Source organism: Oratosquilla oratoria, chromosome 26, assembly GCF_046742065.1.
Source record: "Oratosquilla oratoria isolate Oo_2021 chromosome 26, ASM4674206v1, whole genome shotgun sequence".
NCBI lineage: Eukaryota > Metazoa > Arthropoda > Malacostraca > Stomatopoda > Squillidae > Oratosquilla > Oratosquilla oratoria.
In genome coordinates, this window is record NC_134802.1 from 32284355 (window position 1) to 32356443 (window position 72089).

The 72089-nt window shown below is 40.3% G+C and overlaps 2 protein-coding genes across 5 annotated transcripts; one reads left to right on the forward strand and one right to left on the reverse strand.

The window, feature by feature from the left end:
• Window positions 1–13271: 13271 nt before the first annotated feature.
• LOC143039453 (glutamine-dependent NAD(+) synthetase-like) lies at window positions 13272–43376 on the forward strand. 4 transcript variants are annotated; one of them, XM_076209527.1, is made up of 15 exons: window positions 13272–13292; window positions 14987–15170; window positions 15506–15676; window positions 16567–16651; window positions 16800–16945; window positions 21665–21825; window positions 23165–23361; window positions 23733–23984; window positions 24843–25003; window positions 25247–25421; window positions 26694–26869; window positions 27934–28156; window positions 28968–29144; window positions 37730–37868; window positions 40849–43376. In XM_076209527.1, the coding sequence occupies exons 2-15, from the start codon at window positions 15025–15027 to the stop codon at window positions 41133–41135; spliced, it is 2496 nt and encodes an 831-aa protein (XP_076065642.1). In that variant the 5' UTR covers window positions 13272–13292; window positions 14987–15024; the 3' UTR covers window positions 41136–43376. The 4 variants fall into 4 exon arrangements, with proteins under 4 accessions (XP_076065642.1, XP_076065640.1, XP_076065641.1 ...); XM_076209525.1 differs by having other exon boundaries at window positions 13275–13484; XM_076209526.1 differs by lacking the exon at window positions 13272–13292 and adding an exon at window positions 13315–13333.
• Window positions 43377–59959: 16583 nt separating this feature from the next.
• LOC143039450 (uncharacterized) lies at window positions 59960–69044 on the reverse strand. The gene is made up of 3 exons (XM_076209516.1): window positions 68884–69044; window positions 68344–68466; window positions 59960–66747 (listed from the first exon to the last, which is right to left on the reverse strand). Exon 3 carries the CDS (start codon window positions 66482–66484, stop codon window positions 59960–59962), a length of 6525 nt encoding a protein of 2174 aa, XP_076065631.1. The 5' UTR covers window positions 66485–66747; window positions 68344–68466; window positions 68884–69044.
• Between the last annotated feature and the right edge of the window lie 3045 nt (window positions 69045–72089).

A 72089-nucleotide genomic window follows, 5' to 3' on the forward strand; every position in this document is an offset into this window, starting at 1 on the left:
ACACACACACACTTCAACGAATGGACGGCTTAGAAGACGTTCTGAAGAAAAGTGAAGTCTGTGGATCCCAACGCAAAGAGAAGTGCCTAGTGTTTTTGCAGGGTGGGGGGGAAATTGCTCGTGGAGTAGTGGGAACGTAGGGAAAGAGGAAAAGGGGAGGGATTACTGAGGGAAATGGAAGGAAATGAGGAGGGAGTAGACTTTGCCCAGCCAGACAAGCGGAAGGTAAACAAAAGACTTAGCGAGGATCAAATGTCTAATAAAAATGTAAAGATTAGAAGTATAGAGAGGAGCAATACAGAAGAAAGTGACGAGAATATGTTCCAGGGATTTAAAGAGGGTGGGGGGGACACAACCCCCCCCCCCGACTGATAAGACTAGAGGAGAGAGTTGATAAGGTGATCGAGGACTTGGAGCGTAAGTTAGGTAACGTAGACTCCATTTTCCAAAGAATTGAAAGGTTGGAACAACTAGAGAAGGCTAACAGAAACTTAACTGAAGAAATAGAGGACCTAAAAAGACAGTTAGGAAATGTAAAGGAGGAGAATGAGAAATTGAAGAAGAATAGTAATGAAAACAGAGAGAAACTAGCTACAGAAGCTAAAAATTGGAGAATAACTCAAGAAGGGAATAAGGTTTCATTCACTGACATAGTCAAACAGCAATTGAAAGAACATAATGAAGACTCAGTTATTAAAGTGATGAGACAGAAGGAGAATATAGTAAGAGAATTAGCTGACAAAAAGAAATGTATAATTATATTAGGAATGGAAGAGAAACATAACCCAGATAGAACCGCAAGAATCAAGGAGGAAAATGAAAGAGTAAGCAGTTTATTAAAATTAGTCCAGGAAGATGAACCAGAAATTATAAAGGAAATCGAGGAAAAATTCAGACTCGGAAAATATAGTACAGATAAGACCAGACCAATTAAGATTAAATTCAGGTCACAAACAACAGCAGAGAAAATTCTATCCAAGACAGGGAAACTAGCAACAAATGATCAATATAAAAAGGTATGGATAAAAAGAGAAATGAATAAGGAGGAAAGAGAGGCAGAAAAGCAGAAAAGAATTGAAGCTAAGACAAAAAACGAGGAAAGAACGGAGTCAGAGAAAGAGAGATTCTATTGGAGAGTAGTGAACATGAAAATAAAGCAGTTCGACATACTAAAGAAAAACATAAGGGAAACAGAGAATACAATGGAAGTGGCAGAAAACTAAGAGTGTCTTACACAAATATAGATGGATTGATAACAGGATTGAATGAACTGAATGATTATTTGAAAGAAAAAGAACCGGACATAATGGGAATTGTAGAAACAAAATTAAAAGGCCCACTACCACCCAACAGTGTAGGACATGATACATACAATTATTGGATTAGAAACAGAGAGAAAAAACAAGGGGGTGGAGTTATGTTCCTGACTAAGAAGGATATAAACGTGAAAGGTGTCATATATGGAAAGAATACAGTAGAGATGATTATGATAGAAGTGGAAGACCGAGATAAGAAGAGCAGAAAATTTGTGATCAATTATGTGCCTCCGAAAACAGCCTCATGGGAGGAGAGTGAACATAAAAGTATGTTAGAGGAAACAAAGATAGCATTAACTAAAATAATGGAAGACGGAGGAAGAATAGTTATGATGGGCGACTTTAATTGCAAAGAAATCTGCTGGGAAGAAATGACAGTAAAGAGTGGTGATGACTCATGGGGAAATGCTCTACTTGAGATGATTACTGACCATTCAATGACACAATGGATACAAGAGAACACTAGGTATAGAAATGAAGAAGAACCATCGAGGCTAGACTTAATAATTACATCTGAACCTAGAATAGTAGATAAGATTGAATATAAAACACCAATAGGTAAAAGTGACCACATATTGATTGAACTGGAACTTAATGAAGAAAAATATATGAAAAGAAATGAACAATATAGAAAAGGAAGAATGATGTATGAAAAAACAAACTTTGATAAAATAAGAGAATTCTTCCAACAAGAAAACTGGGAAGAAATATACAAAGAAGAAACAACAGTGGAAGAGAAATGGAATATTTTGACAAAAATTTACAAAAAAGGAGTGGAAAAGTATGTCCCAAGACAAAAACAAGAAAAAGAATATGTAAAATGCTGGTACAACAAAAGTTGTAGGGAGTTAAAGGACAAAAGAGACAAAGCCTGGAACAGATGGAAAAAAGACAGAAGACCTGAAAAATGGAAAATATATACTGGTTATAGAAATGAATATGTACAAAAGTGCAGAGAGGAAAAAAGAAAATATGAAAAAGATGTTATAGAAAAGTGTAAAGATCAACCAAAACTATTCTACAGATTTGTAAACAATAAACTGAAAAACAAACAAGACTTAGAGAAATTAAGACAAGGAGGAGTTGAATACACTGAGGAAATGGAAATGGCAGAAATTATGAACAAACATTTTAAATCAGTGTTTACAAGGGAAAATATACAACCTGAAGAGATTGAGTGGAAGGAAAAAGTCCCCCCTATGGAAGAAATAGAAGTAACAAAGAATGAAATATTGACACACTTGGGTAATTTTGATGTCAGAAAATCGCATGGGCCAGATGAAATAGCAAACTGGATTCTGAAAGAATGCAGGAATGAACTGGCAGACAAAATACATAGCATAATAAGCAGTTCCTTAAAAGAAGGAAAAGTTCCAGAAGATTGGAAAAAAGCAAATATAGTACCTATATATAAAGGAGGAAATAAAGAAGAACCTACCAACTATAGACCAGTCTCTCTAACAAGTACAATAGCAAAAATATGTGAAAGAATTATCAAAAGTAGATGGGTAAAATACTTGGAAAAAAACAACGTACTAAATCCAAGGCAATTTGGATTCAGACAAGGACGATCATGCGTCACCAATTTAATATGTTTCTATTCAAGGCTAATAGATATAATACAAGAAAGAGATGGATGGGCTGATTGTGCATTTCTAGACCTAAAAAAAGCTTTTGACAAAGTACCACATAAGAAGTTGCTTAAGAAATTAGAATATGAAGGAGGAATACAAGGTAAATTGCTAAATTGGATGGAAGACTTTTTGCAAGAAAGAAAAATGAGAGTAGTGATAAGAGATCAGCACTCAAAATGGAATGAAGTAATAAGCGGTGTCCCGCAGGGAACAGTTCTGGCCCCAATAATGTTTGCTATATATATTAATGATATGGATGAAGGAATTGAAAGCTATATGAGCTTCTTTGCAGATGATGCAAAATTACTGAAAAGAGTGAAAACTGAAGAAGATTGTGAATCACTACAGAGAGATCTAAATAAAGTACAAGAATGGAGTAGGAAGTGGGAGATGGAGTTCAATACAAAAAAGTGTAGTATAATGGAATTTGGAAAAAGCAAAAACAGAATAACAGGATCATATAATTTGGGAGAAGAAGGAATAAAAAAAGTAGAAAATGAGAAGGACCTGGGAGTCATTGTTATGAATAATATGTCACCTGAGAAACATATAAATAAGATTTTTGGAGAAACTTATAATTTAATAAGAACAATCAAAGTGGCATTTACATACCTGGATGAAGAAATGGTGAGGAAAATCCTAATCACCCTGATAAGACCAAGATTGGAATATGCAGCAACGATATGGTCACCAAGTACAAAAAAAATGTATAAAAAAACTGGAAAGAATACAAAGAGCAATTACAAAACTGGCACCAACACTCTCAAAACTATCATATGAAGAGAGACTACAAAAACTTAAACTACAGACACTAGAGCAAAGAAGAGAGAGAGGAGATTTGATAGCTATTTACAGAATCATGAAAGGCATAGAAATTACTGATAGAGAGAATCTGATAAAATGGGATGACAGAAATACAAGAGGACACGGAAAGAAAATAAAAAAAGACAGCTATAGAAGAGATTTTAAAAAGAACAGCTTTCCTCACAGAGCAATAGACAGTTGGAACAAGTTAGATGAGAAAGTGGTGTGTGCAAAAACAATACATGAATTTAAAAATAGTTTAGATAAAATGAGATATGAAGACGGGACCCCACGAGCATAGCTCCCCTTCCCGTAAAATACAACTAGGTAAATACAACTAGGTAAATACACACTTTCAACGAATGGACGGCTTGAAGAACGTTCTGAAGAAAAGTGCAGATTGTGGATCCCAACGCAAAGAGAAGTGCCTTTTTGTATTTGCAGGGTGGGGGGAAATTGCTCGTGGGGTAGTGGGAAAGTAAGGAAAGAGGAGAGGGGGAGGGATTACTGGGGAAATGGAAGGTAATGAGGAGGTGGAGGAATTGGCCCTGACGGGCCGCCGAAAGGTGGACAAACGACCGCAAGACGAGCTGGATGATGACGACATGTCTAATAGGAATGTGAAGATTAGAGGTATAGATAGGAGCAATATAGTAGAAAGTGATGAGAATATTTTCAAGGGATTTAAAGAGGGTGGGGGGGACACAACCCCCCCCCCGACTGACAAGACTAGAAGAGAAGGTCGATAAGATGAACGAGGACTTGGAGCGTAGGTTCGGTAATGTTGACAGTATAATACGAAGAATTGAAAAATTGGAAGAACTAGAGAGGGCGAACAAAAACTTAACTAAGGAAATTGAAGAATTAAAACAACAGTTAAAAGAAGTAAAAGATGAGAATAAAGTCTTAAAGGAGAATAATATGGAGAACAAGGAGGGTTGGAAAAAAATTCAAGAAAATAGCAAGGTTGCATTCACTGACATAATCAGACAGCAAATGAATGAACAAACTGAAAACTCAGTTATTAAAGTGATGAGACAGAAGGAGAATATAGTAAGAGACTTAGCAGACAAAAAGAAATGTATAATTATATTAGGAATGGAAGAGAAAAATAACCCAGATAGAACCACAAGAATCAAAGAGGAAAATGAAAAAGTAAGCCAATTACTAGAATCAGTTCAGGAAGATGAACCAGAAATTATGAAACAAATCGAAGAGAAATTTAGACTCGGAAAGTATAGCACAGACAAGACCAGACCAATTAAGATTAAATTCAAGTCACAAACAACGGCAGAGAATATCTTATCCAAAACAGGGAAACTAGCAACAAGTGAACAATACAAAAAGATATGGATAAAAAGAGAAATGAATAAGGAGGAAAGAGAGGAAGAAAAGCAGAAAAGACTGGAAGCTAAGGCAAAAAACGAGAACAGAACGGAGTCAGAGAAAGAGAGATTCTATTGGAGAGTAGTGAACATGAAACTAAGGAAGTTCGACATACAAAAGAAAAACATAAGGGAAACAGAGAACACAATGGAAGTGGCAGAAAACTAAGAGTGTCTTACACAAATATAGATGGATTAATAACAGGATTGAATGAGCTGAATGATTATTTGAAAGAAAAAGAACCAGACATAATGGGAATTGTAGAAACAAAATTAAAAGGCCCACTACCACCCAACAGTGTAGGACATGATGCATACAATTATTGGATTAGAAACAGAGAGAAAAAGCAAGGGGGTGGAGTTATGTTCCTGACTAAGAAGGATATAAACGTGAAAGGTGTCATATATGGAAAGAATACAGTAGAGATGATTATGATAGAAGTGGAAGACAGAGATAAGAAGAGCAGAAAATTTGTGATAAATTATGTGCCTCCAAAAACAGCCTCATGGGAGGAGAGTGAACATAAAAGTATGTTAGAGGACACAAAGATAACATTAAATAAAATAATGGAAGATGGAGGAAGAATAGTTATGATGGGCGACTTTAATTGCAAAGAAATCTGCTGGGAAGAAATGACAGTAAAGGGTGGAGATGACTCATGAGGAAACGCTCTACTTGAGATGATTATTGACCACACAATGACACAATGGATACAGGAGAACACTAGGTATAGAAATGAAGAAGAACCATCGAGACTAGACTTATTAATTACATCTGAACCTAGAATAGTGGACAAGATTGAATATAAAACACCAATAGGTAAAAGTGACCACATATTGATTGAACTGGAACTTAATGAAGAAAAATATATCAAAAGAAATGAACAATATAGAAAAGGAAGAATGATGTATGAAAAAACAAACTTTGATAAAATAAGAGAATTCTTTCAACAAGAAAACTGGGAAGAAATATACAAAGAAGAAACATCAGTGGAAAAGAAATGGAATATTTTGACAAAAATTTACAAAAAAGGAGTGGAAAAGTATGTCACAAGACAAAAACAAGAAAAAGAATATGTAAAATGCTGGTACAACAAAAGTTGTAGGGAGTTAAAAGACAAAAGAGACAAAGCCTGGACCAGATGGAAAAAAGACAGAAGAACTGAAAAATGGAAAATATATACCAGTTATAGAAATGAATATGTACAAACATGCAGAGAGGAAAAGAGAAAATATGAAAAAGACGTCATAGAAAAATGTAAAGATCAACCAAAACTATTCTACAGATTTGTAAACAATAAACTGAAAAACAAACAGGACTTGGAGAAATTAAGACAAGGGGAGTTGAATACACTGAGGAAATGGAAATGGCGGAAATTATGAACAAACATTTTAAATCAGTGTTTACAAGGGAGAACATACAACCTGAAGAGATTGAATGGAAAGAGAAAGTCCCCCCTATAGAAAAAATAGAAGTATCAAAGAATGAAATATTGATACAATTGAGTAATCTTGATGTCAGAAAATCACATGGACCAGATGAAATAGCAAACTGGATTCTGAAAGAATGCAGGAATGAACTGGCAGACAAAATACATAGCATAATAAGCAGTTCCTTGAAAGAAGGAAAAGTTCCAGAAGATTGGAAAAAAGCAAATATAGTACCTATATATAAAGGAGGAAATAAAGAACCTACCAACTATAGACCAGTCTCTCTAACAAGTACAATAGCAAAAATTTGTGAAAGAATTATCAAAAATAGATGGGTAAAATACTTGGAAAAAAACAACGTACTAAATCCAAGGCAATTTGGATTCAGACAAGGACGATCATGCGTCACCAATTTAATATGCTTCTATTCAAGGCTAATAGATATAATACAAGAAAGAGATGGATGGGCTGATTGTGCATTTCTAGACCTAAAGAAAGCTTTTGACAAAGTACCACATAAGAAGTTGCTTAAGAAACTAGAATCTGAAGGAGGAATACAAGGTAAATTACTAAATTGGATGGAAGACTTTTTGCAAGAAAGAAAAATGAGAGTAGTGATAAGAAACCAGCACTCAAAATGGAATGAAGTAATAAGCGGTGTCCCGCAGGGAACAGTCCTGGCCCCAATAATGTTTGCTATATATATTAATGATATGGATGAAGGAATTGAAAGCTATATGAGCTTCTTTGCAGACGATGCAAAACTACTGAAAAGAGTGAAAACTGAAGAAGATTGTGAATCACTACAGAGAGATCTAAATAAAGTACAGGAATGGAGTAAGAAGTGGGAGATGGAGTTCAATACAAAAAAGTGCAGTATAATGGAATTTGGAAAAAGCAAAAACAGAATAACAGGATCATATAATTTGGGAGAAGAAGGAATAAAAAAAGTAGAAAATGAAAAGGACCTGGGAGTCATTGTTATGAATAATATGTCACCTGAAAAACATATAAATAAGATTTTTGGAGAAACTTATAATATGACAAGAACAATCAAAGTGGCATTTACATACCTGGATGAAGAAATGGTGAGGAAAATCCTAATCACCCTGATAAGACCAAGATTAGAATATGCAGCAACAATATGGTCACCAAGTACAAAAAAATGTATAAAAAAACTTGAAAGAATACAAAGAGCAATTACAAAACTGGCACCAACACTCTCAAAACTATCATATGAAGAGAGACTACAAAAACTTGAACTACAGACACTAGAGCAAAGAAGAGAGAGAGGAGATTTGATAGCTATTTACAGAATCATGAAATGCATAGAAATTACTGATAGAGAGAATCTGATAAAATGGGATGACAGAAATACAAGAGGACACGGAAAGAAAATAAAAAAAGACAGCTATAGAAGAGATTTGAAAAAGAACAGCTTTCCACAGAGAGTAATAGACAGTTGGAACAAGTTAGATGAGAAAGTGGTGTGTGCAAAAACAATACATGAATTTAAAAATTGTTTAGATAAAATGAGAAATGAAGACGGGACCCCACGAGCATAGCTCCCCTTCCCGTAAAATACAACTAGGTAAATACAACTAGGTAAATACACACACACACATATATATATATATATATGTGTGTGTGTGTGTGTGTGTGTGTGTGTGTGTGTGTGTGTGCGTGTGTGTGTGTGTGTGTGCGTGTGTGTGTGTGTACACACACACACGATCGGCAGAGAGATGGCGACGTTTGGAACTCCTGAAAATAAAACACGAAATTTTCGTAGATATCAACGGCGAGGGAGTACCTGTGTTGTATTAATAGGGAAGGGGAAAGCTCGTGGTGTAGTGGGCAGGTAAACAAAAAGGAGAAGGGGAGGGGTTATTGAAGGAAATAGAAGAAAATGACGAAGGGGACGAACGGGCTCCCCCGGACGTCAGAAGGAATGTAAACAAAAGGTCTGCAGACAACGCAGGTGAAGTCGAAAATATAAGTAAAGGCATTAATATTAGAAATATAAATAAGAACAACGCAATAGAAAGTGGAGATAATCATTTCCATGGATTTAATGAGGGTGTGTGTGGCAACCTCCTCCGATTAGCAAGTCTAGAGGAAAAACTAGATAAAATTATCGAACACTGGGAGGTTAGGTTCAGCCAACTTACACGGACTACGCAAAGAGCTGATAAATTGGAAGGACTAAAGAAAGAGAAGCAAAACCTAAATAAAGAAATAGAATTAAAAAGACAGTTAAATGAAGTAAATGATGAGAATGAGGAAGTAAAGAATAATTATAAAGAAAATAAAGAGTCTATAGCAAAAGAAGTACAGGGTTGAAGAAAAGTCCAAGAGAACAATAAAATTTAATTTAGAGATATAGTAAATCAACAGATGAAAGAAACTAAGAACACAGTTATTAAAGCGATGAGGGAGAAGAAGAATATAGTAAGAGACTTAGCGGATAAAAAGAAATATATAATTATATTACGGATGGAAGAGAAGCATAATCCAAATAGGACTACAAAAGTAAAAGAGAAGGAAAAAGTAAACAAGATATTAGAATTAGTTCAAGAGGATGAACAAGAAACGGAAAGAAATTGAAGAAATAGACTAGGGAAATACAATACAGATAAGACCAGACCAATTAAGGTTAAATTCAGGTCACAAACGACAGCAGAGTATATCTTAGCAAAAACAGGGAAACTAGCAAACAGTAATCTATATAAACAGGTATGGCTAAAAAGAGAGATGAATAAAGAGGAAAGAGAAGACAAAAAAATAGAAACTAAGAAAAACAAAAACAAGAACAGAACAGAGTCAAAGAGAAATTCTATTGGAGAGTAGTGTGTATGAAATCGAGGAAATGGTTCATAGCAGAGAAAAACGGAAAGGGAAACAGAAAACACGATGAAAGTAGCAGAACATTAAAAATGTCTTACACAAATATAGATGGCTTAATAACAGGCTTGGACGAACTGAACGATTACCTGGAGGAAATAAAAACCGGACATAATGGGAATTGTAGAGACAAAATTGAAAGGTCCACTACCACCCAACAGTGTAGGACATAATGCATATAATTATTGGATTAGAAACAGACAGGTAAAACAAGGGGGTGGAGTTATGTTCCTGACTAAGAAGGATATAAATGTGAGGAATGTCACATATGGAAAGAATAGAGTAGAGATGATTGTGATGGAAAGTGGACAAGGAAGGGGAGAGCAGGAAGTTTGTAGTAAATTATGTGCCTCCTAAAACGGCTTCACGGGAAGAGAAAGAGCACAACAATATGTTAGAAGACACAAGGATAACACTAAATAAGATAATGGAAGATGGAGGAAGAATAGTTATAATGGAAGACTTTAATTGTAAAGAAGTCTGCTGGGAAGAGATGACAGTGAAGGGTGGAGACGACCTATGGGGAAATGTACTACTTGATATGATTATAGAAAATACAATGACGCAATGGATACAAGAGAATACTAGGTATAGAAATGAGGAAGAACCATTGAGACTGGACCTAATAATCACATCAGAACCCGAAATAGTGGACAAGATTGAATATAAGACGCCAATAAGTAAAAGTGACCACATATTGGTTGAACTGGAACTAAATGTGGAAAAATACACAGGAAAAAAAAAAACGAACAATATAGAAAGGGATTTTTTTTCTTTTTTATAAAATAAGAGAATTCTTTCAAAAAGCAGACTGGGAAAGGATACACAAGGAGGAGCAAACAGTGGAAGAGAAATGGAATATTTTGACAAAAATTTATAAAGAAGGAGTGGAAAAGTACGAGTATGTACCAAGAGAAAAAAAAAGGATATGTAAAGTGTTAGTACAACAAAAGATGCAGGGAGTTAAAAGACAAAAGGGACAAAGCTTGGATAAAATAGAAAAAAGACAAAAGACCTGAAAATGGAAAATATATACTAGTTATAGAAATGAATATGTACAAGTGTGCAGAGCAGAAAAGAGAAAGTAAGAACTAGATGTCATAGAAAAATGTAAAGATCAACGGAAACTATTTTACAGATTTGTAAACAACAAACTGAGAAACAAATAAGAATTAGAGAAACTACGACAAGGAGAAATTGAATACACAGAGGAAATAGAAATGACAGAAATTATGAATAAACGTTTTAAATCGGTGTTTAGGAGGGAGAACATACAACCTAGAGATATCGAGGGGGAGGAGAAAGTCCCTCCTATGAAAGAGATAGAAGTGACAAGGAATGAAATAATGAATCACTTGAGTAAACTCGATATCAGAAAATCCCATGGACCGGATGAAATGGCAAACTAGATTTTGAGAGAATGCGGGAATGAACTAACAGACAAAATACATAGTCTAATAAGCAGTTTATTGAAAGAAGGAAAAGTTCCAGAAGATTGGAAAAGAGCAAATATAGTACCAATATATAAAGGGGGACAAGGAAGACCCTATTAACTACAGACCGGTCTCTCTTACAAGTATGATAGCTAAAATCTGTGAAAGAATCATCAAACCTAGATGGGTAAGGCATCTGGAAAAAAGGCACTAAATCCTAGGCAATTTGGATTTAGAGAAGGACGATCATGCGTCACAAACTTAATGTGTTTCTATTCAAGGCTAATAGATGTAATACAAGAAAGAGATGGATGAGCTGATTGAACATTTCTAGACCTGAAAAAAGCTTTTGATAAGGTGCCACATAAAAAAAAAAATACTAAAGAAATTAGAAACTGCAGGAGGAATACAGGACAAATTGCTGAAGTGGATGGAAGACTTCTTGCATGAAAGAAAAATGAGTGGTGATAAGAGACAAACACTCTAATTGGGATGAAATGATAAATGGAGTTCCACAAGGAACGGTTCTGGCCCCAATAATGTTATATATATATATATATATATATATATATATATATATATATATATATATATATATATATATATATATATATGAGACGCAGCGAACTGGGGACTGCGCAGATCAAATAGACAATCAGCATCTTAGCATACGTGACGTAGACAGACTTGGGACGTAAGGTTATTTATTCACGGGAATGTTCGATACCACTTTATAGCAGATCCGATCCATCACGCAGGATGGACCCAAAGGAATTTCGATAGTTACGGTGAAATGATGAAAACTGGAAATGGGACTGTAGTTACTAAAGGCTAAAAGCTACACATAATATAAAAGTATTTCCAAGGATCCACTAGTACACTCTAAAACTAAAATATAAAGGGTTTTACGACTTACTGAGTTGGTCACAAAGAGGGGTGTGTACACCTCTCGAGTTTCGAACCAGACTGGCGCCTAGATGCGTGACGTGACATCACAAACGGCACCCAGTCCTACACACCTTCTTAATTCTAATTCTTAAAGTGAACATTGTACAAATAATGCGATGTTATCTTGCGACATAGCTTGCAGACAACTTACAAAGGTGGGATTTCGAACAGATGAGGTCTCTGTTCGAAATACACTTAAAATTAAAGCATTACAAAAAACAAAATTGAAACCCCCTTCCGAGGGGAAACGAGCCTTACGACAAAAAAAAAATGTAAACATGGAGGTACACGGAATTATAAAAAAAAAAGCCCCGTTACTGCTCGTAACGGCACAATATATATATATATATATATATATATATATTATATATATATATATATATATATATATATATATATATGTTAATGATATGGATGAAGGAATTAAAAGTTATATGAGCTTCTTTGCGGACGATGCAAAATTGTTGAAAAAACTGAACACTAGGAGATAGTGAGTCGATACAGAGTGATCTCAATAAATTATGGGAATGAAGTAGGAAGTGGGAGATGGAATTCAATATTAAATGTAGTATAATGAAATTTGGAAAAAGCAAAAAAAGAATAGTGAGATCATATAAATTGGGAGAAGAAGAAATTAAAAAAGTAGAAAATGAGAAGGACCTGGGAGTCATTATTATGAATAATATGTCCCCTGAGAAACATATAAAAAAAAATTGAGAAACTTATAATTTAATAAGAACAATCAAAGTGGTATTTACATACCTGGACAAAGAAATGTTGAAGAAAATACTGGTCAGTTTGATAAGACCAAGATTAGAGTATTCAGCGACGATGTGGTCACCAAAAAAAAGAAAAAAAAAAAAAAAAAAAAAAAAAAGTATAATAAAACTAGAAAGATTACAAAGAGCAATTACGAAATTGGCACCAACACTCTCAAAACTACCATATGAAGAGAGACTAGCAAAACTTGAGCTACAGACATTAGAGCAAAGAAGAGAGAGAGGAGACATGATAACTATTTATAGAATCATGAAAGGCATAGAAACTATAGATATAGAGAGGATCTAATAAAATGGGATAGTAGAGATACAAGAGGAAATGGAAATAAAATCAAGAAAGACAGTTATAGAAGAGACCTAAAAAAAGAACAGTTTTTCCCACATAATAGATGTTTGGAACAAGTTAGATAAGAAAGTGGTGTGTGCAAAAACAATACACGAATTTCAAAACAGTCTTGATAAAACGAGATATGAAAACGGGACCCTACGAGCATAGCTCCCCTTCCCGTAAAATACAACTAGGTAAATAAATACACACACACATTATATATGTACAAACATGTGCTAGGAATGGTAATGTAATCCACGGCAGAAAATACCACAACAAACGTAGATGGTACCATAGCAACGGGTAGCAGTTTTGCGGCTTATCGTCAAAGAGGTCATATCAGCTGATTGGGAATAATCTGTATAGAGCTCATGGTAGTGCAGGCAACAGCCGGTCTGCAACAGTGTCCAAAAGCAAATATCACACTTCTGCAAACAGAACATTTGATCATCACTACTGTATTCCACGATCGAGTTATTTTGTGCAAAACACCCGATTTCTTATCTAGAGTCTAGACAAACGCACGTAGGTCATCTAAGGATATCATTGTCTTTAGAACCCTAACAAATCGCTTTTGTAACCGTGGAATTATATTCGAGTATAGAAAATACATGAAAATTAGGAAACACCCGGGAAATTGTCTGTATGTGTATATTTGAATATCCAGGATCTAGTACAGGATTGCAGCTGGGACAAATATTCTTGAGCTGTATAATTTTTTCGGTGTTGTGTAAATATAAATCATACTCGGTAACTCTTACCATATCAGATATTAATAAGACGACTGGTGACAGCTAGAATAGAGGCATATGTGCCCTGTAGTGTCAAAAGGATGAAGGTGTTAGGCCAATTGTGTATAGCTATTTGTAAATATTTTATTGTAATATTCAGGAGGAGCCAAGTCAAGATGATAAGAGGGAGGGAGGGGCTGAATGGGAATGGAGTGTGTGGGGATGGAATGGGTGGGAGTGGATTTTATGCCTTTGTTTTTTGGCTACCTCCCTTGACCTTGTAAGGGGGGAAAAGCCTTTGGTATATATAATATACAGGATTGATACTATCATACTATGCTCGAGGTCCTATTTCATAATCTTCATTTATCAGTAAATGTCAACTGCTGGACTGTACTTTTTTTTATTTTTGGGCTATATCATTTGGATAAATTAAGGGGGTGGGGTCTTTGTGTAATATTTTCAGATACTAGTTTCCATGAAATTATGAAATTTCTTTGAAAAGTGCTTCAGAAAATTTTCAAGTCCTGCATGGTACTATCACTGTTAAAGTAGTAACAGTGTGCGCATTTATATATGATCTGCATGTGAAGCAAACTGGGCATGTGTGTACATGTTTATGATGCAATAATAGGCTTGGCTTTTGAAAATGTTACATTTTTGTCTAAATCTTGGTATTTTTTAATATTAATAGTTTCTTTACACAAAATTACCTTCTATACTCAATATAAAATTGCTGAAGTCACTAACTATATTAATTAATTTCTAAGTAGATGTCAGTTACTCTTCTCAATTATGCTCATCTCTTATTTACTATGTCCTCTACCCCAATATTAATGGAACAAAGAGAAAGAGGTGATTTGATTGCAGTGTTCAGGTCGCTGAATGGGGGTAGTATGATTTGACCGAGATCTCTTGATTTGGGACAGAAGGTCATTGTGAGGTCATGGGTATAACTTTAAGAAGACCACATTTTTCAAATATGTGAAGAAATGTACTTCCATACAGATATGAGTATGTAAACTGAAATTGCAAAGATTATTGAACCCAAATTAGAACTTGGTATGATAATTGGAGAATAAGACAGTACCCCCATGAACATAGCTCCTTTCCCATATACTACAAGTAGATAAATGCAGTTAAGTATGTTAGATGGCAAAGGTACCCAGTTTTCTTGTGAATAAGGTGGTGCAGTTCAAGAATTTGACACTAATTATAGCTGAACAATTTGGTTCTTTTCATAAATATTTTAATCAATTTAAGTATATTTATATATAGTATTGTTTTGTGATACAGAGACCTTCTAGGCAAGGTGCAGTGCACAAGTGGGAGCCATGGGTCGCAAGGTTGTGGTTGCGACTTGTTCCCTTAACCAGTGGGCTTTAGACTTTGAGGGTAATTATGAGCGCATTGTGGACTCCATCCTACAAGCAAAGGCTTCAGGAGCCTCATACAGAAGTGGACCAGAATTAGAAATTCCGTATGTATTCTTTTTTTTTATCTATTCATAGAATAAGAATGTTATAGACTAACGCAATACATTATTTATACTTTTATTGATTTTTACATGTTTTGTATAATGTAGGTTTATTTTTTTTTTTCATATTTCATTTCTTTCATAATGTGTATATTCAATTAATTTTGCATTGTCATCATAAGAACAAAATTCATTACTGTAAATGTTATAATAATATTTTGAAGAGTCCTTTCTATTCATATCCCACCGTACAATGAAGACAGCATATATCACTTTATTATTGCCCAACCATTTTATAATATCTATGCATTTATACGTATGAATTTCCTTTTAAACAGAGGTTATAGCTGCAATGATCATTTTCATGAATGTGACACGATGCTACATTCATGGGAAGTGGTTGCCAAGCTGTTACAACATCCATCATGTGTTGACATTATAATAGATGTCGGAATGCCAGTCATGCATAAAAATGTTACGTACAACTGCCGCTTAGTTTTTCTTAATAGGTAAGTCTTTGTTTAGATACTATGAAATTTTGTACCCATTGTTTTTTTTCCTTCATATTTAGTACATGTAGATTTTTTTCATCTTGTATGCTTCCATCATAATTTTCATCTCATGTTTATCACTTTTTTTTTTAAACCCATCAATCCCCTCGCCTCCATCAGGAGGTGCAGCCTTGAGGGGTTGGCACTCTGTCCCCAGACTGGGCCCCAAAATCTCTCTCAACTTCATTTGTTTGTCTTACATTTTTTCACACATGGAGAGCTGCCAATTGCCAACTGCTTTCCTCTCCATACCACTTTCAGCCAGTAATGTAAAAACAGTTCCGCATCAATATAACACAGATAACAGTCCTGAGAGATCTGTGGGAGGATCTGTTAATCAACACCAGTCACTATTGGGCTGTGAATTTTTCACTTGGTAAAATTTGAGGCAACTTGTAAGGGGTGGCTGAATTATAAAAGATTTTTTTTTTTTTTTTTTTCTTTTAAGTAATTTTATCCAAAGCACTGATCAGACATGTGTACTCCGAAGGTGAGAGCAATACTAACCCACGCCAACTCTTGCTTTTGGCGGGAAAGACAGGCACGAATTGCCTTGCGATTACAAAATGCTCACAAAATATACAATAATAAATATATATATTAATAGATAAACACAACAGGAAATATATACATAAAAACACAAGAAAGATCACCATTACAAACTGTTAATTAAGTTTTCTCCTTGGTCTCACTCGTATTTGTTTTTTATTATACTTTTTTCACATATTTAGCACTTGCTTGTCTGTTAACACCCATCAATTTAAGACCCTGAAAGGATCTATTTTGACATTGCATTTTGATATACCAGTTTGATTGTTTGAAATTATTTTGTGTAATTTTGATTGCAGGAAGATTCTACTTATTCGCCCAAAAATGATTTTGTGTGATGATGGTAACTATAGAGAAACACGATGGTTTTCAGCTTGGAAAAAGGTGAGGACTTTCATGAATAGTCAAGGAAGGGAGTTGATTAAACTAACAAAGTAGATTTCTTGGTTTGGGATGGGACTTATATCTGTATTAAGCAATATTTGTATTAAGCAAACATATATGTACAATTCTTTTTTATTTTGTTGACTAGATTCGTCAGACAGAGGAACATTTCCTACCTCGAATGATCTCCAAAATCACGGGTCAGCCAACTGTCCCTTTTGGTGATGCTGTGATTTCTACACTTGAGACATGCATTGGTTATGAGATTTGTGAAGAATTATGGAACCCTTTAAGGTGATTCAATTATCCATAGGAATCATTACTGTTTGCACTAGTAAATTTTCATTTTAACAACTATTAGGATTTTTATGTTACTGGAAAGATATAGAATGTAGCAAACTGCAAAGTGAACGGGATGTTAGATGGGGACAGAATGTAGCTGAATATTTAAAAAGAATAAAAATCAATTTTTGAAGTAATTGAAAGATTTGGGATGGCCAGAAAAGAAGATGGAATGTAAGAAATAATACTTATACCAAAGGCTTTTCTCCCCCTTATAAAGGAGGTAGCCAAAAAACAAAGGCATAAAACCACTCCCACCCATTCCATCCCCATCACACTCCACTCCCTTCCCCACACTTCCCTCTCTCTTATCTTGGCACCTCCTGGATGCCGGGTCATCCCTGTGTCTCGCCCACTACCTTGGGTCGAAAGCAGTGTCACAAGACACAGCACATCCACAGCAAGGCTGCTTCATTAAATTGGCAACCCCCCCTCTCCAACCCCTCATGCAGAAGAGGAGAAGACGGGGAGAAATCCCTTTGGGCTGCATCAAATTATTTCTCATACACACTCCCTCACCCCTCACCCCCAACCCATTCCACCCCATGCATCACATCATCCATATACAACCATTCTCCATTCACCCCTGTCTTCTGTTCTTTGTCGTCCTTCCTCAACAGACATTCCCCTCTTACCCAAATCCCCTTTTACCCCATCCATCCATCTTATCCTAGGTTGACCCCTCATGTTCACTCCTTCCACATCTGCCTTCCACACCTCTTTTACTAATCTTTCTTCACTCATTCTTTCCATGTGTCCAAACCATCCCAATACTCTTCCATCCATCCTATCTCCTAACTCCCTTTCCACCCCCGTTCTCTGCCTCACCTCCTCATTTCTCACTCTATCCAGCCTAGTAACTCCTATCATACTTCTCAGATACCTCATCTCAAACACATTCAAACTCCTTCTCTCTTCCACTCTTATGTTCCATGTTTCTGCCCCATACAGTGTTGTCGGCACAATTGCCCCTTCATACGATCTCCTCTTAGCATCCATTCCCAAATGTCTATTTCTCATTACACTTTTTAATCCACCAAGGTATTTACTTGCTTCTCTCAATCTGTATTCTACCTCCACCTCCACTCCTCCCTTTCCTGCCACATTCGCACCCAAGTATCTAAAAATAACCACTTCAGTCTCTCTCCCTTAATACTCACTTCCAGTCTACTGCCACTTTCACCCCTTGTACATCTCATCACCTTACTTTTACCTACATTTATCCTCAACTTCCTTCATTCACACACCTTCCCAAACTCTGTCACTAACTTCCTCAATCCCTCCTCTGATCCTGCTACAAGTGCAGTGTCATCCGCAAGCAACAATTGGCTTATCTCCGGTTTTTCTCCATTTTCTTTAACAATCTCCAATCCCTTTCCCACTACCTTTGCATTTACCTCTTGCACCACCCCATCCATGTATAAATTGAACAGCCAGGGTGACATAACACATCCTTGACGAAGTCCCACCTTTACCTCAAACCACTCACTCTCTCCATTTCTAATCCTGACACAAGCTCTACTACTCTTGTAAAAACTCTTGACAGCTCCTAAAAGCTTTCCTACCATCCCATATATCTGCAAAACCTCCCACAGTGCCTCCCTGTCTACCCTGTCATAAGCCTTTTCCAAATCCATAAAAGCCCCCAAAAAATCCTTCCCTTTTCCTATAGCTTTCTCACATATCTGTCTTACCACAAAAATCTGATCTACACAACCTCTACCCGTCCTATTCCACACTGTTCCTAACCAATTACTCCATCTGTTCCTCTCCTGATCCTCTCGATGAAGATCCTCCCATAAGCCTTCCCAACTACACTTAACAAGCTAATCCCTCTGAAACTACTACACTCACACTTGTTCCCTTTTCCCTTGCAAAGTGGAACTATACAGGCAGTTTACCATCACTGTACCTCCTTTTTTTCAGACATTCTGCATGATATCTATCCAGACCAGGTGCCTTACCTGCTCTCATCATCTTAACAACTGCCTTCATTTCATCTTTCCTTATTTCTTCTCCATTTTCCTCACCCATCACTGTCATTTTCTTAGTGCTTCCCACTGCAACAACCTTTCCCTCCCTATCCTCCTTCACATTTAGCAACTCCCTAAAATACTCTGCCCATCATCCTCTTACTGCCTTCTCTTCCATTATCATCTCTCCATCTGAACCTTTCACCTTTTCTTCTCTACTTGATTTGTTTCCTCTTCCTCTCATAATTTCTGTCCAAAACATCTTTTTATTACTTTTAAAATTTTCTGTCATACTCTAACCCCATTTCACATCCGCTCTCCTCTTTGCCTCCTTTATCTTATGCTTTACTTCTTCTCTTTTCTTTGTACCTTTCATATGCTTCCCTCGTCCTATTTTGTAACCAATCTGTGAAAGCTTGCTTCTTCTCTCCTAAAACCTTCTTTGCTTCCTCATCCAATCACTCACTACCCTTCCTTCTATTTCCTCCCATCCTCCTTGTTCCACACACCATCTTTGCACATGTTGTGATTCCCTCCTTGAACCAACCCCACTCCTCCTCCACTCATAGTTCTACTCTATCCTTCACTCCCTCCCACTCCTCTTCCAGCTTCTTGTACTCCTTTTCTTTCTCATTTAAGCTGTTCACTCTAAGCACCTCCCTACCTTTTCTCTTTTTCCTCTTTCTCCATCTGTTCTCCACTCTCAACGTACCTTCCACCAGAAAATGATCTGATATCCCCCGCTCTCTCCCCTTAGAACATGTACATCCTTAACTCTTCCTATTCTACTCCTGTTTACCACTGCATAGTCCATTAATGCTCTATCTACCACCCTTTCCTCCACCACCCTCTCCCATGTATACTTATGCTTGACTTTCTTCCTAAACACTGTATTTGCTATCAACTCTCTAGACACATCTCCATCAACTCTCCACAATGATTCTTTCCTGGAACTCTACACTTCCCAACCCCTCTGTCTATTGGTTCATTTTGTACCCTAGCATTAAGGTCTTGCAATACAACTACATTTACTTTTCTCCCAAATCCCTGTATGCACTCATTTAAATCTATCCAAAAAGCCTCCCTTTCTTTTACACTTTTCTCAGTACCAGGCCCGTATGCACTTACAAACACCCACATCTCCTTTCCCAGTTACACCTTCATCCACATTAACCTCGAAGAAACCTCCTTCCACTCCACTACACGTTTACCTATCTCTTCATTTACTAGTATAGCCACCCCCTCTCTCCCTCATCCTCTCTACACTCCTGAGAACCTCCCAACTACACTCCCAAACTCACACTTGCCCCTCCCTTTCAACTTAGTTTCACTCAATGCCAACACATCCATCTCTCTTCTCACAAACATACTGCCTATCTCTTCCCTTTTACTCTCATCTATACCACATCCATACACATTAAAGGACCCAAACCATAGGGTACTGGTTGGAAAACTCCTAGACCCTCTTATGCCTTTACTTTTTTTTAGGAATGTCCCCTGTGGGGCTACAGGGAGAAGGATGCCTAATCCTGATCCCCATCCAGTTTTAATTGCCTCTTATGGTTCAAGTGAGAAGACTTGGTGGCAGTATTCTTTCCCCCCACCACAGAGTAGGCAAAAAAAAAGGAAATGAATTCTCAGAGAAATGGTACAGGACAGTAACAAGGGGTTGGGAGACAGCATAATGTAGGGACAGTCGCAGTATAATAAGTGTCATCATTTCTCTATGAATAGAGTCTTCCTCTATCACAGACAAATTGATGTTTGGCTCTGGTCCATAGGGGTGCCCCATATAGACCCTAAAGTATCAACTGCATGCTACTTTGTCACAATAACATGCAGATGGGTGGAATGAGTACTTTGAGGAAATGTGAACTGTTGATGAGGATATGGAAGATGAAATTTGAAATATTGATGCTGAGGAAAGGTTAAAGGGAGAAGTAAATAGACATAAAAAGAAATGGGAGATATATTGGCTATCTATCTATATACCAAGAACTTTTGTCCCCATATAAGGGAGGTTGCCAAATCAAAAGCATGTACCTACTCCAACCCATTCCACTCCCATCCACCACCCTTTCCCCCTCTCATCATAGCTCCTCATACTGCAAAGTTCAAATATAAAAAAGTAATGGGACTGGATATCAGTATAGTGATGATTAGAAAGGCAGTGTATGTAGTAAACGAATTGTACCAATGTATGTTCGAAAAGGGAAAAAACAAAACCACCCCAACTGGACACCTGCATACAGAAACCAAAATCCTCCCCCATTTGAATATCACATGAAAATGACAAGAACCCAATTTTTTGCCAGAACTCTGAACACCACACATCCTTTGTACTAAATTTCACAAGCACCACCAACAGAATACAACAAAAAGGTACTCTGGGAATATACTATTCAAGCAGCTAACAACCTTCTACCCATACCACACAAAAACACATACACATTCAGATCAATAAACAACCCCCTCATGCCTGGACACAATATTTCACTTTGTTGGAAATGGTGTACAAGTTAAAAAAAAAAAAAAATAGTATTTTTTTTGTTCATGATATATATTCAATAAGCTCACTAATTTAGTGCTTTAAACCTATCAATTTGTGCTTTTATACAATTGGAACTTTTTTCATCATTGAAGAAAAATTGTATTTATCAAGGAAACTTACAAACTGAGGTTCTTCTGATAATTTCAGCTCACATATTCCTATGGGTTTAGATGGAGTAGAAATTACTGTAAATGGCTCTGGCTCATACACAGAGATCCGCAAAGGCTATGTATCTGTAGATTTGGTGAAATCTGCAACTGCCAAAAGTGGGGGGTGCTATTTGTTTGGCAATCTACGAGGCTGTGATGGTGAGTGTTTTTTGTGTACTTCTCAAAACATTTTAAGGAATCAGCCATACCCTCCCAGCAATAGACATGTATCTTATTATATTGCAAGTGCATGCCATTGATAGATGTTTTAGTCTGTAAGGCTGGATTGTAAAAGAAAAAAAAAATCTTGTTAATTAAATTTTGTACATGAGTACCTCACCTCTTTTTCTTCAGTTGCTTTCAGCCCATTTACACTTGACTCAACATTTGCAGGGGTTAGGGAATACTGAATAATTACTAAGTGCCCCACCCCCCACCCGCCCACCCACCGATGCCACATACAAAGAAATAACCACAGAAAGACACCTAAATCAATTTCAACACCAAAACAGCAAAAATTTTGGAAAACAAAACTTATTAACACATCAAAGAGAAAAAAAAAAAAAAAAAAAAAGTGAACTACAAATGTGGAACCCATGAATGTTGTATGTTAAGTTTACACCATAACTGGGAACAATGGTACCTTAAAATGGTGGTCTTGCATGACACATCAAAGAGAAACATCTCCCTACAACCAATCTTCAAAATCTGTCAGTATTCCCACTAGACTCCTGGGGTAATACCTTGTTTTAGATATTGCAACACAATGACCCAGTTTTAAAAGATGACTTAGAGAGAGGAAATAACACTCCTATAAACTTGGACTTGCTATTTACCAAAGAATCAAATATCATTGTCTCGTTGTAGTATCTTTGCCTTGTTGGAAGCTGTTGAATGTGGAGTAGGGTAGGGAGGGTTTGATTGTGGCAGTGGAAGAAGACTAATGGGAGAAGAAAATAATAAAAGCTGTGAAGATAAGTACAAATGCCACTGAAAGCAATGAAAATAGGTATGGCACTAAGGTTAGATAGGAGTCATGTGGAGTAGTAGATAGAAGGGAGGAGCAGTTATAGTGGATTGGCTAGTGAGGTCGTGTAATGTGTGTCTCAGGAAGGGGAATGTGCCAGAGTTTGGAGGAAATAATGATCTTAAAGTATTTAGGATCACCTAATAGGTAAACGAGAAATAAGGGTGGAGGTGAATTATAGAACAAGGGAAAAGTTAGGTGACCTCTACAGATTAATACATTGCAACCTTTCATCTGGTTCTGTTGATAACTGATATACATATACCAAAAGGCTCCCCCGTATAAGGGAAGGCCAAGTCAAACTATACACCCACCCTGCACCCATTCCTTACCCTTCCCATCTTAGCAGATTGTTGATCAAGGGTCGTCCCTGTTCCATCACATTGTTCTTGTCAGAAGCAATGCAGCAGAATTTGTCATTTCCACTGAATATCACAGTATTGGTTTGTGATTAATGTTCTCTTGTTGTAGGAGAAAGAACATATTTCACCGGGCATGCATTAATTTCCTTAAATGGAGACATAGTAGCACAAACCATACCATACAGTTTAAGTGAAGTAGAGGTCATCACTGCCACCATTGACCTTGAAGACATCCGCAAGTATCGGACAAGTATCAGAAGTAGGACACTTCATGGTGCTCAAAGTGAATCCTATCCCAGAGTAAAAGTAAGTCAAAATATGGCTCAAGTATACCCTAGTGACTGAATTTGGTAGGATGTGTGAGGGAAGGAAGTTATAAGTGATGTGGGTACACGTAAAATTACGAGGTTTACAACAAATGGTGGTGGTAGGTTGAATGTGAGTGTGAAGGCTAAGCTGCTTGAGAATGTAGAGAACTTCCTGGAGTTGCTTGTTGTAGGGAAAGGAGGAGTGGATTTAGAGACAAGTTATTGAGTAGAGGAAGTGACAGACTGGGTGGAAAAAAGTATGACGAGTAATAGGTATTTGAAATTGAATGATTAACAAATAGGTCATTATCTGCTTGTAAAACTATTTTTGCTTTGACCAAACAGTATTTTTATTTTTCTCTTTTTCAGATTAACTTTGCTCTTTCAAAAGAGGAAGACATCTTTCTTCCCTCATGCCTTCCCATTCAAGTCACTTATCCAAGTCCTGAAGAGGAGATCCTGAAGGGTCCAGCTTGCTGGCTGTGGGATTATTTACGAAGGTCTGGGCAAGGGGGCTACCTGCTACCTCTCTCAGGTGGAGTTGACTCATCATCTACAGCCACCATTGTCTATTCCATGTGTAATATGGTTGTTAATGCTGTGGCCAATGGAGAGAGTCAGGTATGATTAATCATATTTAGAATAGTTTGATACCTATATAAGGTACTGACTGCATAAGTTATATATTGTTAGTACTGTACAGACTTCAGTGTTGCTCCAATGGAACAGTTATGTAGCATTCTCTTATGACTGGAGATTAATCTGTCAAAGGGGAATGCTGATAGCTTTTATCTAACGTTATTCCTCCTTTCATTTTTCATATATGAGTTCTACTCCTCTTAATTTTTTCTAAATGCCCTGTGGTACATACAGTTTTTTAATTGTTACCTCAACATGGAAAGAATGAGTGAAGAAAAATTAGTAAAAGAGGTGTGGAAGGCAGAGGTAGAAGGAGTGAACATGAGGGGGCGACCAAGGATGAGATGGATGGATGGGGTAAAAGGGGCACAGGGAAAGTGGGAAATGTCTGTTGAGGAAGGATGGAAGAAGACAGAAGATAGGAGTGAGTGGAGAATGGTAGTGTATGGATGATGCTGTGATGCATGAAAGGGAGTGAGTGGGGGATGGGGATGAAGGAGAATGTGTGAAAAATAAATTGACGCAGCCCGAAGGGATTTCTCCCCGTCTTCTCCATTTCTGCATGAGGGAATGGAGAGGGGGGTCACTGATTTAATGAAGCAGCCTTGCTATGGATGTGCTGTGCCTTGTGACATGGCATCTGACCCAGGGCAGTGGGTGAGATGCAGGAATGACCGGTGATCTAGGAGGAGCCAAGATAAGAGGGAGGGAGGGTGGTGGATGGGAATGGAGTGTGTTGGGGATTGAATGGGTGGGAGTGGATTTTATGCCTTTATTTTTTAGCTATCTCCCTTGTAAAGGGGAAAAGCCTTTGGTATATGTGTGTATGTCCTGTTACAGGTTCTTGAAGATGTACGACGTATAGTTTCACAAGGAGACTATGTACCAAGAGACCCAAGGGAATTGTGTGGCCGCTTGTTCCACACTGTCTACATGGCAACAGAGAATTCATCACAGGAAACAAAACAGCGTGCTAAAACCCTCTCCCAACAGATTGGAAGGTATATAGTGACATATATAACAGGAAGGGTTACTTATTGGGTACTTTGGAATTTTAATCCTCACCGGGGTATTTATTGGTTAACCTCTGCAAGCATTAAGGATCTACTGTATATACATTACCTCATGCCAAGATATATTCAGGTTTCATACAGGAAAACAAAAAAGTCCCTTGACGATATCAATATTGTGTTTACATTTTCTTATAATATTCTTCACCATTTATGTTTTACTCTCTATTGCAGCTATCACCTTCCCATAGCCATTGACAGGGGTGTATCAGTGCTGCTTCTGATCTTCAGTTCTTCCACTCAATTTGTTCCTAAGTTCCGTGCACATGGTGGTACCCCAAGAGAGAACTTAGCCCTTCAAAATGTGCAAGCCAGACTCCGCATGGTCCTTGCCTATCTCTTTGCTCAGGTGAGTAGTGCCATCAGGTGTCTACAGTTCAGTTTGAATACTTTAAGGCATACATACATACATATATATACCAAAGGCTTTTTCCCCCTACATGGGGGATAGCCAAAAAGAAAAAGGCATAGAAACCACTCCCACCCATTCCATTTCCTATATATTCCACTCCCCTCCACCCTCCTCTCTCCCACTTATCTTGGCACCTCCTGGATGACGGGTCATCCCTGCATCCTGTCCACTGCCCTGGGTCAGAAGCAGTGTTGCAAGACACAGCACATCCACACCAAGGCCGCTTCATAAATTCGGCAACCTCCCCCCTCTCTGTCCCCTTATGCAATAGTTTTTAATGTTACTTGAGTAATGGATCCCTTTGAGAATCAAGTGAAAACTATGGATGCTCACAATAGAAAAGACATACAAATATATACATACCAAAATGTCTTTTCCCCATACAAGGAGGATGGGGGAGTCAGAGCACACACCCTTGCCACACTCATCTCACACTGATCCAAAAACTCGTTTATTGTCCCTGCCATGTCACCACTTTGCTTTTGATCCTCACATGATCTTCAGGCCACACATCAAAGAACTGACAGTGGAAAAAAAAAAATAAATAAATAAACATACTAGGTTCAGTAGCAAGCACAAGCTATGGCCAGCAAAACAAAAATAATCTTAAGACAGTCTACAGACGCTTCTTAAGAACCACACTCAACGATGCTTCTTTGGCGTAGTTATCAATCAATATGTTGCTCCTGGTCTCTCTTGCAGAAGACCTGCAGCCTCTAGGAAAGTGGCAATGGTCTCTTGGCAGAACCACAAGTCACTTAGGGAAGATATATTGTGTTGTTATATGGGGGGTTGTTAGTGTGGGGCATTTTAGTAAAAGGTGTTCTGTGTCATCTGTGTGGTGGTTGCATCTGGTGCTATAGTGCTATAGAAATTTTTATAGGAAAGTGGTCTTTGGAGAGATCTTCATGGTTTTCTATGTTGTTTGTAGTTAGAGGGTGTGCACATCATTATGTCAGGGGGTGTTGCTTATTGATTGTGTTGGTGAGGTTGTCTAGTGGAATGTTTGCTGAAATTGAGTATATTCATGTTGTTTAATCAGGGGGAGTTGTTATAGTATTTTATTTCCTCTTTGGTCAACTGTTTGTGTGTATGGCCATATTGGGTGGTGTCCAGCAGTAGATAATTGAAGAAACAGATCAATTGATTGACCCTTTGGAGGGAACCCTGGGACTGTTAACTGATTAATTGATTACATTATTTCAACAGCTACTCTTGTGGGTACGAGGACGACCAGGAGGGCTGCTTGTTCTTGGATCAGCCAATGTAGATGAAGCCTTGAGAGGTTACATGACCAAGTATGACTGCAGCTCGGCAGATATTAATCCCATTGGTGGCTTTTCTAAGTCAGATCTGAAGAAGTTCTTGTGGCTTGCAAAGGATAGGTCTGTAATTGTTATCAGAGCTCTCAAATGTCTCTTAATTCTAAAATGAAGATTGCATTGCTTTGAATAACATAAGTCATGCTCAAAAATTTTTCTTTTAATTTACAAAATGTACTTGAAGAGCTAAATTTTCTCATGGCCATTGTGATGGTTGATTTCTTTAGTCCAGATGAACAACCCTCAGTTGGATCAAATCATGTAACATTTGCCAGAGCAAAAGCTATAAAGTATGCCTTGTTAAAGAAGTTAATTAGAATCCTTTCAGTCCCTTTAATCTGGTAGACACCCTACAGTTAGATACATACATACATACATATACCAAAGGCTTTTTCCCCCTACATGGGGGGTAGCCAAAAAGAAAAAGGGATAGAAATCACTCCCACCCATTCCATTTCCTATATATTCCACTCCCCCCACCCCCCACCCCCTCCCTCCATCTTGGCACCTTCTGGATGACAGGTCATCCCTGCATCCTGTCCACTGCCCTGGGTCAGAAGCAGTGTCGCAAGACACAGCACATCCACAGCAAGGCTGCCTCATAAAATCTGTAAAATATCAGGCAAAGTTGAAGAAAGTGAAAAGCCAAGTGGTTGAGTGTTTCATAATTATGAAAGGGCCGGAATAGTCTAAAGTTGATGGAATAGTCAGTGTAGACCTATCTCCCTTATCAATTTTGAGGGTATTTCTTTCAACTTTTCACATAAGGAGTGCTAACAACTGGGATTTGCTTTCTTACTACCACAACTATAAGCCAGTGACAGAGAAACAGCCTCTCAGTAATACAGCATGGACAGCAGTCCTCCTTTTCCCTCTCCTCCTCTGTCTCCCTTTTCTCTTTCCCCTCCTTTTCTCAGTCGAATGAATTACCAAGTTTGCAACCAGATTGAAGGGCGTTAATTGCAATCGTTTCAACTTTTTTTGAGGATGTCTCCATAATTGAATAAAATGATATTTCAGGATTTCAGCAAAATTCCTGGCCACCATATTGAAAGGATGTGTCTTATGTTTACAGAGAAAGGTAGTATCTTGATATCATCAATCATTACAATTCATTTAACTTACAGACTGAATCTACCAATCCTCTCTACCATCCTTGATTCCCCACCTACGGCTGAACTTGAACCATTGGTAGAAGGACGTCTGGCCCAGACAGATGAGGCCGACATGGGCATGACATACAATGAGTTGGCAATGTACGGAAAATTACGCAAAGTAGATGGATGTGGGCCATACTCCATGTTCTGCAAACTGATTCACCTGTGGTCCTCATCATTTACTCCAGCTGAGGTACGTCTGAAATTTTAAAGTTGCACTGGAGTTGATTAATTGTTGGCTCAGGTTTCACTAAGTGGAAAACTTGCAGCCCAACAATGGCTGACAGGAGTCCTCGGTCACCCCCACAGGTCTCTCTGTGTTGTATTTGTGTGGGACTGTTTCTGTGTCGCTGGCTGAAAGTGGAAGGGGGAGGGGAGCAGTTGCTGGTGGTCAGGTCTCCATGTGAGAAAAAAAAGTGAAAGAAATACAGTTGAAACTGATAGAAATCTTGGGCCCAGTCCGCAGACGCGAGTGTCATCCCCACAGTGCTACACCTCCTGATGGAGACGAGGAGGCTGATGGGTTCTTGAAGATGGACAGCTTCACTGTCCACCTTGCAGGACATAAACATGCACTTCTCCTAAACAAGTTACAAACCTACAACTCCAGTAAATAGAAAATAATCAAGTGAATTAGGAAAATCAAACCAGATACAGGTACCAACCTTCCTTTCACCAGCAGAGATGTATTAGAGGCAATAAGGAAATCAGTAAACTTCCATACAGAAGGCCTTGACAAGATCATCCACCTAAAACACCTAGGCCCAGTAGCTATGAGAAGCTTGACTGATATTTATGTGGTGGTCATTTTGGAACCTGAAATAATTATTTTCATCTGAAGTACATTTCTAATTATTATGACTAGTGGTGCCCAGGTATTCCAAAATCTAGGTAAAACAAATGCAGGTACGTGATGTTTTATTGTACGCAGTGATTCAGAATATATATTATGCCACCCATCCCATAAGAGATGTATATATGTTACATTCCTCTGTATGTTTCAGGTTGCCGCCAAGGTTAAATTGTTCTTCCGATTCTACAGCCTCAATAGACACAAAATGACGGTACTCACCCCAGCCTATCATGCTGAGGCTTATTCTCCAGATGACCACCGTTTTGACCACAGGCCCTTCCTCTACAACAACAAATGGTCCTGGCAGTTTGCTGCTATTGATCGACAGGTACTGATATCATGTGTAATATCTTTTCTTTTGTGCTGCTTTTGTCCAGAATATGCTAAGGAACTGTGCCTTCAGCTAAAATAAACTATTCTGTCTCCAAATATGGCTTGAGAACCACACTTCACTACTCATACACAGCATAGTTTCCAATAATTAGGGGAACATAAGACACCCTACAAACCCAATAAGATAAAATATACCAAGGCTTTTTCCCCTTTCCAAGGGAGGTAGCCAAAAAGAAAAAGGCATAAAATAATTCCCACCCATTCCATCCCTAAATACACTCCACTCCCCTCCACCCTCCCTCTTATCTTAGCACCTCCTGGATGACGGGTCATCCCTGTACCTTGTCCAGTGCCCTGGGTCAGAGGCAGTGTCGCAAGGCACAGCACATCCACAGCAAGGCCACTTCATTAAGATAAGATACTACGATACTAGGATTAATATAAGATACTAGGATACTAGGATTAAGATAAAATACTAGGAATAAAAACAGAATGCATCAAAACCACTTCATTATATAATTTTCAAACGGAAAATAAAATCCTCTCCATAGAATATCATATGAAAATAACAAGTTAAATATAAGAGATCTCAACCCAGCTTACCCATGTCATTACATCACACAAGCACAACCAAATGAATACAACAAGAAAACTACACCAGCAGCATACTACTCAAACATATGTAACAGCTTATCACCTACACCACATCTGTACAAAAATGTATTCACATTCAGATGCAAATCTATATACCAAGAGATTTTTCTCCCTTATAAGGGAGTTAGCCAAGTCAAAGACACGTACCCACTCCCACCCATTCCGCTCCCCTCCGCCACAATTTCCTCCCTCACATCTTAACACCTTATCGATGATGGGTCATACCTGTATCCCGCCCACTGCCCTGGGTTCAGAAGGAATGTAACAAGACACATTATCACATCATGGCCACTTCACTTAATTGGCAAGCCCTCCTTTTCATCCCTATATGCAGAACAAGAGTAGACGAGAAATCCCTTTGGACTGTGTCAAAATATCATTCATACATAAGCACCCCTACCCCCCCTCTCCCCTCCCCTGCTCCTCCCTTCTATGCATAACAGCATCATTTATACACAGCCACTCCACTCATCCCCATCTCCTTGTCCAACATTCTCTTCTTGCTCAACACCCACTTCACCCAATCCATCCATCAAGATACATATCTAAGTATGATGATATGGTTTAACGTCACAAACTCCCCCCCTATTGTAAGGTTAGGACGGTGCCCCTCACAGAGGGCTTTGTAGCGTGGAATTTAATGAACCATGCCCTTGGTTTAACTTCATTGGTGGCAGGGTTTGAACTGCCATCCCCTCGACCTTCATCGCAAGTAATGACGCCCTAACCCACTCGGCCAGTGAGCTTCCAAATCTAAATATAATAATTGGAAATCAAAGATGTAGATTAAGTTGGAACTGTACAATTTGAGGCTAGGCATGACAAAATTGGAGAGTAGAAGATGGGACCCAGTACTACATACTTACATATACCAAGGCATTTTCCCCCTTACAAGGGAGGTACCCAAAAAGGAAAAGGCATAAAATCATTCCCACCCATTCCATCCCTGAATACACTCCACACCCCTCCACCCTCCTTCTTATCTTAGCACTTCCTGGATGACGGGTCATCCCTGCACCTTGTCCACTGCCCTGGGTCAGAATCAGTGTCGCAAGACACAGCACATCCACATCAAGGCCGCTTCATTAAATCGGCGACCCCCCCCTCTCCGTCCCTCCATGCATACAAGGAGAAGACGGGGAGAAATCCCTTTGGGCTGCGTCAGATTTTACTCACACATACTACCTCACCCCCCCATCCCCCCACCCATTCCACCTCATGCATCACAACATCATCCATATACAACCATTCTCCATTCACCCCTGTCTTCTGTCCTCTCCCGTCCTTCCTCAACAGACATTCCCCTCTTCCCCAAAGCCCCCTTCACCCCATCAATCCATCTCATCCTAGGATGTCCCCTCATGTTCACTCCCTCCACATCTGCCTTCCGTACCTCTTTTACTAGTCTTTCTTCGCTCATTTTTTCCATGTGTCTAAACCATCCTAATACTCTTTCATCAACCCTATCTCCCAACTCCCTTTCCACCCCCGTTCTTCTCCTCACCTCCTCATTTCTCACTCTATCTAGCCTAGTAACCCCCATCATACTTCTCAGACACCTCATCTCAGACACATTCAAACTCCTTCTCTCTTCCTCTCTTATGTTCCATGTTTCTGCCCCATACAGTGATGTTGGCACAATCACTCCTTCATAAAGTGTCCTCTTAGCATCCATTCCTAAATGTCTATTCCTCATTACACTCTTCAATTCACCAAGGCATTTACTCGCTTCTCTCAATCTACATTCTACCTCCACCTTCACTCCACCTTTCCCTGCCACATTTGCACCCAAGTATCTAAAACTATCCCCTTCCTCCAGTCGCTCTCCCTTAATACTCACTTTCAGTCTATTGCCACCTTCACCCCTTGTATATCTCATCACTTTACTTTTACCCACATTTATCTTTAGCTTTCTTCTAGCACATACTCTCCCAAACTCTGCCACCAACTTCCTCAATCCCTCCTCCTATTCTGCCACAAGCGCAGTGTCGTCCACAAACAACAGCTGGCTTACCTCCCACTTTTCTCCATTTTCTTTAACCATCTCCAATCCCTGACCCACTACCCTAGCATTCACCTCTCGCACTACCCCATCCATGTATAAGTTGTACTGCCAGGGCGACATAACGCATCCTTGACGAAGTCCCAACTTTACCACGAACCACTCACTCTCTCCATTTCTAATCCTGACACAAGCTCTACTACTCTCATAAAAACTCTTGACATCTCCTAGAAGCTTTCCTCCTATCCCATACATCTGCATAACCTCCCACAGTGCCTTTCTGTCTACCCTATCGTAAGCTTTTTCCAGATCCATAAAAGCCCAAAAAAAATCCTTCCCCTTTCCTACAGCTTTCTCACATATCTGTCTTACCACAAAGATCTGATCTACACAACCTTTACCCGTCCTAAATCCACACTGTTCCTCACCAATTACTCCCTCTGTTCCTCTCCTAATCCTCTCAATCAAGATCCTCCCATAAGCCTTCCCAACTACACTTAACAAGCTAATCCCTCTGAAACTACTACATTCACAATTGTCCCCTTTTCCCTTGTAAAGTGGAACTATACAAGCACTCCTCCAGTCCTCCGGCACTCTACCCTCTCTCCAGCAAACATTAAATAACCTCACCAGCCAGTCCACCATCACTGTACCTCCTTTCTTTAGACATTCTGCATGGCATCCATCCAGACCAGGTGCCTTACCTGCTTTCATCATCTTAACAACTGCCTTCACTTCATCCTTCCTTATTTCTCCTCCATTTTCCTCACTCATCACTCTTATTTTCTTAGCATTTCCCACTGCAACTATCTTTCCCTCCCTATCCTCCTTCACATTTAGCAACTCCCTAAAATATTCTGCCCATCTTCCCCTTACTGCCTTCTCTTCCATTATCATCTCTCCATCTGCACCTTTTACCTTTTCTTCTCTACCTGATTTGCCTCCTCTTCCTCTCTTAATTTCTTTCCAAAACATCTTTTTATTACTTTCAAAATTTTCTGTCATACTCTTACCCCACTTCACATCTGCTCTCCTCTTTGCCTCCTTTACCTTTTGCTTAACTTCTCTTTTCTTTTCTTTGTACCTCTCATATGACTCCCTCATCCTATTTTGTAGCCAATCTGTGAAAGCTCGCTTCTTCTCTTCTACAACCTTCTTTGTTTCCTCATCCTACCATTCACTACCCTTCCTTCTATTTCCTCCTGTCCTTCTTGTTCCACACACCATCCTTGCACACTCTGTGACTCCCTCCTTGAACCATCCCCATTCCTCCTCCACACCTAGCTCTACTCTATCCTTCACTCCCTCCCACTCCTCCAGCTTCTTCTTGTACTCCTTCTCCTTTTCCTTTTCATTTAAAGAGTTCACTCTAAGCACCTCCCTACCTTTTGTCCCTTTCCTCTTTCTCCATCTATCCTCCACTCTCAACTTACCTTCCACCAAAAAATGATCTGATATTCCCCTACCCTCTCCCCTTAGCACATGTATATCCTTAACTCTTCCTGTCATAGTCCTATTTACCACTACATAATCCATCAATGCTCTATCTACCACCCTTCCCTCCACCACCCTCTCCCATGTGTACTTATGCCTGACTTTCTTCCGAAACACTGTATTTGCTATCATCAACTCTCTTTATAGACACATTTCCACCATCAACTCTCCACTATGATTCTTTCCTGGAACTCCACATTTCCCAACCACTCCATCAATTGGACCATTTCCTACCCTAGCATTAAGGTCTCCCAGTACTATTACATTGACATTTCTCCCTAAACCCTATATGCACTTATTTAAGTCTATCCAAAAGGCCTCCCTTTCTTCTACATTCTTCTCACTGCCAGTACTACCTCTCATTAACCACTTCCATACAGTGCCGCCTACGTAGGTGGTATGAGGAGCAAGTGGGTACTCACTGATGCCGAAGTCGCCATCTTGATTATATTTATTGTAGTCGTACCTACGTAATTTTTATTCTCTCTGAACTGGCTTCATCATTTTTTCTATGGTTATCAAAATACACAGGTGAAAGAGAATGGACAATTGAGCACTGACTTTATTTTTTATAATGCGATTATTATGACGCAACATCGCACGTCGGGCAGCTAATGCTGCCAGATGTGCGATGTGCCTCAGAGGGAAGAGGTTAATGGACGTTAATTAGCTGTGCTTTTGGTGTTTTCCCTGTGTTTTCGGTTGTTGTTGTTGTTGTTGTCGTTCCCTAGACTGTCTGTCCGAGCAGTCCCGTCTCCCCAAGGAAGGCCACAGCCGAAACTGGGTTTTCCCACAAATCCTTAATAGAGTGTATGTTGTGTTGTTTGCGTGCATGATTGTGTATAATGCAGTCTTCCATTATGTGTTGTATGGTATGGGGTGAAGTGTTACATCCTGGGCAGCTGTTCACAACACGGTCGTCCAGCCTCTTCTGGTAGCTTAGAAGTGCTGGGTGGTGACCGCATCGCAGTCTGGCCAAGTGGACTCTGTCCTTTCGTGGGAGAGATGATTCAGAAGGGTGGATATCAGGGGGTCTGGCATGCAGCAGTGTGTTGTCTTTCAGTGTGTTAATGGAGCGGTGAGTGATATGATTATGAATATGTTTCCGGAGGCTGGTATTTGGTGGTTGTGGAGGAAGAGAAGAGAGTATCTGTGCGTAATAAAGGTCTTTGGGTGTAGTTTTAATGTTTCTTGGTGTGTGTGGGTGTTCTGCTATGTAGTGTAGCTGGTGTGATGTGTTTGTGGTGGCTGCAGCAAGTGTTTGTGTGCCTCTCATGTCGAGGTGGTCCTTGACTTTGAGGACTTTTGTTTCATGGTGTAAATGGTCTGTAGGTGTTGTATTTGTGCAGCCTGTAATTGTTTTTAGGGCTTTGTTTTGTATGATTTGAAGGGTGTTGTGGTGTGTCTCACTGAGATTAGGAGCCCATGCAGGACTCGCATAATTCATCACTGAGCGTATGCATTGTTTGTATATTGTTATATTAGTTTCTTTGTTTTGTCCAAATGTTGTTCCAGTGATTGACTAATGTGCGTTAAGTCTAGGTGTGCATTTGTTTTTTATGTTTGTGAGGTGTTGTTTGAAAGACATGGAGGTATCGTATGTTACACCAAGAATTTTCGGTGTGTTTGTGTGTGGTATTAGAGTGTTGTTGATGTAGAGATGAGGTATGTATTTGTGTTCTTTTGTCCAGTTGGTGAGAAGTGTTGCTGTAGATTTGGTTGGAGCTATTTTGAGTCTGTTTGTGATGAACCATGTGTTGAGTGTGTCAAGGTAAGGCTGGATTATTTCTGCAGCTTTGTCTGTGTTACGATGTGTGCATGTGATTGTTATGTCGTCTGCGTAGGAAGAGATTTGTATTTCTGAGGTGTCTGGTGTGGGTAAGTCATGCATGTATAGATTAAATAATGTGGGGGATAGAACTGAGCCCTGTGGTACTCCGTTCTTAATGTTTCTGATGTGCGATGATTGGCCATTATATGACATTATATGTGTTTTCGGTGCTTTGGAGTGGTTTTTGGGTGGCACAGTGAGTGATTGCAAGCACTAAACAACAGCACCAAAAACACCAAAAACACAGCAAAAACACCGCAGTCACAGCTAATTAATGTCCGTTAATAAGAGGTCCCACTGTGCCACAGTTAGGTAAATACAAGCACTTAAAGTCCTACCATCAAACTCCCTATTTCATTAAACCCCTCCAGACATTAGCCCCACAAAAAACCCATCCCAAGAGAAACAAAAACCACACTCGCACAACAGCAACGAACTACTTTTTCGTCACTATTCATTGCCAACACACTACCATTAATGAATAGACCTGGCTACAGAAACAAACTGCACCACATGCAATTATCAGACAAAAGATATCAAACACCTCTTTGTACGCTGCCCCACTCTAGCCATACCCAGGTAATAGCACAGTATTTCTTCCTCAAGTGACTTGTGGGCCAATCCAAAAGCTGTTGCTGGTCAATTAAGAACCATGGGTCACCAGCATGAGAGATCTAGGGCAATGAGTCAATTTATTGATGGATTGAATGTTTTAGGGGCTTTAGTCACATCCCTATGGACCAGAGTTATGCAGCATTCTTTGATGGTCGGAGACTTATCTCCAGTCAAAAAATGAATGCTGATAATCTTTTTTATTGGTTTGGTTTTGACCTTTTCTTCTTATTTTAGGAATGTCCCCTTTTGGGGCTACAGGTAGTAGGACTCCTATTCCCATCCCCATCCTGTTTTTTGTCGCCTTTTATGACTCAAGTAGAAAGACTTGGTGGTAGCATTCTCTTCCCCCACCACAGGGTTGGCAAAAACAGGAAATGAATATTCAGAGAAATAGTACAGGACAGTAACAAGAGGTTGGGGGATAGCATAATGGAGGGATAGTCATAGTATAAAAGTGTCATCATTTCTCTATGCACAGAGTTTTCCTCTATCACAGACAAAATGATGTGTGGCTCTGGTCAGTAGGAATGCCCCATATAGACCCTAAAGTATCAGCTGCATACTACTTTGCCACAATAACATGCAGCCAATACCCTAGACGGGGGTTGCCAAATTTATGAAGCAGCCGTGCTGTGGATGTGCTGTGTCTTGCAACACTGCTTCTGACCCAGGGCAGTGGACAGGATGCAGGGATGACCCGTCATCCAGGAGGTGCCAAGATAAGAGGGAGGGAGGAGGGTGGAGGGGAGTGGAATATATAGGAAATGGAATGGGTGGGAGTGGTTTCTATGCCTTTTTCTTTTTGGCTACCCCCTCGTGTAGGGGGAAAAAATTGGTATATGTATGTATGGTTTTGACCAGTCATCCAGGAGTAGCTGTGAAAAAAAAAAGGAGGGGGGGTGGTGAATAGGAGTAGAGTATATGGGGATGAAATGAGTGGGAGTGGATTTTGGCTACCTTCCTTATAAGGGAGAAAAAAACCTTGGTATATGAATGTATAGTTTTATGTCGTGACCTCCCCCAATCATCTATAATGGTGCCCCATACAGAGGTCTCTGTAGTGTGGAATTTAATGAACCATGCCCTTGGTTTAACACGTTGGCAGCAGGGATTGAGGTACCATCACAAATAGTGATGTTATAACCTGCTCAGCCAGCGACTATCCTACTCAGCCAGTATCTCTTTTAATTTCTGCTATCTTGCTGCATTGCTTCTGACTCAGGGCATTGGGCGTGATACAGGGATGACCCGTCATCCAGGAGGAGCTAAGATGAGAGGGAGGAAAGGGTGGTGGAGGGGAGTAGAATGTGTGGGAATAAAGTGGGGAGTGGATATATGCCTTTTGACTTTGGCTACCTCTCTGGTATGGGGTAAAAAAGCCATTGGTATTACATAAACAGATCCCTCCTTTCTACTCCCCTCATGTCTCCTTTATCTCTGACTCCAACTCTTCAGTATATTGTCCCAAAGGATAATACATACATATACCAAAGGCTTTTTCCCCCTTACAAGGGAGGTAACAAAAAAACAAAGGCATAAAAACCACTCCCACTCATTCCATCCCTAATACACCCCACTTCCCTCCACCATCTTATCTTGGCACTTCCTGGATGATGGGTCATCCCTGCATCTAGTCCACTGCCCTTGGTCAGCAGTGTTGCAAGATACAGAACATCCACAGCAAGGCTGCTTCATTAAATCCGTGACACCCTCCCCCCCTCTCCGTTCCCTCATGCAGAAAAGGAGAAGATGGGGAGAAATCCCTTCGGGCTGCATCAAATTTTTCTCACACATACTACCTCACCCCCCCTCCCCCTATCCATTCCACCTCATACATCACATCATCATCCATATACAACCATTTTCCATTCACCCCTGTCTTCTGTCCTCTCCCATCCTTCCTCAACAGACATTCCCCTCTTCCACAAAGCTGACAAAAACAAACCAGTATGATACCCAATGTATTTTTCTCTTTACCCACCAGCTCGAGTTCCTGTCATCTAAAGGTGCTGGAGGGGATCGAGTCGAGAGGACCAGCTCTGCTTGCTCAACCACACAAAAGTCTCAGATGTCCTCACATCCTCCTTCTCACCAATCTTCTGCTGCCAGTAACTTAGATAGCAGTAAGTTCTACAAACATCTATTTTAGTGATTACACAAGCTTGTAAAATTAGATGCTTGAATTTAATTTAATCCTCTGTAGATAATTATGTTAGTTTATCCCATGTTATCTTCAAGTATAATGTACACCCAAACCCTCACATGGAAGTTATGGGACACCAAGACTACTAGATCCCCAGAAATATCTATCAGAAAGTATCAAGATTAATTTCATCACCTAAACAGGCCAAACAATCAAATACAAAACCTATTCAACCCTATTCCACTTTAGAAAAAAATTGTGAACTTGCGAGGGTTGCAAATGGAAACCATGAGTGGTGTTAAGTGAAAGTGGAACTGTGCCAAGGTTGTGAATTGTCATCATGGTTGTTTAGTATGTTTATGAATAGGATATTATGAAAAGAGGGTGGAAAGGGAGTTTGGAGATAGGGTGGATGAAAGAGTATTGGGATGGTTTGGACACATGGAAAGAATAAGTGAAGAAAGACTAGTAAAAGAGTTGTGGAAGGCAGATGTGGAAGGAGTGAACATGAGGGGGCAACCTAGGATGAGATGGATGGGGTAAAAGGGGCTTTGGGGAAGAGGGGAATGTCTGTTGAGGAAGGATGGGAGAGGACAGAAGATGGGTGAATGGAAAATGGTTGTACATGGATGATGTTATGATCCATGAGGTGGAAGGGTGGGGGATGGGGTGAGGGAGTGTGTGTGAGAAAAATTTGATGCAGCCCGTCGGGACTTCTCCCCGTCTTCTCCTTTTCTGCATGAGGGGACGGAGAAGGGGGGTCACTGATTTAACCCCTTGAGTATCGGATGTGTGTTTTGTGACACCTGCGTGTCACGGCTGAGTGCACCCGCCAGGAACTGAGCATGCTCCCGTGACACACACGTGTCACAGTTTTAAGCTGTGTGTATTGAGGGCTCTCAAGGCCTCGGTTTCTGGGTTATTTCTACCCACATGGTGGCAAGTGTCTGTGTTTACAAACATAAGGCTCCAGCCATTGGTGGGATGGTTTTAAACGTTTGTTTACGTAAGATTGATGAGTCGGTAATGAAGGGGTTAATGAAGCAGCCTTGCTGTGGATGTGCTGTGTCTTGCAACACTGCTTCTGACCTAGGGCAGTAGACAAGATGCAGGGATGACTCGTCATCCAGTAGGTGCCAAGATAAGAGGGAGGGAAGAGGGTGGAGGGGAGTGGAGTGTGATAGGGATGGAATGGGTGGGAGTGGTTTTTATGCCTTTGTTTTTTGGCTACCTCTCTTATAAGGAGGAAAAAAGCCTTTGTATGTATGAATAGGATGGTGAGCGAGGTAAACATGAGGGTACTAGACAGAGTTTAGAGTTGATGAGTGAGAGGAGGGAGTGAGAGGTGACACAGTTGTTGTTTTAAGATGACATTACACTTATGGCCATGTCAGATGGATAGACTGAAATAGATGATGGAGTTTGAAAGCATATGTGAGAGGAGAAAGCTTAAAATGAATGTTGTCAAAAGTAAGGTAATGAGATGTACAAGGGGTGATGGTGGGTGAAAGGCAAGTTTAAAGGATGAGAGACTGGAGGAGATGGAGAACTTTAGGTATTTAAGGTTACATCTAGCAGGAAATGCAGGAGTGGAGGTGGAAGTGAACTGTAGAGTAAGGGAAACAAGTAAATGTCTGGCGGGAACTAAAAGATGTAACGAGAAATAGGTATTTGAGAATGAACATAAAGAGAAGACTGTTCAAGGGAGTGATTGTGCCTACAGACTTGTATAGAGATGAAACTTGAAATTTGAGGGGGACTAGGAGGAGGAGGAGGAGCCTAAACATGTTTGAGATAAAGGTGTTTAAAAATTATGGTGGGGATCACAAGGATGGATAAAAAGAAAAATCTGGAGGTGAGGCAGAAACCAAGGTTGGAAAAAGCTGGCAGAGACTGCCGAGATGGTTTGGGCATGTGAAACGAATGAGTGAGGAAAGACTAGTAAAAAGAGTGTAGAAAGCAGAAATGGATGGAGGGAACTCAAAGAGAAGATGAAGAGTTTGGTGGATGGATGAGGTGAAAGGGACATTAGATGTAAGAAGAATATCTGTTGAACAAGGAAAAGATAGTGAAAGAGATAGGAGTGAATGGAGAATTGTTGTAAAAGCATGAAGAAAGGACTCAGCCTAAAATTATGGTCTTCTTGTCTGGTTGTAAATATCTAACTGAACTAGGTAGGGATACCATATAAAGAAACAGTGGAGGACCAGGTCCAGCTATCGGGCCCTGCTGTTGATATGGTATATCTTGCTCCATTGCCTGTGACCTGAGTACTGTGGTGGGGAACAGGGATGACCCTCTATCTGTGAGATGCAAAGATGGAAAGGACAACAAATGGGTCTATTGATGGGCACATGATGGATGTAGGGGGGTTATGTTTTGACTTGGGCCTTTTGGTAGATTTATGTATGTATAGTAAAAGATAGATTGATGTACATGTAGTGATGATGATATGGTTTAACGTCACACACTCCCCCCTATCGGGAGGCTAGGACGGTGCCCCTTGCAGAGGGTTTTGTAGCGTGGAATTTAATGAACCATGCCCTTGGTTCAACTTCGCTGGTGGCAGGATTCGAACTGCCCTCACCTCGACCTTCGCCGCAAGTAACGACGCCTTAACCCGCTCAGCCAGCGAGCTTCACATTCAAATTATACATGTAGTAACTTTGTACAATTTACATGAGTGAAACTATGCCACAGAGCACACATTCTTCATAGATTGGCTGGTCATGCTTTCATTGTAGAAGAAAGATTTCTTCTTCAATTAGTTCTTACTTATCTTTTGCAGCTGTGACTCAGATGGATGATTAGGTTAGCTTACATTTGTATTTAACCTAAGTATGATGTAATATTTATGGTCTAAAAAACATCTTTATACATACATGATGTCTTTATAAAGAGATATGTTTATGCTGTACATGGTCACACATTTTGAAAGTAAAACAAGTTTTTGTTTTCAGAGGGTAGTGGGACTTTGCAGCATGGTGTGGAGGTCTGCTGGAGTCCTTATGTGCAGACTGTCAACAACATGAGCACTATTGACCAGAGTGTGCATATACCAGTCTCAACCCAGCATACAGTGAACATTACTCATGGTGCTGATGACAACAAGAATTGTGAAGAGAGGCGGAAACGTGGGGGTTCCATGAATGTAACAGATGTTGAAACTGAAGTGCCGTTAGTTAAAAGCAGCAAATGTGGGGATAAGTGCCTACATTTGGTACACAAAAATGCCATCCATATTTGAATTCCTTCCAAACCCAAACCACTTCTTTAAACCCTCTGCCTTCACATCATTCCTTAACCTTTTTGATGCAGTGTCTCCTTTGGCAGAACAGAATTGGCTGGCAGCAGCCAGAATAGGAATACATGCAAGTTGCAATAAAAGATTTATGTTTAAGAGTTTACTTTAAGAGTGACCCTGCCGCTGAATAATTTGCAATAGCAGCATTCTTCTACCCCCCAGGACAGTGGAATCAGAGGAAGAATGGATAAAGTCACAGAAATGGTTAAGAATAGGTTCAAGGGGACAGCATAAAGGAGAGACAGTAGTACAAATGCATCTCACTCCTTTATAAGTAGAAATTTTACATTGATATAGATGAATGATGTATGGCTCTTCTGTAGTACCCCGAAACAATAAGTACTGACTGCATATCACCATACAGTCAGCAGATTCAGTATTCTACTATTGAGTATGTGTGAGGAGAAAGCTGAGAATGAATATGGAAAAAAGAAAGGTAACAAGATGTACAAAGAATAATGGTGGTGATAGGTTGGAGGCGAGTTTAAATGGCAAGAGGTTAAAGGAAGTGGGGTCACATGTAACTGGGAATTAAGGAGTGGAGTTTTTAATTATAGAGTAAATGTCTGTAGGGGACTGAATTGTTACAAGTAATGATAAGTATCTTGGGATGAATATAAAAAGAAGACTACAAAATATTATGCCATGACACTGTATGGGGGCAGAGACTTAGAATTTAAGGTAGGCAGAATGAAAGAGCAAAAAATGTTTGAAATGTAATGTTATGGTGTGGGTTACAAGGAGGAACTGGATGAGAAAATGTGGGAAGACAACTGGCAGATAGGGTTCATCAAAGAATGTTAAGATGGTTTGGGCAAATGAAAATAGAAAAGTGAGGAACGACCAGCAAAAGAAGTATCGGAAAGAGAAGTGAATGGAGTGAACTTGAAGGTAAAGCCAAGAATAAGATGGATGGATGGAGTGAAGGGGGCACTGGATGGAAGAGGAATGTCTTCTGAACAAAGATAAGAGTGCAAACGATAGGAGTGAATGGAGAGTGATTGTTAATGGATGAGGAAATGATGTAACTTTAGGGAATATTCTTGTTTGCTCTAAATTTTTCAAGTGAATGAAGAATGTAAAATTGCCATGTAAGGAAATGATGGAAGTAAACTAGCTGCGACTGTTGATCCCTGCTGTGGAAGTGATGTGTTTTGTTACATTGCCTCTGACCCAGTTACTGTGGTAGACATGATCCTTCATCCATGAGGTATTGTAATGGGAAGGACAAATTTATTTTTGAGTGATGGTGCATCCTGCCAACTGCTTCAGCTTCAAACATGCCAAGAAAGAGGAGAGAGGTTCAATTTCTTCATGGGTGCTTTAACATGATTTTTTTTTTCTTCTTCTTCTTTTTACCCCCCACCCTCAACACTAAAGTTCCCTGTACAGCATTTTATTGTACAGTATATGTCAGTCTTTTAGCTTAACCTCTGAAGTATTTCCTATATGTTTTTTCATCTATTATTATTATATTTTTTTTTCCTTAAGAGATAGTATTTCTATACTGTAACGACTCTATGTGACAGCCTTTGCCCCACCAGAGCAGATCCCTTTGTTGTGGACAGCGGATGTGAAAGTCTTCAAAGGTCCACAACTCACAGAAGATATAGCAATATCAAGAGAGACCTGCCTGATATACTTATTGCTTTATGGCAATAGCAAGTTATGACTGTGATCGAGTATGTCGTGGGAAAACTTGATGTGTGGTGCATGGAGTGGGAAACGAGCTGGAAAGTGCCTTGATTCATGGTGACCTGTGGTAACACATCACTGGTTACCAGGTACTTTTCTGCATTGATAGAGACCTGAGCTTGATCATGGTGTAAGATTGGCCGATAATGTTGAAGATCTGTTGCAGACAAAAGATGCAGTTGCTAAAGAATATATTTTTTTCTATTGTATGGATAAAGAGATAATAGATAAAACATGCAGATCCTAATTCCCCTGAGATTGGAAAAGTGTGGCCTTCCCAGAAAGTGAAAAGATTTAATAAAATTGAAAGAATACAAAAAGCTGTGATCAAATTGATTTCCAGTCTTGCAGATTAATTTTACAAGATACTAGAAGCACTAAACCTGTTTTTGTTGGAGGAATGAAGAACTTTGGAGAAGATGAACAAAAGATCTTTTGCTTTGGTATAAGAGTATTATAAGATCATAATAAATGCATGTAAAAAAAGAATTGTTTACTTTACATATGTGTAGCCTCTTGGTGTGATAACTGCAGAAGAAGAGACAGGATCCCACTAGTGTAGGTTCATGCCTGTCAAAGAAATAAAATTTCTCTAAACTGTGTACTGTGTCCACCAACCTCACATGGTGAGGGTGGGGCTGGGCATATGGCCGGAGCTGACACTTTTAGAGTTGGGGGAAAGCAGCACTTCTAGCATGGACTTGCTGCCCACGATGCTAATACATATACATACATATACCAAGGCTTTTTCCCCCTTACAAGGGAGGTAGCCAAAAAGGAAAAAGCATAAAATCATTCCCACCCATTCCATCCCTGAATACTCCACACCCCTCCACCCTCCCTCTCATCTTAGCACCTCCTGGACGACGGGTCATCCCTGCACCTTGTCCACTGCCCTGGGTCAGAAGCAGTGTCGCAAGACACAGCACATCCACAGCAAGGCCGCTTCATTAAATCGGCAACCCCCCCTCTCCGTCGCCCCATGCATAAAAGGAGAAGACGGGGAGAAATCCCTTCGGGCTACGTCAAATTTTGCTCACACATACTACCTCACCCCCCATCCCCCCACCCATTCCACCTCATGCATCACAACATCTTCAATATGCAACCATTCTCCATTCATCCCTGTCTTCTGTCCTCTCCCGTCCTTCCTCAACAGACATTCCCCTCTTCCCCAAAGCCCCCTTCACCCCATCCATCCACCTCATCCTAGGATGTCCCCTCATGTTCACTCCCTCCACATCTGCCTTCCATACCTCTTTTACTAGTCTTTCTTCACTCATTCTTTCCATGTGTCCAAACTATCCCAATACTCTTTCATCAACCCTATCTCCCAACTCCCTTTCCATCCCCATTCTTCTCCTCACCTCTTCATTTCTCACACTATATAGCCTAGTAACCCCCATCATACTTCTCAGATGCCTCATCTCAAACACATTCAAACTCCTCTCTTCCTCTCTTATTTTCCATGTTTCTGCCCCATACAGTGCTGTTGGCACAATCACTCCTTCATACAGTCTCCTCTTAGCATCCATTCCCAAATGTCTATTCCTCATTACACTTTTTAAACCACCAAGGCATTTACTCGCTTCTCTCAATCTACATTCTACCTCCACCTTTACTCCACCTTTTCTTGCCACATTTGCACCCAAGTATCTAAAACTATCCACTTCCTCCAGTTGCTCTCCCTTAATGCTCACTTCCAGATTACTGCCACTTTCACCCCTTGTACATCTCATCACCTTACTTTTACCCACATTTATCTTCAGCTTTCTTCTATCACACACTCTCCCAAACTCTGTCACCAACTTCCTCAATCCCTCCTCCGATCCTGCCACAAGCGCAGTGTCGTCCGCAAGCAACAACTGGCTCACCTCCCACTTTTCTCCATTTTCCTTAACCATCTCCAATCCCTGACCCACTACCCTTGCATTTACCTCTCGCACTACCCCATCCATGTATAAGTTGAACAGCCAGGGTGACATGACGCATCCCTGACGAAGTCCCACCTTTACCTCAAACCACTCACTCTCTCCATTTCTAATCCTGACACAAGCTCTACTACTCTCATAAAAACTCTTGACAGCTCCCAGAAGCTTTCCTCCTATCCCGTATATCCGCATAACCTCCCACAGTGCCTTTCTGTCTACCCTGTCGTAAGCCTTTTCCAGATCCATAAAGGCCCAAAAAACATCCTTCCCCTTTCCTATAGCTTTCTCACATATCTGTCTTACCACAAAGATCTGATCTACACAGCCTCTACCTCTCCTAAATCCACACTGTTCCTCACCAATTACTCCTTGTGTTCCTCTCCTAATCCTCTCAATCAAGATCCTCCCATAAGCCTTCCCAACTACACTTAACGAGCTAATCCCTCTGAAACTACTACATTCACACTTGTCCCCCTTTCCCTTGTAAAGTGGAACTATACAAGCACTCCTCCAGTCCTCCGGCACTCTACCCTCTCTCCAGCAAACATTTAATAACCTCACCAACCAGTCCACCATCACTGTACCTCCCTTTTTAAGACATTCTGCATGGCATCCATCCAGACCAGGTGCCTTACCTGGTTTCATCATCTTAACTACTGCCTTCACTTCATCCTTCCTTATTTCTCCTCCATTTTCCTCACTCATCACTCTCATTTTCTTATCATTTCCCACTGCATCTATCTTTCCCTCCCTATCCTCCTTCACATTAAGCAACTCCCTAAAATATTCTGCCCATCTTCCCCTTACTGCCTTCTCCTCCATTATCATCTCTCCATCTGCACCTTTTACCTTTTCTTCTCTACTTGATTCGCCTCCTCTTCCTCTCTTAATTTCTTTCCAAAACATCTTTTTATTACTTTCAAAATTTTCTGTCATACTCTTACCCCATTTTACATCTGCTCTCCTCTTTGCCTCCTTTACCTTTTTCTTTACTTCTCTTTTCTTTTCTTTGTACCTCTTATATGACTCCCTCGTCCTATTTTGTAACCAAACTGTGTAAGCTCGCTTTTTCTTATCTACAACCTTCTTCATTTCCTCATCCCACCATTCACTACCCTTTCTTCTATTTCCCTCTGTCCTTCTTGTTCCACACACCATCTTTGCACACTTTGCGACTCCCTCCTTGAACCATCCCCATTCCTCCTCCACACCTAGCTCTACTCTATCCTTCACTCCCTCCCACTCCTCCTTCAGCTTCTTCTTGTGCTCCCTCTCCTTTTCCTTTTCATTTAAAGAGTTCACTCTAAGCACCTCCCTACCTTTTGTCCCTTTCCTCTTTCTCCATCTATCCTCCACTCTCAACTTACCTTCCACCAGAAAATGATCTGATATTCCCCCACCCTCTCCCCTTAGCACATGTACATCCTTAACTCTTCCTATCATAATCCTATTTACCACTACATAATCCATTAACGCTCTATCTACCACCCTTCCCTCCACCACCCTCTCCCATGTGTACTTATGCTTGACTTTCTTCCGAAACACTGTATTTGCTATCATCAACTCTCTTTCTGGACACATTTCCACCATCAACTCACCACTACGATTTTTTTCTTGGAACTCCACATTTCCCAACCACTCCACCAATTGGATCCTTTCCTACCCTAGCATTAAGGTCTCCCAGTACTATTACATTTACACTTCTCCTTAAACCCTCTATGCACTCATTTAAATCTATCCAAAAAGCCTCCCTTTCTTCTACACTCTTCTCACTGCCAGGCCCATATGCACTTACAAAAACCCACATCTCCTTTCCCAGTTTCACCTTCATCCACATTATCCTTGAGGAAACCTCCTTGCACTCCACTACACGTTTACCTATCTCTTCACTTACTAGTATAGCCACCCCTTCCCTCCCTCGCCTTCTCTTCACTCCTGATAACCTCCCACTTACACTCCCAAACTTACACTCGCCCTTCACTTTCAGCTTAGTTTCACTCAAAGCCAACACATCCATCTTTCTTCTCACAAACATACTACCTATTTCGTCCCTTTTACTCTCATCTGTACCACATCCACGCACATTAAAAGACCCAAACCTTAGGGTGCTGGTCCGAGAACTTCCAGACCCTCTTATGCCTTTACTTTTACTTTTAGGAATGTGCCCTGTGGGGCTACAAGAAGGATGCCTAGTCCCAATGCTCGTCCCTTTCTTCTCGCCTCTTACGATCCAAGTGGGAATACTTGGTGGCAGTATTCTTTTCCCCCACCACAGGGAATTCCCCCAACACAGAAAAATAATACTCAGAGAAATAGTACAGGACAGCAACAAGGGGTTGGGGGACAGTATAACGGAGGGACAGTCGTAGTATAAAAGTGTCATCATTTCTCTATGAACAGAGTTTTCCTCTATCATAGACAAAATGATGTGAGGCTGTGGTCCGCAGGGGCGCCACATATAGACCCTAAAGTATCGACTGCATGCTACTCTGCCACAATAACAAGCAGCCAATGATGATAATAATAATAATAATAATAAATAATAATAATGATAATAATGTTACGGATCTCTGCAATTAACTCACCTATTTTATTGCACATGTGTCGTGATCATGGTGTCACGAGCGAAGGACAAAAGCTCACGCCTACAATTGCCCGGGTCAGGGAAAGGCAGGAGTGTCACTTTCTTCACTTTATTCTAACTAACGAATATGAGGATTGTACACATGTATTCAACACCGGTTCTAGGCTTACTCTGCTGGTATCCGAGGTATGGCGGGCGACGCCGGGACCCCCCCCTGGCGTCCCCCCACGCATACCCTCGCTACATATCCCTTTGCTTCCTCCCCGAATCACGCATCACTCACACATTACAAATCACGTCACGTCATCATTCATGCTCTTTCGCCACATTATCCCCCTCAACAAAACTTGAAGACCCGTCAGCTTTCATCTACAGACTTGCAAAAGAACTTAAAGAATTTTTTTTGCATCAAAAATAAAACATCACTTCTTCATTAGGAAAACATTACATATACAAAGAACATACTAATAAAATCCAATGTCATATCCAAATAACACATTAATAACATCAAATGTCAATCACATAGTCCGTTAACCACGCTGGCAGCTTCCTATTTCTGGGAAGTCGACCAGGTCTCTGATCTCTCTCTATCACATTCACGTTCAACACCAGGACTGATTATGATCACCATCATCACAACTACTACTACCACTGTCACTGTCTCTCGAATCTACACCACGTTCACCCCAGGTAAATTCTCCCTCGCCTGGATGTTTCCACAGTCTGTCGACATGCACAACTTTACTCGCCCGTTTTCTACCAGGCATTTCTAGTCGGTAATTCACTGTGGATATTACTTCCGTCACTTTATATGGTCCTTCCCAGTCAGATTGGAGTTTCGGTGACTTGCTAGGCTTTCTCTGTGGATTATGCAGCCAGACCAAGTCGCCGGGCTGATGTTCTGCATTTCTGGCGCGACCTTGGTACTGCCTCCACTTAGCCTGACCTGACACTCGCAGATGCTGCCTCGCCCAGCGGGAAGCCTCCTCCAGGCGCCGCTGCATCGTCATCACGTAATCACTATATATATGTGAGAGTTCTGCTCCCGGTGATCGACCGGTAGAGAGGTCGAATGGCAGACGAATTTCCCCTGCCAAACATTAACTTGGCTGGCGTGAATCCCGTGGCTCAGCTGAACGATAGGCCATGAGAATGTACGGCACCCACAAGTCCCAATCACGCTGGTCCTCCTGACAGTACTTGGCCAGCTGCTGGACCATCGTCGCGTTAAATATTTCCACCATACCGTCGCTCTGGGGCCTCAGGGGAGAAGTACGAGTCTTATTGATGCCAAGCAGACTGCAGCATTCCTTAAAGACCCGCGACTCAAACTCTCGTCCTTGGTCTGAGTGCAGTTCCCCCTGGGACTCCATAGCGCATGACCTCCTCCACGAGGAACTGAGCTACAGTCTCTGCCTCGTGGTTAGGTAGAGCACAGACTTCCGGCCACTTCGAGAAGTAGTCCATTACCACGCACAGGTACTTGTTTCCCCTCTCTGTGCACGGAAAAGGGCCGGCTATATCCACAGCCAGGCGTTCCATCGGCGCCCCGGTGTGATATAACTGCAGGGAGGCGCGAGTCTTGTGGGCGGGGCCTTTCTTGGTGGCGCACACACGGCAAGTCTTGCACCACTCCTGAACGTCTCGTCGCAGGCCCACCCAGTAGACTCGCTGCCTCAACTTTTCGAGAGTGCGTTTCACTCCCAGGTGGCCGCTGGTATTCCCCTCGTGCATCTCTCTCAGCAGCTCCTGTCGCCGAGAGCATGGCACTACTACCAGCCAGCTTACCTCTCCTGTTCGTGCGTGCGTCCAACGCCGGTGTAGGATTCCTCCTCGCAGACTCAGTGCCTCCCACTGGTCAACAAGGCACTTGGTAGCAGGACTCTCGGGTGATACTGTCTCTTTGGGAGGCCTTTCACTGCTGGCCTCTAACTACCCAATCACCAGAGACAGGTCAGAGTCCTCTCGCTTGTCCCTCTTCCACTCCTCGTCTGCCTCGGTGGTGCTGTGAGCGACGGTCACTTTCCGCACGGCCACCTCAGGCTCCCGCCGTGAGCAATGCACACACTCAGGTGGGCAGGGACGGCGACTTAGGCTGTCGGCGTTGTTATGCACCCGGCCAGGTCGGTGCTCGATCTCATAGTTATACTGCTCCAGTTTTCCAATCCACCTGGCCAGCTGTCCTTCCGGTTCCTTCATCGTCTTCAACCATCTCAGGGCGGCGTGATACGTACGAGAGGTGAAGCACGTGCCATACAGGTAGTGATGGAAGTGGGCGAGTGCTTTCATCACCGCTGCCAGCTCCTTCCGTGTGACGCAGTAGTTCCTTTCCGCCTTGTTGAACTTAGCACTGTAGTAACCCACGACATACTCCTTTTCATCACGAAGCTGTGACAACACGGCTCCCACACCCTCTTGGCTCGTGTCCGTGCCCACAATGTACGGAAAGCCCATCTGGGGGTAGGGAAGCACTGGCGCTTCCACCAACGCTCGCTTCAGTGCCACGAAAGCTTGCTGGCACTCCTCGCTCCACTCGAAAGCTGCTCCCTTCCTCGTCAGATGGTGCAGTGGGGCGGCGATAGTGGCGAACCCTGCCACAAACCTCCGGTAGTACGTGCACAAGCCCAGGAAACTGCGCAGCTCCGAGACATTCTGAGGGACTTACCATCCTTCCACAGCGGTGACTTTGAGTGAGTCCGTCCTCACACCTTCCCTGGCGACGACATGTCCCAAGAACGGCACTTCTGACTTGAATAGACTGTACTTCTTTGGATTCAGCTTCAGGCCAGCCTTCCTCATGCGGCTGAACACTTCTGTGAGCCTAGCCAGCTCCTCCTCGAAGCTGTTTCCAAACACCAGCACGCCGTCTAGGTAGACGACTGCCGCCCTCCATTACATACCATCAAGTACACGTTCCATGAGACGCTCAAAGACTCCAGGGGGGTTCATGAGGCCAAAGGACATCACGTTCCAGTGCCACAGGCCTTGCCCAATCGAGAAGGCTGCCTTCTTTTTGTCCTCAGGCGCCATCTCGACTTGATGATAGCCTGACTTCAAATCCAGCGTGGAGAACCACTGGACCCCACCGAGAGCGTCTAGCGTCTCGTCGATATGGAGGAGAGGGTAAGCATCAGGGACAGTGACGGCGTTCAGCGCCCGGTAATCTACGCAGAACCTCCGGCTTCCGTCCTTCTTGGTCACTAGGACTACCGGCGAACATCACGGGCTGTATGACCGTTCAATCACTCCCATTGCTGCCAACTCTCGGACAAGCTTCTCCATTTCTTCTCTCTTTGCTGCTGGGACCCGACGAAGCGCCTGCTTGATGAGAGGACTACCTCTGGTATAGATGCTGTGTTAAACCAATGACATGCGACCAAGTCCATGTCTCCACTGCTGAACACGTCACGGTACTGTGCAAGCAATGCCTTCACTCTACTCGCCTGCTCAGCTGTCAGCTGCGTGATACTCCTCTCCGCCAACCAAGTCTTCCAAGTACTCAGGCAGGTCTTCTGGTCGGTCCTTCTGTTTCTTCTTCTCCTTCGGTGGCTCCATCTTGCTGTTAGTGGAGGTGGTAGTGGTGGATGCGGTGCAGTGCAAGGTCGTAGTAGCAAAGGTGCGGGGTACTCTTCCCTTCCACGCTTTACCTTGGCTGGGTGACTTGACGGCCTGAGATCTCTGCCCTCTGGGTTCCCTTACCTCATCCTTCGTGGCGAGCTCTCCATTAGGATTTAAAGGCACTTCATAGCCTCTCACTGACATCCTACCCTCCTGGAGATCAACACACGCCCCCACGCGATTAAGGAAATCCAACCCCAACAGGCATTCATTTTCCATCTCCGCCACAAGCACAGGCAGGCGTTCAGTCACCCTGCCTACGGCCAGATTCACCCACACCGGTCCCTTCACCGGTACACAGTCTCCTGTAACTCCGCACAGTTGCTGACCCACGCACTTCACACCACGTTCCGGTAGGACTCCCTCTCGTACGAAGGTCCTCTCTGCCCCCGTATCCATTAACATCTCCACTAAGCGTCCATTGATACTCCCCGCCACCTTGATGGCATCGGACGCCGCCACCTGACGACACCTTAGATGGCTTGGGGCGCCCGAGTGCTCTGCTGGGAAGGTGCCCCGGCCCCCAGCTGCTTCAAGTTTCCCGCCGACGGCGTCAGCCCCTAGGGGTGGCGGCACTCAGGGGAACTGTGTCCTTGTATTCCACAATTCCAGCAGCAGGGCTCGAACACCGGTCGCATTCCGTCCTCCAGCGACCGTGTCCTCCTCTTGCAGTCGTGCTTTTTGTGACCTACCTGACCGCAGTTGAAGCACGATCCTTTGAAAGGCTTGGAGCTCACCTTTGCACTTGCCTGTGCACGCCTGGCCCAAGCACGGCTCGGGCGACGCTTCCATCCCGACGCGTCGCTGGGAGGTGGGGGGAGCAGCAGGGCTGACGCTCATGAGAAAGGCTTTAAACTCCGCTGCCCTTGCCAAAGTCTCTCTCACGTTCTTGGGCGCAGCCTGCTTAACGTGGATCTGTAACTGCCTATCGTGAAGGGCGTCCACGAAGCAGTCCTTGGCCAACATATCCACGGTATCCTCCGTGGCCATGGGGTCAGAGCCCCTCACTAGCGCCTCCAAGTCCTGCGCCAGTATGATTTATTTTTGATATTTGGAATCAGTTTTGTGGCTCGCCGTTGTACTTTTTACAGTCTGTCAATGTCTTTAATGAGATTCGGTGACCATCCGGAGACAGCATATTCCAAATGTGGACGAACTGACGATTTATATAGCTTGTTAATGAGTGATGGACTTTCGAAGTCGAAAGATTGCACAAACAGTCCTAGATTCTTATTTGCTTTCTCAGAGGCTGAAATACACTGCTTGGATGATTTGAGATCGTTACTGATAATTACGCCGAGATCTTTTTCACTATTCTCTTTTGTTAACGAATTTCCAAATAACCTGTAATCGTACTTTTTTATTTATGTGTATTACCTTGCATTTACTTGTGTTAAATTTCATTAGCCACTTTTCAGACCATTGCTGTAATTTCTCTAAATCTTCTTGAATATCTAATTGATTTAAATGATCATTTGCCATTTAGCACAGTTTTGTTTCATCAGCAAATTTGGAAACAGTAGATTTTAGTCCAAGGTCTATAACATTTATATATACTATGAATAGAAATGGTCCAAGAACGGAATCCTGAGGAACTTCACTTGTAAAAGTTTTCTGTCAAAGTTTTTCCATTTAAAACAACTCTGTTCTCGATCATTGAACCAATTACTAGTCCAACTTAATAGGCTACCACTTATTCTGTGTGAAGCTAATCTAGTAAGTAGTCTTACGTGGGGGACGGTATCAAAAGCTTTTGCAAAGTCTAGATATGTTAAATCTATATATATATATATTTTGTCATAATTCCAGATAACTGTGTTGTAGAGTACGAGTAAGTTTGTCACGCAAGAACGTTTCCGTCTGAAACCATGCTGGCTATCATCAAACGGTTACTTTCTAAATTATGTTCTATAGGATTTCTGATGATAGTTTCCATCATTTTTCCTATGATTGAAGTCAAACTTATAGGCCTATAGTTTTTTGGTTTCTTTTTGGCACCTTTTTTTGAATATGGGGGTAACGTTAGCTAGCTTCCATTCTCTTGGGACATTTCCGGATATGCCAATAGATGGAAGAGTAGTGAGGTTTGGGATGTCAACTAAGAATTATAGTAGAGAGATTATGTTAATGATATGCTTAGAAAGTGTTTAAGAAGAGCTAAGAGTTATACTGCATACATAGAAAAGGGTGGTGATGTTTGATAGGGCATTGATGGACTGTGTGGTGGTATCCAAAGTGAGGATTACAAGAGTTCTGAATATTTTTTGTGATCTCAAGAGAGAGGGTCGGGGATTTTTTTTTTTTTTTTGTGGAAATTGAGAGTTGATTAAAAAGAAGGGAATTAGAAAAGTGCTTAGAGTAAACAAATTGAATGAGGATAAACAGAAAAAATATCGGAAGCTGAAATACATGTGGGAGTTAGATAGGGCATTAATGAACTGTGTAGTGGTACCTGAAGTCATGATTAGAAGAGATCTCAGTGTCCATGATTTCAAGGGTGAGTGGGGAGGATTGTCAATTTTTCATAATATGTATATTGAAAGTGGAGGTAATAGGACAGAAATAAAGAAGTTCTAAAAATAGACAAATTGAATGAGAATGATACAGAAAAATATCAAAAGCTGAGAGAAGTATGAGCATTAGTGAGATATAAAGTAGAGCCACAAGGAAGAGAAGAAAAGTCATGTTTCAAGGAGGAAGTTATATGCATAAAGAGGGTATGTGGGACAAAGAGGATGGAAGGGGACAAAAGGAGAGAGGGAATGGTGATATGAAGAGGTGGAAGTGGTGGTCGAAGAGAAGCAAGTGTGTGAGGACTGGTTTAAAGGTAGAACTAGGGAAGCATATCAGAAATACAAGAAGAAAAGCAAAATGCTTGGTGAGGGAGGCAAATTAGAGGAGGGCACACATAAAATGGGGTAGAAGTTTGATGGAGAACTTTGAAAGAATAAAAAGATGTTTTGGAAGTGAAAAGGATGAGGAATGAGTCAGGTGGATAGGAAAAGGCAAAGGGGTCAAGTGGATATATACTAGTGGAAACAAAGGCTATCAGGGGAAGACAGGTAGAGTATTTCAGAGCATTGCTGAATTGGAGGAAGTTAGGAGGGATTGGTAGTAGCAGTGAGAGGTGCCAAGAAAATGACTGTGATAGGAGAAGAAAATCACAGGGCTATAGGAAAAAATTAGATACAAAGAGCAGTGAAAGAGACAAAATTTAGTAAGGCACCTGCATTGGATGGGTGTCATGTGGAGTGTCTTAAGAAGGGAGGAACTGTTATTATGGACTGATTGTTTTATGTATGCCTAAGGTAGAGGAATGTGCTGAAGGTAATGGAGTGCTTGTATAGTTCCACTTTACAATGGGAAAAGGAATACACATGAATAGTAGTTTTAGAGGAAGTCTGTTCAGTGTAGTAGGAAAGACATATGGATGTTGAGAGGATTAGGAAGGGAACAGAGGGAGTAGTAGGGGAGGAACAGTGTTCTCTTAAGAAAGTCAAGGATACTTGGATTAAATCTTTGTGGCAAAGCAGATATACAAGCCCTTTGCAGATCCACAGCTTCCAGCTAGCCAGTAACAAGTGCTGGATTGGCCTACGAGTGTCCAAGATAAGGTAAGAAATAGGGTAATTAAAGACTAATGCAATTTGTAATTCTTTAATTAATGTACAGTTGATCATTACACACTAAAAATGCTGTCAAATATCTTTTGTATAAAATCTTTCTCAAAACACTGTAAGGTTACACATGATTATTGCTGGGTTCACAGTGATATAAATCTTATGTTTTCATTAGTTCCAAAAGCCCAGTATTTGACACTACGTCACCCTGAGGCAATGTCTAATCAGCATGCAGCCTCAATACCCAGTGCTAAAGACTTTTCTGTCATTCCTTGAGAGGGTAACATTTTCCAATGTTTGCACTTGATACAATCATGTGGTGATTGCATCAGGAGTAATTTGATTCTGTGACCAATCCAATTATGTATTGTTACTGCTTCAATGTTAGGTGGTGGCCCAAACACAGTTATATCAGTATGATTCTTATTTGTTGTGGGAAGGATTTCTCATTTGGACAGATGTCTGGAGGGGTCTAGCAGAGTATGGAGTTTGGTATTGGTTTTAGAGTGCTAATTTTGTGATCTTAGTGTGTGTGCGTTTTTGTATGGATGTACACAGCAAATTCTCACATGTGGCATTGGCTGCCATATGTATGATTCATCACTACTGTATTACTCATTCTCTTTTACTCTGAGTATTAATAAACACAGAAAATGTGATCAAATCAGTTCATAGAATCCATGGATAACTCATGTACAACTACAAAAAATATAAATAATCAAGACACTGACGTCTGCATCCTCGTGTACCCACTCATGCCTCAAGATGCCTACCTCGGCATCATAGTACCAAAGTGGTTAAGTGCTCAGCATCTGGTCAACAACCAATGAAATCTATTGATGTGGTGGCTATGAGACTCCTCATTGAAAATAAGGCTGTGGTTCTGGGCAGCCTCTCAAAATTTGGCCAAGTTCTCATCATGTTCCTGTTTGAATCATCCCTGCCCCGACAATGTTGTTCACACAAGCTTAAGTTCTACTCAGATTGTTTTGTTAAATAAGGTTATCAATAGTTCTTTTGAAGCATGCGATTGTTTATAACAGTTTTCATAGAAGTATGGTGATGAAAAAAAATTCAAGTAAAACATTGTAGTGCTTTTAACAGGAGAGTTCTGTGGCAAGATCATCTTTTTTTTAGAAAAAGAGCTTGCATCCAGTTGAGTGAGCCTGTTAATGTTTTGACTGTAGTCAATATATATATATATATATATATATATGCAATTATTTGCCAAAATTCAAGAAAGCCGACAATACAGCAGAACTAGAATTACTTTAAAGAAAGTTGTGTGAACTGGAAAAAGTAGGTAAAAATTGATATGAACCAAAATGTGAAAATGTGAAGGAACAATTGCAAGCAGAAAGTACCAAGCACAGATCTTTCGGCTGTAGTTCCCTTCTCACAGCGGAGATACATCTAGCAGCTAAAGAACTCCAAGAGAATAAAAACCTTGTGATTTGTATGGCTGATAAATCAGCCTTATTCATCATAATCAACCAATTAGATTACTTAGACAAGGTAGATAACTTATTACAGGACATGTACAAGTTCTTACGAATCAAAAGGAACCCAGTAGGTGAAATCCGTAAAAAAGTTACCGCTTTAACAGACAACACAAATGCAGTGATCAACAGAGTCAAATTCCACCAATTACAAGGACACTATGAACCAGGATACTTTTATGGTAATGTCAAAAACTCACAAACCTGGAAACAAACTAAGACCTATCATATCACAGATACCTACTCCCACTTACCAACTGGCAAAGCAACTCAACGATCTCATTACTCCGTACATTCCAACTCACCATGCTCTCAGATCTACGGATGAATTTGTAGATATACTCAGGAGTACATCTCCTCAAGGGCTTTTAGCTTCTCTTGATGTAGAAAGTCTTTTCTCAAATCTTCCTGTGGAAGAAACTATTCAGATTATTCTCAACAATGTATTTCACCATGACAGCTTGCCTCCACCAAGAATACCACGTCCCACCCTTGGAAAAATGCTAAGAGTTTGCACAAAAGAAGCACCTTTCAGATGCCCCTCAGGCAGAATGTTTTTTTCAAATAGATGGTGTAGCTATGGGCAGCCCCCTAGGTGTTTTATTTGCACAGGCATATCTGTGTAGATCCGAGGCCTAGCATGTATTTTAGATACGTGGATGACATTTTCGTAGACGTTGAAGGAGAAGAACAACTTTTAAATCTTAAGAATATGATGGAAGAAAAATCTTGCCTGCGTTTCACAGTAGAAAAAAGTATAAGTAACAAAATCCCCTTTTTAGATGTATTGATAGATGCTTCAGATGGAACATTCACTACAAGTGTGTACAGAAAACCCAGTAACTCTGGTAGATGTCTAAATGGGTTAAGTGAATGTCCCTCAAAATATAAATCCAGTGTGGTACGCGCGTACATTTCAAGAGCTTTCAAAATATGTTCAAATTGGCAACTTCTCCATCAAGAGTTGAATAGAATAAGACAAATTTGAACAAATAACGGCTTTCCGATGAGAGAAATTGATAGAGAAATTAAAGATAAAATGGAGAAATTCCACACTGCTCTGGGTAATAGAGAAGCTCCCAAAAATTACATTAACATTTTTTATCAAAACACAATGTCTTCAGCTTACAAAAAAGATGAGAAAATACTGAAAGAAATCATACATAAGAATTGCAAACCGAAGAAACAAGAGGATACCTTGAAATTAATTATCTATTATCGTAACCCCAGAACTTCATCTCTAGTCATGAAAAACAACTTAGCAGGAGTCAAGGAAAAATTAAAACATAGTAATGTAGTGTACAAATACTCATGTAAACTTAACAAAGATGGTGCACTTTGTAATGAAGGGTATATTGGCCACACTACCCAAATTTTATCACAGAGATTCACATACCAAAAAAACGGGGCAATAAAATCCCACACCACAAAAGTATATAAAACTAGCATTTTGCAGGAGGACCTGAATGAAAACACAATAATACTGGCTAAAGACAACAATATAACAAAACTAAAATGTATGGAAGCAGTATTGATAAGACATATTCAGCCAGAAATAAATATACAACAAAATATGTATGGAACATTGGAGCTATATGGGGCACCCCATGGCATGCCAAGGAGAAACTAAGAGCACCTATCCCATTTCATGTAATGTTGTATATAATCGCAGTTTGTACATTCTGAATATAAATTACAACAAGATGCCTAAAATATAAGTGAAAAGTTATAAGTTATGTATTTGTTTTTATTTCCAAATTTGCCATGGATTGATTCATTTGGTAATGTAGTGTTCTCCCTTTCCCCTACAGAAAGATAGTGAGAAGGATTGAAAGTTTTAAAAAGAAGATTACTAATGCCGAGTATACTGTATTATTCAACAGAAAATGTCTTCAAGAAAACCTGCTAATTTATACCCAACCCTCAAGGTTCGACAGCCAGACTCGACAATTCAACATTCAAATCTTGTGCACCACCCACCCAGTCGAATTTGTCACCACTCCCGATGTGCCATTCTGTCTCACTCTCGCCCCAGCCATCGTCGAGGCAAGCCACGCTACACTGTTCCACCTCCACCATGCCGTGCAAATCCACCTCTGGCCCCACCCCTAAGAAACACACTTTCCTGCCTTTCAAAGATAAGCCTGAGCTTATAAGAAAGTGTGAGGCAGGTATGGCTCATTCTGCCGTTGCAGCGGAAATGGGTGTCCCAAGATCAACAGTATCAACGATTTGGAAGAACAGGGACAAGTACCGCCAGGCCGCTGCATCAACATCTTCCATGACTTCCCTTGTTCTCCGTGGCTCAAGGGACTCCCGTCTCAACACAATGGAAAATATGTTGATCAAGTGGATAGAGGACAGGACACAACACAAGATGCCGATCAGCATGGGGCTTGTGCAGGAGCGTGCCTTGTCACTGTGGGAGGACTTGCAGGCCACAACATCCACCACCAGCAGGACACTAGAAACATTCACAGCAAGCAGGGGCTATATAGCAGCTTAATGTGTTTAATAAACAAAATTAGATATGAATGAAGCCTTTAATATTACTGATTTAGTCTAAGTTAGTGTTTTTTAGAGGTCATAGTGATATTTTGGGGGGGTCTGGGCTGGAGGTAGGTCCCTATCCCCCCTAATTACAATGTACTCCTATGGGAAAAACTGCATCATGATTTGACAAAACCCAGGTTCGACCGATGATAGACCGCCCCATCCCTGTCGAATTGCAGTGACCCCATGCATATATATATATTTTTTCTCTTTCTCTTTTCACTCATTAGCCACTATGAGAACTTGTATCCTCCAAAGAGAGGTGCTGTCTTACATAACCCCTTCTGGTTATATCCTTTTAACTTTAGACTGTATGAACTTATCATCATCATGAGGCATGAGTGGGTATATGAGGATGCCGACATTGGCGTCTTGATTACATCTATTTTGTTGTAGCTGAGTGACCCCCATATTCTGTGAACTGGCTTGACCATATTTTCTGTGGTTATTAATATTCATAGTGAAAGAGAATGAATGAGTAATACCGCTGTAACTTTATATTTCATAATATGAACATTGTGATGCATCATCATACATCAGGCAACTAATGCTGCCAGTGGGAATTTGACTTCTATCGAAGAGATTATTAGTGACTGATCTGCAATGGGGAGCATGATCTGATAAAAGTAGTGTATTCACTGATGCAGGCAGAACACTACAAGCAGCATGACTGGAGGCATGAAGGATTTTCCCTGGGCTGTTAAAGCCAATAGTGAGTCATGAAATTTTGACCTAATATGTCATTACGACAAATTTCTGGAAGCTCAGAGTCATATACAGTATCTATGTACCACTGAACCCATAGATTTAGGTTGACTGTGTAACATCCCTTCACAGGTGAGGTAAGGGCTGCATTATCCCCTCAGTCCAGATATATGGCAACCATTGGGCTTGCAGTGCCTGCCTTTTGGATTGTGACTAAAAAACAGTTACTTTATTGGCATGGCAACCTTCCTATCCTCTTAAGTGAAAACAGAAAAGACGAGGTGGAGTCACTTCTGTCTCTATCAATTTATATTCTATTCACAGCAACTCTCCACTCACACTTATTTCTTCCCTCTTCCTTTCCATGCTCAACATGCATTCCCCTTTCATACAAAGCCTCTTTCACCCCATCCATCCATCTCATTCTTGGTCCTCCCCTCCTTAAGTTCACTCTCTCCACCTCTAGCTTCCACACTTCTTGCTAGTCTCTTTATTCTTTCTAAGAATGGAAAAGAAGGCATCAGTAAGTGTTGATGATTTTACATACCTCAAGATACATATGCTAAGTTCCTATATGGAGCTTTAGGGTTCTTATCAAATTCCTCAGCTCTTGAGGAAGGTTCACAATCACATCTCTACTGTTACTTATCTCTCCTTCCTGTGTAGGAACTCCAAGTTTATTAACTCCTCCCAGAAAATGGGTGACAACTTGGGCCAATACTTTTTCATTACCCTGGTATGTCTTCCACACAAAAGTTGGTATATCTTCAGATTCTGAACCATGAATATCTAATGCCATGCTTATCATTTCTTCTTCATATGAAAAGTGGACTTTAAGCTTGTTGGTGCTTGGAAAAATTAAATCTTTGACCCAAGTGTGGCCTAGTTTCATAAGTGGTTCAACATCATCTAAAAAGTCAAATGTTACAAGCACCGATATCCTAGAACCCCCAGTGAATTTCAACCATTTATCAAAATCATCAATAAAAGGAGTAATGTGACAAACACGACTAATTTCATAATTACCAATTATCCTCAATGTGCAGTTCTTATATCCAATATACTTCCATAAACTTTTACTATCTTCATTAATTTCAAAACTCATAATTTCAAACTCACGTATGAAATCAGCTTTAATTTTCCTCAACAAATTATTAACAAATTCATGAGCAAAATCCATGTAGTCTATGTGGCACAAGGAAAGAACCACATTTTTTACTCCCGAGCCTTTTGTGCCATCCAAAAATAATCTTACCACTTCCCCAATTATCTCAATATTTTCCAAGTTTGTTTTCCACTGGATATCAGGTGTCAAACCATTTCCAAATGAGCAGTTTACTGAAATTTCTTCATCTCTACAAGTCAACTCTATGATAACCTTGGCATCAGTCAACACTTCAGATTTTGAAGCCCATTTTTCACCAAATATACAAACTGGTAGTTTCCTTAAGAATTCTTCCATATTCAAATACAATATGAGTTTTGATTCCACAACTGTTTTGCAAATTTCTTCAAAGTCCCTGGTCAACACAACAAACTCTACGTCATTATCCACAACAAAACAATCCACCTTCACAGACACAGACTTTATTAAGTCTATGACTTCTCTGCTGATCTTAACTCTGCCCAAGTTCATAGCTAACTTATTTTCCAAGGACAGAATACCTATAACTTTATTTAATAACATAGGTGTAAGAGCCACAATATCAATATTTCCAAAATCTAAATTATCAACAGCAATGCCAGCAAGTCTGACATGGTCAATGAAAGAGGCCAATATTTTTGCCCAAACAATTACATTACAACTCTCAGTGTCTGCAAGCCATAGAATTGTTGGGACTTTCCCTCCATTACGGATACTACATTCAAGAGACAACTCCTGATCTCTGCAAGTCAATTTTACATCAAGATTTTCAGAACCTCCTAGAGACACCAAAGGGCTTAACCACATATGAACAAGCAAATCAAATGTTTCATCTTGTATGTGTTTTATACCTGTTACACAAAGCTTCAGCATGTGGTCTGGAAACATTCTTTGTAGTTTTTCATAATCTTTGACAAAAAGCAAAAGAGCATCTTCAGTAACAAGTATAAGTGTTCCAGTAATTTGAACTTGGGTGCCTTGGGAAGCAAGGAAATCTACCAACAGTATAAATTCTGCATCTCCTACTACATCATGAATAGGAATTACCTTTTCAAATGTAACAGGAATGCTTTCAAGCTTCTCTTTAAAACTGTGACTGAATTCAAGTAAAGCAATTTCCTCAAATACTAAATGACAATCTTCCATCTTAACACCTGCTGCCTGAATACCTTTAAGAAATGGAATCAGAATTTCCAAAATGGTGGTCCAATCTTTATGACTATCATTCTTCCAATCTTTACTTAATTTCTGTCTCCAAGTAATTTTTGGAACAAGAGGGGCCTCCTTCATAGAACAAACTATTTGAATGTCATTTATGGAACATGTCACACTTAAGTTAACACTGGCAGGGATATCCCCACTTTCAAGCCATTTACTTCCAAATAACTCCAAATCCAATATTTCTGGCATTTCATTTCTCTGAAGCTCAAACACCATATCATCCTTGACAAACATATTTTTCACACTACTTATATATTTACAAATTAGTGGTAAACTCTTAGAGTTGAGTACTAGGTAATCAGTGATTTTTATCTCGGAGTCTTTATCTTTTACTTGTTTCATTAAATAGATTAAAGATGAATCCATTAATGCCCTTGTAAATTCAGTCACTCTGCATAATTTGAGAGGCACAATATACAGAAACCTTCTAAATTCTCGAGTATCAAATAGCATCAAATCTGAGTTGATAATTTCAATCTGGCTTAACTCTAAATTCCCTCCAGCTTCCTGAAAGACTTTAAGAAAATCTGAACATTTTTCAAACAAGAACAATCTAGAATATACATTTCCCACGGAAAACAATTCCAATGTCTCTACTCTCTCCTCTAACTGAACACTGAAAATAATTGATCTGACCTCAGTGCTGCATTCACAAACAAGTTTAAGGGCACACCTATTTACATGGGGTAGCCTCTCTGTCCAATCACAGACAAAAGATAGAAAATTTGTCTGTGAACCACTGTAAAATAGTTCCAATTTCAACTTTGGAATCAAATGCATCTTTCTTATCCATTCCATGTTCACCAACTGGTTATTTAAATCTTGTAACTTGAATATTGAAATACTTTCTAAATAGACTGATGAACCATTTTCAGTTATATATGTACACATCCTTTTAAAAGCATCAGTATCAACTGGTCCTCTGAAAATAACAGGCTCCTCAACTGAGAAAGAAAGTACAGATAATAAATCAGCAATTACTTCAATCTGATTATAATTTACTGCCAGAACACCAAAAGTCATTTGGCCCTTATGCACAGGTACAGAAGCCTTCCTAAATTCTTCAAGTAAGGCAGTAATGACTAAAACCAGATTCTTACCAAAATGTATCTGTTGTAATATAAGAAAATGGAATGAATCCCAAGTCTGAACATCTATATTTAACTGAATGCTATCGAAACCAGTGCAACTTATGTGTAATCTTACTTTATGGATTGTGCCTATGGTTGAGACCCACCTGTGACAAAACTGCTGGATTACAAATGTGGATACATGGAAATGATCACTAAATTTTAAAGTAATTCCACATTCTTTATAAAGTCTCATAACTATACCTAGATTTTCTGTTATGACTTGCAAATGCTCTGAATTACATATTGATATCCCTGGCAACTTGTTCATTTTAAAGTCTCTCGTATTTAAGTATTCAACCAACGATACTATGCCTACATTAAAGTATGCACTTGCCATCAAGGATACTCTACCCTCTAATATATCTTTCCCATTAGTTGGTGACCATTTTTCAATCATATTCATGAGTTCAGTATTGTAATGAAAGTTGTAAGGGAACATCAGATTACAATCAATTTGCCCACCTCTTCTTAAACCTACTTTTTCTACTGCACTTACAACATCACTTGCACATTTATCTAAAATCTCTATATTACCTTCATGATGGAAATCAGTAGTTAGTGACATTATCCTGTATTCCTTTAAATTTGAGACAATGACAGAAATATCAAGGGTAAAATAAATTTGATTAATTCTAATATTATACACAGTGTTCCTATTGTCTGATTGATTTATAAACCTCTTTGCCCACTTATGTGCAAGGCAGTGAACTGGTATTTCAACACCTTGATTTACATGCATAGATATATCACAATCAATTACATCAAACAATGTCTGCATGCGAAAAATATAATCACACTCTGAGATGTAAACTTTTTTTATTCTTAGAGATGAATGCCTCTCTTTAACCTTCTGTGCAAAAGTTAAAAAACCATCATCAATGTAAGCAGAATCTAGTGATATGATCTCAGGAAGAGAGAGGGGGAACTGTGATATCACATTAGAAACTATCTGAATGTTATTATTATTTAACATTGGGAAACAACCATCTAATGCTAAAGATCCCTTTTGAAGAGATATGCCAGCTTTCTGAATACCTGATAAGAAGTTTAAAAAGATATTTCTTAAAAAAAAAAATGTAATTTGAGGTACTTGTTTTTCCTCATTTACTTTCATATTTATATCTACTAAAAAGTTTATACTGATTGCTATTGATGCTTCTGATTTGTTTCCAATTTGTGAAGCCCATATCTCACCAATTTGCCTAGCTATGTCTGTATTATTCAACTGGTGAATATCAATAGTATTGCATCCCATCAATTCCTTGAAAACTTTTGGATCAAAATCTTCACCAGTGAAAAAACATCTTAAGTTCAAAATGACATTATGCTTTTTTAAAGCTGGAATAATTTCTGTGTAGGATCTGACTCCTGACCCAGAGTATTCTAGAGAAATTTCACTAGGAACTGAAACATCTATGTTCTGAAGAACAATATGCAGCTGTTCCAGAGATACATGGTCCAAATAAATCCTTTTTGGTATGTTATGATTGGAAATTAGTTTCTTGGCAATCTTTCTGCCAATCAAACTACATTCTGTTTCTCTCAGTATAAGTCCACTCATGAAAAATGAATTCACTGTATCATTTCTATCATCATAAATGATATTTAGAAGATGAGCTACCTTCTCCATGTTCACATAATCTGGTTCAGGCTTTTGTAAATGCATCAACCCAATTGCATGGATGAGTGTACTACCAAATGGTCTATTGTTTAGTGTCTCAAATCCTGGGGGAACCATATTTCTCTTATAACATTCATGAACAAAGTAAGCTGCTAAAACTTCCTGGAGAGATTTGTGAGGGAAATCCCAAATTCTTTTTCTGGCTGTTTGGGAAACTGGTCTTTTATAATCAAGAAGAGAGGAAAGAGCTTGAGTTGTATCTATATCTGGTGAACATACTTTCTGAATTCTTTCTATCCCTTTCTCATCAATCCAGAATTGAAACTTTCTGAGTTGAATGTATGCCTCCCTACTAAGCTCACTCAGAAACTTATTATAGCAATCATTCAAAATCTCATCAAAATGCTTGCTACAACCATGTTGCAATCTTTTTGCAAGCCTACAAAGTTTCAGTCTAACAAGTTCCACATACAAACTGGTGGTTGTATGAATACCATGGGCCCTAGACTCGTCCTCAAGCCAAATAAAAACAATTAAGGACAGTGTCAGAGGTAAATATAAAATACTCCGAATAGCTTCTCCAATATTATCCAAGTATGTTAAGAAAGCATTCATCTTAGATGTCCTTTCAGAAACATCAATAACCAAGTTACTAAATAGCTTGAGAATGTATTCCTTCTTTTTTGCTTCCTCAAAGCCATAAATACTGATAGTAAGAGGTGTGCTGCATCTGGTATTTATTTCTATAAGTTCCATGGCATCCTTCATGAATTCTGGCCGACTTGTAACAATCACTCGGGTTTGCAATGGCCAATTCAGGGCTTCTTGAAAAAGTTGCTGCATCTTTGGATCAGCCTCATCAAAGCCATCGAATATGAAAAGATTTCTGCATTTCTTTAGTACAGGTGAAATATCATTATACTCTAGTTTGCTACAGGCATCTGGCATAAACTCATTTCTTATATAATTGATTAGTGATGTATCCCTACTATACCGACACTGTATCAAGTAAAGAAAGTCAACATCTTTCATACCCTCAATTGCCATAGGATCTTGGCACCAACTATACAAAAGATAACTACATAAAGAAGTTTTACCAGCACCAGTAACTCCATTTATGCATATAATACGTGGCATGGAGCCATCATTATGCTGTAAAACAAGGAGCTTCTCAATATCTACTGTATTGGATGTTTCTAACTGTAGAGATGTGTACACCTTACTAATTTCTATTTCTTTAAAAATACTTTCATTAGACCATGGGAAGGGAGATATGAACCAAGCACCTTCATACAATTCATAAAGATCTTTCTGACCCTCTGAAAGGATCACCTTTATCAAATCCTTCTGGGTTTCTTCAAGACTTAGTTGATACTCCTGAATACTGCTAAGGGGCAATGGAGATCTAAAACTACTCCAAATTTCCTTTGTCGCTGCTCCACTTTCAAAGCTCATGTCCTTCCCTAACTTTTCCCCCACTTTTACAAACACATTTTCCAAAAATTCTATTATATCAGTGAAGAAACTTTTTAACTTGGCATCTGTAAGTGATACAAGACTATGAACAACATGATTCCGTATATTCTTAAGTTTAGTTAAAGAATATTCTAAACAATCTTGATCATCTGTACCTGAAGTCCACTTTACATTCCCTTTAGGTGCAAGTCCACATATTTGTTGGAACAACTTGTATAAAAGAGTGATATCCATCTCTTCCCAAGGAACATCATTTTCCAGCAAATTCCTGTCATCTTCATTGAACACACTTTTGTAGGTCTTACTATTATATTTAAGGGTCTCCTCACAATACTGCTTCACTGGAACAGACTCACACTTGTTCAGTAGTCCAACAATACTTCCCAGAGCTCTGGCAACTGGGCCTGTCTTCCGTATTGCACCAAACAATTTGAACACATTCTTTTCCTCTACAGGAAAGTAACTAGAATATGCTGGTACCTTAGATGCCATATTCTCGATCACCTAAACCTCACATCAATTGCTGAACATGTACTTCATATTTAGCCATAAACTTCTGAAAGTTATATTCTCATTTTGCAGTTATAGCTTTTAGTTGTATTTTTAATTCCATCTTTATTTAAACTTCTATATGCAACTGATGTCAAAGGACTGATCGTTCATTCAACTTCTGATTTTACCAATGTTGAAAAAGAAAAATGGATTCATACACTCATCCACTGCTGATACTCATGTAGATTATGTCTTTCCTCAACCTGCAAAAAGATAACTGAATTTACTAAAATACATGGGATTATTCAGAATCCAGAACACAAACATGGTACAAGAGTGGTAAACTTCTATTTCTTATGATAATCTACTCTACATAAAAAAATGAGAACAATATAGAGTAGGTTTCTAAGAATACATTTTGTCATATAATAACTGGAATTAAAAACTGAATTCTTTATCTATCCTCAAAAGCAAAGCAAGTGAAAATCACCATCCATAGAGAATCTTCAAAGGAAATGAAGTTCTGATGGCCATACACATATACATAGAGCAAGGGCTTTTTCTCCCTTACAAGGGAGGTAGCCAAAGTCAAAAGGCATAATTCCACTCTCAAACATTCCATCCCCATTCACCACCCCTCACTCCCTCTCCTCAAAGCCACTTCCTTTAATTGGTGACCTCCCTCTCCATCCCCTCATACAGTAACATTGAAGATGGGGAGAAATCCCTTTGGACTGTGTCACAATATCATCTACAGTAGAAATACAAGAGGATATGGAAAGAAAATCAAGAAAGACAGTTATAGAAGAGATCTGAAAAAGAACAGCTTTCCCCACAGAGTAATAGACATTTAGAACAAGTTAGATGAGAAAGTGATGTGTGCAAAAAAAATACAAGAATTTAAAAACTGTTTAGATAAAATGAGATATGAAGACGGAACACCATGAGCATAGCTCCCCTTCCCATAAACTACAACTAGGTAAATACATAACCACTCCCTAACCGCCCCATCCCCCACCCACTGCCACTATATTGACTATTGGCAATCAATTTATCTATAAATCAAAGGCTTCTTCCCCCTTAAAAGGGAGATAGCCAATTTAAAGGCATGCACCCACTCCCACCCATTCCAATCTCATCTTTGCTCCTCCTGGATGAAGGGCCATCTCTGTCTTCTGCTCACTGCCCATGTCAGAGGCAATGCAGCAAGACACAGCACATCCACATCAAAGCCACTTCACTTAATCGGTGACCCCACCTCTATGTCCCCTCATGCATAAAATAGAGAAGACGGAGAAATCCCTTTACACTGCACCAAAATATTATCCACACACAACCACTACCCATCCACCCCCCTCTATCCCCTGCCCCCTCACTTCCTTGCTTGACTGACATAAGAAAGAGAGAAGATGGGGAGAAAATCCCTTGAGGCTGTATCAAAGTATCATCCATACACAGCTATTCTTCACTCATCCCTTTCCCCTGCCTCCTCCCTTCCTTCCTCAACATGGCCCCCTCTTGCTCAAAACCCCTTTCACCCTTTCCATCTATCTCATCTTCTGTCATCCCCTCAAGTTCACCTTATCCACCCCTGCCTTCCACACCTCTTTTACTAATCTTTCTTCACTCATTCTTTCCATGTGTCCAAACCATCCCGTACCATACTTTTGAGATACATCTCTATACACCACTGTACAGTCACTCCTCCAGTCCTCTGGCACTCTCCCCTCCCTTAGACACACATTAAACAACCTAGCAAGTCCACGCTTACAGTACCTCCCTTTCTTTAGACACTTTGTATGGCACCCATCCAACCCAGGTGCCTTACCAGCTTTCATAATTTTCAAAACTATTTGTACCTCATTTCTTATATTTCTTCCATTTTCCTCTCTCATCACCTCCATTCCCGTGGCGTCTAAAGGAGTCGAAGCGACTTCATTCGTTTCTCTATAAGTTTTAGCAACATTTTCTGATGTTTATTTCTGCCAAGAAAAATATTTATTACATCGATGTACTATGATTTACAAAATCAATATTTAAAATTCTAATATGTTATACCGCGTAGGTGTGCACTTCTAAAAAAGATACCTTACTTGTACGTTATATATTGATAATCTGAATGACAAACTATGATAAATTAAACATATACAAATATTAAACACATTGTTGAATTGTCCTGTCCTTAGGGAAGTCTGTAATACTGTAAGCAATGACGTCTCTCAGATTTTTAAAATCGCAATATTTGGCGAAAATAATGAATTTGTGACCAGTGCCTTAGTTTTGTCATTCGAATTTTTTTTTAACTCCCAATGCCACTGAAATAATAGGCCAAAATATCCCGAGGTCTACAGAGAATTACAATTAATTTTAAAAAATCACGAATGAAGTGTACAACTCACCTAGAAATGTTAATGTATTGAATAAAGAAGAAAGGCAGAAAGGCCCTTGTTCTTCATTACTATGAGCCTAGTTATCTTTAAGGTACACAGTTATTACTTCTTTTTCCATCTAGCTGCTTCTCTTTTACTGTAATGCCGACAGCGCTGCTCACCTATCTTATCTTTTACAAGAGATATCGACGGCTACTACTGATAACATACCCCTTCCCTTCGGGCAATTGTTTGTTTAAACCGTGGATACACGGTGGGGTCAAACTGACCCCAAGCGAGTTTTAAACTTAAAACACTTTAGTTTCAATTGATATATTTGAACATGGCTTTGTGACTTTTCCCAAATAATGGAAAGTTATGCTCTAGGTTCAGTCATTTTCAAAAATAAATCATAATAGTCTCCAATTTTATAGTTACACTATTCCTGCACAACTGGGGTCAAAATGACCCCATCTCAGTGTAATGTTAAATTGAATCTGCATAAATCATCCTCTATATTACAGATATCAAATGATGAAATATGTACTATTTTACAGTGTGTGCCGTTACGAGAGGTAACGGGGCTTTTTTTATATGTCCGTGTATCCCCATGTTTACATATTTTTTTGTCGTAGGCTCCCCTCGGAAGAGGTTTTCAATTTTGTTTTTTGTAATGCTTTAATTTTGTATATTTCGAGCAGAGGCCTTTTCTGTTCGAAAATCCCACCTTGTAAGTTGTCTGCAAGCTGTGTTGCAAGATAACATCTCATTATTTGTACAATGTTCACTTAAAGAATTAGACTTAAGAAGGTGTGTAAGAACCGGTTGCTGTTTTGTGATGTCACGTCACACATCTAGGCAGTCTGGTTCGAAACGCCTTCAGGTGTATACCCGCTCCCTTCGCGGCCTACTCACTTTTCATCTACTACTTCTACTCTTCCTCCCAATTTCTGTCTGCCCCTCCATAGTTTCAATGGCAGCACCTGTTGTGTGAAGATGAGAAAGTCGTTTTTTCTATTGCCAATAAACGTAGCAACGAGTACTCCGTGGATCCTTACCCCCTCCGCGTTTGTCTACGTTACGTAACGCACAAAGAGGGCACTCGTTACATTTTCCTCTATGCGCAGCATAGTAATAGGCTGCGCCATAATGAAAAGTGAAGCCATTGGCGCTCCCTGCCAATAAAATGAAAGAAAATCGCTTTCGTGAAGAGGTGAATGAAAAGAGCCGCTGCGAAGGAGTTAAAAGGTAGCCGGAGCAGTATGCCAAGTCCATCCTTGGAATGTCGACCACGCCCGTCCACCTCTGCCACGTCTAGATTCGCCTCGTCGTCACCACAACAAGTTTGATGTGTCGCTAGTTTTCGCGAACGATAAGTGCGAGTGTATGCGAAGTGTTGTGTTGTTGCCGATGCGGGAAACTAAGTGTAGTGGCCGATGCCGGAAATTAAGTGTAGTGGCCGATGCGGGAAATTAAGTGTAGTGATCTCGTGTCGTTTTAGTAATCGTATCGACGCGCAAGGTGTTGATGTGGCAACAACGTACGGGCGCCAAGTCCCACCAGTGTTTACATAACAAACCCCCATCGTATTGTAAGCATTTGTTTTTTCCCTGTGAAGGCAAAGCTACCTTGCCTAAAATTTTGTCATATGTTGATGTGAGCATGCGAATAATGTGCCTTATCAAAAGTAAGTTTTAATCTGTTGTTGTCTACCCAAATAGTCGTATAGTTAGGAGTGTGGTAACGTACTCCGTGGTTTTCGTTCAAGTTGAGTTTTTTCCTTGCCTTCCTTATCGTTTACTTTGTCTGTCACTGTTTCTCTCGCTAGGCAATATGTCTTCCACCCACAGTATAGATGAAGGACCCGTCTCTGGTAGACTCAGGACCCTAACTGCCGAAGGGCAAGAGGGTTTTCAGAGAGCGTCTGATCAGCATGAAAAGAGGATAAAGGCGAGTAGGGAAGGAGTACAGGCCTTATTGGGGGAACCGAATCATAGTCCTTGGTTGTATAAGGCCCACGCTGTGTACCAGGATACTGTAAAAAGGTATCTGGAATTCTTAATGCGTGAACGTACTTCAGAAAGTCTGGCTCGTGCTGAATCAGTGAAGCACGAAGACAGGGATTTTCAGGCATCTTTTCGTCAGGTAATCAGTAATTATGCTTCCTCTTCCTCAGTTGAAGTCACGGAAGAGGAACACCACACTGAACCGTTTTCACAAGATGACCTGAAGTCCAGTCAAGTCCCTTTATCCTTCGCCGACCACTCTGAGTTTTGTATACCCCTTTCCACGAAGGGCAGTTCAAGAAGGTCGGTTAGGTCAGGTCGTTCCAGTAGCACCAGTGTTAGTGTTGCAAGGAAGCAACGAGCCAAGGTGGAGACCGCTCGTATCAGAGTCAAGTTTGCCGAGCAGGAGGGTCAGCTTATGAAAGAAAAGGCTGACAAGGAGGCTCAAAGGTCAAGAGAAGAGGCTGAAATGCAGGCCAAGTTCAAAGTTATGACACAGCAAAAGGAGTTGGAAGAAGCCGAAGCCGAACTTAGGCATTTAGGAGCCGACGATGATTGGGAAACGTGCAGTGACTGGGACCAATTAAAAGATACAATTGCTACCCGCACCCAACTATATGTGGAACAACAGGGTGGTATAGTTGATGTTTCCGCTAGTCGGAAGGATCCGGTAGGCTTGAACCCTGAAAGCCCTGTTTTCAAGCCCTGTTCTGATTTCAGAGTTAACTCACAGCCTGCTAACAATGTTCCATTCAGTTTTGAACCTCGTACCGAGAAAGTAAAGGTGAGGTCTGTGCAACCTGCGCAGCAACCTGTTGCTAACCATAGCTTTTCTGTGTCACAACCTGTAGTAAAACCTCCTCGGAGTGCATCTCCTAGATTGGGGACAACCTCCAATTCTGCTGATTTGAGCAAGTTCTTCTTGCGGAAGGATTTACTTCTTAGCAGGCTGTCTACGTTTGATGATACTGCGGAAGACTATGCTGTTTGGAAGGAGAGTTTCAAGGAAGTCGTGCAAGAGTTAGGCATCTCACGTAAGGAGGAAATGGACCTGTTAGTTAAGTACCTAGGTTCTGAGTCTAAAGGATGGGCCCGTACAACCAGAAACTCAGATGCCAAGAATCCAAACATGGCGTGCAGTAGAATTTGGGAGCGCTTGGATGACAGGTTTGCCGCCCCTTCAATCGTTGAGACTTCGATTAAAAAGAAGCTCACCAACTTCTCTAGGAT

Bases quoted from the DNA above. Each gene is read 5' to 3' on its own strand.
- LOC143039453 (XM_076209527.1), top strand. From the start codon at position 15,025: ATGGGTCGCAAGGTTGTGGTTGCGACTTGTTCCCTTAACCAGTGGGCT. The intron at 21,826-23,164 runs GTGAGTGTTTTT...CTCTTGTTGTAG, and splicing joins CAATCTACGAGGCTGTGATG to GAGAAAGAACATATTTCACC. The intron at 25,422-26,693 runs GTGAGTAGTGCC...TTATTTCAACAG, and splicing joins TTGCCTATCTCTTTGCTCAG to CTACTCTTGTGGGTACGAGG.
- LOC143039450 (XM_076209516.1), bottom strand. From the start codon at position 66,484: ATGGCATCTAAGGTACCAGCATATTCTAGTTACTTTCCTGTAGAGGAA.